Genomic DNA, 70,741 nt, shown 5'->3' with positions numbered 1-70,741 from the left:
CTGTGGTTTAAGTTTTAATATAGGCTCAACCGTACATTAAATGAGAAAGTGGAAATTAAATTATGCATGTTACTGGGAGAGCGTCCCCTGGGACTATTTTGTTTGTATTTTTTTGCTTAATCAGCCAAATTCATTACCCATGGAGTTGCTCCAGGCTTCCTAAAGTACAGAATGGCTTCATAACGTGCTCTCGTTCCTGGCTTAAGGAAGTATTTATTTTTCATTACTGTAATAAACACTAAAAAACTACATTTACAACACATTTGACCTCTTTTCTTGGAGGAGTTTGTGTTTGTAAAGCTGCCTATACGTGGGATTCTGTCCTCTTAACTTATCTCAGCAGAAACTTTCTGTAACCCCCCGCAAACAGATTGGTACCCTGAGAGTTAAGAGAAGCTTCCAATCACAGTCTGACCTCTGACCTCTGGGTAAATAGAGTAAGTTAACAACCATCCTCAGGACAGATAAGACAGGTCCACTGATAAGTCAGTCAGTGGGTGTTTTTTGGGGAAAAGGAAAAGTCTGCTGGCCTGAATAGATCGGAGAGGAGAGGTCACACAGAAGTCAACTCTTTCCAGTCGGGCCTCCAAGGGGTGACTTAACCAAGCATTCACACTCATCCTTTTGGATGCTTTATCTGATTGACTGGAGGAGGCACAGCTAAAGTGCTGCTGCCCACTCAGATTGTGTAAATTGAATGAGACCCCTGAGAGTAAACCAGCCCTATCCAGCCTCCACCCATCCCCTCCTCCTTCCCCTCGACTAGGTGTTCTCCTGATAAGAGATGCTAACCACAAATGAGAGAGTCTCATGGCTTCATGTGGAGGAAAAAAGAAAAGAAAAGCTGAAAAAGAACCATTTCATGCCTCGTTTTGAGATCTGACGTCTCCCACTTCAGTTGTCTTTGATTATATGACGTCTGCTCAAAGGCAACAGGATGTTTGCTTTGATATTAGCAAGGTGACAACTAATTAATCACTACAAGGTTAGCCAATATTGTGCAGCTGCACAGGAAAGCCGTCCCGGGGCTCTGCTGGCCCGTCTGAGTGCTGCATCAGCTCCTCTTTGGTTCATCCAATACATGCTGGAGATATTTACACCGATGACATGGATGGATGTGGATCTAGAGTTTAGTCCTGGATTGGGAGTGACTAAACTATGCAATACTCCAATAAGATGTTTTTATTACTGTAAACAAAAGTCATCAAGGTGTTAACTCTGCTGTCACTTTCTTATTTCAATATTTTTAGAAATCATATAACTTATATTTCATGAGAGGAAAAACTTACTGATGCAAAACCAGATATAAGTTTATAGCACATGGAAGTTTTCCCAAACACCAGATGCAGGAAAACTGCACTCAACTAAAGAGAAAGTTCCTCCGTTGTAAAAAGCACAGTGACAGAAAAGCTGCAGTCCACCGTGGGGGGGGGGGGGGGTTATGGTGCTGTACAGACGCTGAAATAAACTGTCAAACTCACCGGTCTGCCAGGAAACGTCCCTGTAGAAACGATTCCGTCCGCACAGAAAAGCTTCAGGCAAAATCCTCCTTTCCCTCCAAATTTTGAAAGAAACACAGCAACGCCAGCAGTCCTGACTGTTTCAGTAGATTCTCTGTTGCTGCTGTGGTCAAGTCCTGGAGAGAGCGTGTGTGTGTGTGTGTGTGTGTGTGCAGGGAGTCTGGGGAAGAGGTGGTAACTTCCTCTCAAAGTTGAGACGGAGTGAGTAACAGAGTTTTCTCTCTGCCGGCTCCAATCCACACGGAGCAGGAAAAGCTGTCATACTATCCCTCCTTTCAGCTGGAAACAAGAGGAACAGCCTAAAAAGGGCAGGGGAAGGAGGGAGGGAGGGAGGGAGGAGTGTGTGTGTGTGTGTGTGTGTGTGTGTGTGTGTGTGTGTGTGTGTGTGTGGTGGGTGGGTGGACTTTCCCTCAGTTGTTAAGCAAACAGGCAGAAAGCAACTCCAGACAAATTAGCTCAGGTTTTCCATGCACGGTTCAGTGTGGCAGGAAAACAACAACAACAACAAATAAACATGTGGATGTATGGCTGATGTGTAGCTGTTTATGCGTTTGCAACAACGGAGTCGCTTTGGAAGTTTTAAAGGAATAGTTTGGACGAGACGTCTCCGAAAGCTAAATATGAAGTGCCAGCAGGCGTTAGCGTTCAGCCTTAATGCTAAGCTAAGCTAACTGTGAGCCTATTACTGGAAATATGTGACATCATATAACTGTTAGCAAATAAAAAAACCTATTCCCCCAAAATGTCAAATGTTTGCTTTAAAATGGACATTTTCATCGTGTTTTAGAAATGTATTAATTCTGGTTCTAGTTGCTGGTGATTATTCATCAGACTCTCACTTTAGATGATATTCAACATTAATTGTTGCCATGATGCTAACGATGAGATGAAGAGACTCTCAAACTTCATGCGGCTTCATATTTTACATGTTTAACATGTTCAACTGTGCAGCTCTGATGAACGCCTCGCACCAAACACGGTAAACATGGAATCAGGATAGCACGTCAGCTCCTCGGCTGCAGGAGTTGACATGCTAATTGCTACCAGCTGCAAGTTGAAGTCGGGGCAGATTACATCAACGATGGACCACACGACTGACGATAATTCACTTTTTCTCTTTGCGTCACGCTGCAAACCGACGTACTTTGCAGCTTTGTAACAAACGAGCTCCGTCTCGGCCAAAGCGTTATGAAAGCGCTCGGGAGGGCACGGTGACACTTTTCATTAGCGTTGCCCCGAAAAGTGGGGGGGAAGAAAAAGCAGAGAGCCGTGAAATCAAGCGTTTTTATTCAACCCCAAAAGGGTCAACATCAGAGCAGAGCTGTTATTGTGCTACACCCTGCTGGGGCTCCAGAGAACATCTCGCCCTCCATCCCACATACTTCACCCAGAAACCCACACAATCCCGCCGATTGTGGATCGGACCCTCCGGACTTTCAGGCTCATCGCTCCAAATCAAACACCTACTCAAATGTCTGCTCTTCCCTATAGCCTCGTTATAAAAAGAATCCTGGATGCAAACACAACAGAACAAGGGAAAGACGAAGCATCCCTCCAGAGGCGGTGTAATGGCTGGATCAGGGGGTTTTCGGCTGTGTCCCCTTAGTGCCAGGGTTTAAATCTTCCATCAGTGATCACATTCCTGCCTGGACCTCCTCATGGCTGGCAGATGTCCACCTGGCCCTGGGGCTGATGTATCCTCCAGCACTGGGCCGTCTGATAAGTGATAAGGGTGGATGAGTCTGGAGAGACAGAGGAAGTGAGGAGGAAAATGCAAAGAGAGGTGAGAGGAGGTTAAAAGCTTAATTACAGGGCATCTACACGCTTTCAAGCAGAATGGAGTTGAATGCAGACAGTAGATCATGATAAGCATGCGGAGGAGGTGGATGTGTGTGTGTGGGAGTCCGTCTGCAGGTGTGAAAGGATGAAACGAGCAGCGAAGGTGTGTGTAGACGGAGCAGGGGGGGTTTAAACAAGATAGCACTCGTCCACCGAGCTCCCAGCCGGTGTGAAGCGAGGCCATCGGCTCAGAACAGAGCAGCTTTCAGAGGGAACAAAAGCCAACGAGCGTCTCTAACCTAGATTAATATTTGCAGTGCGGTCGCCTCACCCACTCATTTTCCAAAAGGTTGTTGGCGATGTGGGGATGCCGTGTGACGGGACACGGAACACAGAAAACCAAGAAAAGTGCAAACGCAGTCCGTATTTTTCCACGAGAAAGCCAATAATCTGATAATAGACATGGAAGAATAACAATTAAAGTGTCTTGTTTGCTCAACCATGATTCATGTGTACAGAAACAGTGAAATTAATATCTCAGGAGGGCGCCCTGACGTCATTAGCATTGCACTCTGTTGAATCAAAAACATACGGAGGTATCAAATAGCTCACGTCGAGTGTTTGTGAAGAAACAACGTGAGCAACGAGGGAAAGCAACCCTCACTTTTTAATGTGGCTTATCACAAACGTGCTCATTAAAACATCCACCTAGCTTTCAGGTAGTCACCACACCTCGTTCCAGAGCATGAGAACACATGTCTCTTTTGGCCCCTGGTGGCCCCACATAAAAATAAAAATAATAAAAAAGCCTGCTGAGGCATCTGCCTGCAGCTTCTTTATGGGACAGATGGGATCCCCGAGCAGGAGAGCTCCTCTACACGGGTTTGTTTGGTGATCAGAAGTCTGATCTCCTTCCTGCTGTGACTTTCCATGAATCATAAATCACTGCATATGTAGAGACATGGAATCCCATCAGCATGCAGGCATGAAGACGTAGAAGACAGACTGGTTACCTGTCTGTCTCTACATGTCTCCCTGTGATAGACTGGTTACCTGTCTGTCTCTACATGTCTCCCTGTGATAGACTGGTTACCTGTCTGTCTCTATATGTGATAGACTGGTTACCTGTCTGTCTCTACATGTCAGCCCTGTGATAGACTGGTTACCTGTCTGTCTCTACATGATAGACTGGTTACCTGTCTGTCTCTACATGTCTCCCTGTGATAGACAGGTTACCTGTCTGTCTCTACATGTCTCCCTGTGATAGACTGGTTACCTGTCTGTCTCTACATGTCTCCCTGTGATAGACTGGTTACCTGTCTGTCTCTACATGTCAGCCCTGTGATAGACTGGTTACCTGTCTGTCTCTACATGTCAGCCCTGTGATAGACTGGTTACCTGTCTGTCTCTACATGTCAGCCCTGTGATAGACTGGTTACCTGTCTGTCTCTACATGTCTCCCTGTGATAGACTGGTTACCTGTCTGTCTCTACATGTCAGCCCTGTGATAGACTGGTTACCTGTCTGTCTCTACATGTCAGCCCTGTGATAGACTGGTTACCTGTCTGTCTCTACATGTCAGCCCTGTGATAGACTGGTTACCTGTCTGTCTCTACATGTCTCCCTGTGATAGACTGGTTACCTGTCTGTCTCTACATGTCTCCCTGTGATAGACTGGTTACCTGTCTGTCTCTACATGTCAGCCCTGTGATAGACTGGTTACCTGTCTGTCTCTACATGTCAGCCCTGTGATAGACTGGTTACCTGTCTGTCTCTACATGTCAGCCCTGTGATAGACTGGTTACCTGTCTGTCTCTACATGTCCCCCTGTGATAGACTGGTTACCTGTCTGTCTCTACATGTCTCCCTGTGATAGACTGGTTACCTGTCTGTCTCTACATGTCTCCCTGTGATAGACTGGTTACCTGTCTGTCTCTACATGTCTCCCTGTGATAGACTGGTTACCTGTCTGTCTCTACATGTCTCCCTGTGATAGACTGGTTACCTGTCTGTCTCTACATGTCTCCCTGTGATAGACAGGTTACCTGTCTGTCTCTACATGTCTCCCTGTGATAGACTGGTTACCTGTCTGTCTCTACATGTCTCCCTGTGATAGACTGGTTACCTGTCTGTCTCTACATGTCTCCCTGTGATAGACTGGTTACCTGTCTGTCTCTACATGTCTCCCTGTGATAGACTGGTTACCTGTCTGTCTCTACATGTCAGCCCTGTGATAGACTGGTTACCTGTCTGTCTCTACATGTCAGCCCTGTGATAGACTGGTTACCTGTCTGTCTCTACATGTCAGCCCTGTGATAGACTGGTTACCTGTCTGTCTCTACATGTCCCCCTGTGATAGACTGGTTACCTGTCTGTCTCTACATGTCTCCCTGTGATAGACTGGTTACCTGTCTGTCTCTACATATCAGCCCTGTGATAGACTGGTTACCTGTCTGTCTCTACATGTCTCCCTGTGATAGACTGGTTACCTGTCTGTCTCTACATGTCTCCCTGTGATAGACAGGTTACCTGTCTGTCTCTACATGTCTCCCTGTGATAGACTGGTTACCTGTCTGTCTCTACATGTCTCCCTGTGATAGACTGGTTACCTGTCTGTCTCTACATGTCTCCCTGTGATAGACTGGTTACCTGTCTGTCTCTACATGTCTCCCTGTGATAGACTGGTTACCTGTCTGTCTCTACATGTCAGCCCTGTGATAGACTGGTTACCTGTCTGTCTCTACATGTCAGCCCTGTGATAGACTGGTTACCTGTCTGTCTCTACATGTCAGCCCTGTGATAGACTGGTTACCTGTCTGTCTCTACATGTCCCCCTGTGATAGACTGGTTACCTGTCTGTCTCTACATATCAGCCCTGTGATAGACTGGTTACCTGTCTGTCTCTACATGTCTCCCTGTGATAGACTGGTTACCTGTCTGTCTCTACATGTCTCCCTGTGATAGACTGGTTACCTGTCTGTCTCTACATGTCTCCCTGTGATAGACTGGTTACCTGTCTGTCTCTACATGTCAGCCCTGTGATAGACTGGTTACCTGTCTGTCTCTACATGTCAGCCCTGTGATAGACTGGTTACCTGTCTGTCTCTACATGTCCCCCTGTGATAGACTGGTTACCTGTCTGTCTCTACATGTCTCCCTGTGATAGACTGGTTACCTGTCTGTCTCTACATATCAGCCCTGTGATAGACTGGTTACCTGTCTGTCTCTACATGTCTCCCTGTGATAGACTGGTTACCTGTCTGTCTCTACATGTCTCCCTGTGATAGACTGGTTACCTGTCTGTCTGGGTCTGTTAGGCAGACTGAGACAGGAAACGAGGGGTTTCTACAGAGGCGGTCCGTCCACAGAGCGGCCGGTGGTCACCCCGCCGTGAGGCTGCAGGATAAGGCCCCTAGTGTTCCTCCTCGCCCCCCCACCTCACTCCCTGTCACCCGACACAGAGAGGTCTGACAGAGTGGGGGAGAACCTGAAGGATTGCAGGAGTTGAGGAGAAGTTCGGAGGTGAGATTATACACCTCGGCGAGTCGCCGTGTCTCCCCACAGCTTCCTCTCCTCCCGCCACCTCGACAGGATCCGAGGATCCTCCTCTCACATTCCTCCCACTCAGCGTATCATGATGCTGATCCTGGTGTCATGTCGGGGGCTGTTAAATCAAATCAAAATGCTTTCTTGGAACGGGGAGCATTCTTTGCAAAACTCTCCTTGTCATGAGAGAAGAAGCACATAAAGATTCATTTTTTTAAAAGTCTGCTTGTCGGCCAATAACGTATGAATGTAAGCCTTCTATTATCACCGCGTTTGTTTCTTTTATGCAGCCGTCACTTCAGTGCAGGCGGAAATATCTGAAGAACTATTAGAGGGATTGTGATGGAAGCTTGGACAGACATTCGTGGTCTCCAGAGGATGAATCCGGCCAACATCTGTGTTTGGGGAGTGAATCAATTCCAAAGGAATAGCATATCTATGAGTGAGCGGGCAGCTAGCAGCTAACGGTGCTCATTACACCAACAGTGCAAACGACAGCATAAGTGCTGTTGACCTGAACAATTTCTACTGGCAACAAGTTGCTTGCCGTTATTTGTAAATCGCTCATGACCCACAGTTTAATTCTTACTTCATTGCATCTTCTGTCAGAACCAGAAACTCTGCTTGAGGAAAAACAGCGCCGTTTTTCCCAGATTAGCTTTGCTGAACGCAGCAGAAATCTAAATGCAGCTTGAAAATACTACAGATGATTGAAAATAGGACGGGCATTGTGTTTCTATTGCTGAAGCGGGAGGTCCACGACTGAATCGACTCTTTTACAAAAACCCGTCCTCCTTTGCATATTCAAGAATAGCTCTTTGTGTGCGAGTATGTACTACGTGGAAATTATGTTCCACCGGCAGCCTTGAAGGCTGGATATAGAGGATCTAGAGGAAACGCCCCGCAATGGATTCCTCTATGAGCTGGGATTAGGTCCCGGACAACAGGTTTATTAAGAGCCAGTCACATTAATTCACCGTCAGCCCGCCTAGAGCAGAGAGAGAGAAACAGTCCAAGATAATGAGTAATTATTTCCACCTCTGGCCACTCCTAGCAACACCAGAAACCCCCTGTTTACACACGAGGCATAATGATGGGCTTTCTTCTGCAGGGAACTGTAAATGATGGTAAGTATAGAGCCCAAAATAAGCAGGAACAATGTGGCACTGTGTTTATGTTCGCCTTCATGAAATCTCTGAGACTTGATTGGTGACGCTCGGCCTCCGAAACACTAGTTTCCATTTGGAGATGGAGAGAAAAACATAGAAATCTAATTACGTTAGTCGTGCTTGTTGCAGTTGTAAATTGAATCAGATATCATCATGAGCACATACATTTGCACAGATTTTTTGGGGGGTAATTCATGTTTGAAGATACAAATCTCATTCAATTTGCATTCATTTTTATACATTTCCAGAACAGATATCTGAAAACTGAATGAAGTCAGGTTTAAAATCATTTTTATGAGCTATTTGAGTCAAAAGTGTTTTTTAAATTTTGTATATATCTCTGTTTCACAGCATTAAATATACATTTTCGCCATTATTTAGGAAAAAATACATAACCTAGGCTATAAATATAGATAGAAACGCGACTGAAAAGAGAAAATATTTTGAGAAACTAAACATTGCCAATAGACATCACAATGAAACTCAGTTGAATACTTACATTAAGGCAATACCTTCTTTGGTATTAGACATTTTCTGAAATGTTTAAATTTGCAAATGAGCTATGATCTAATGTTATAGGAGAAAATAGACAAAGTTGTCATGTAATTTGGTTGTTTTCTTTCCACAAGTCTGTAAAAGGACCGAATCATATTCAGAGATGCAAAGTTGCTCTATTGGACCTCAGTGAAAACTAAAAGTTTAGCTGGCAGGAAAAGTGCAACCAGCATGTTTCGGAGTTCACAGCTTTATATATATATATATATATATATATATATATATATATATATATATATATATATATATATATACACATATTTATGATGGGTTATGACCACAGCCGCCAACACTTACACAGTATCAGATTTGAGTCTGACACTAAAAAAACTGCAAGAGTAGCGATTATGGTTTGTCCCAGAGCAAGCTGGAGCCAGTTCGCTTGTCTCTCCTGCAGACGCACACACACACACACACACACACACACGCACACACACACACACACACACACACACACGCACACACACACACACACACACACGCACACACACACACACACACGCACACACACACACACACACACTCACAGAGAGAGAGAGGGAGGAAAAGGGAGAGCAGCTGTGAACTGTCAGAATGACAGTGACTCTGAGAGTCTTCTGCTTCTTGGACCCCGGCCCTCGTAACCCGGCCTCCGCCCTTTGACCCCGGCCTCCGGTCCTGCGTCGCCTCCCGCGGAGCTCCGGCATCACAAAACAGACACTTTCCAAACTCTTTGACGGATGGATTCTTAAGAAAAATAGAAACAAAGATGACAAACGTCTCAGTGTAACAAGAAAAACAAGAGGGACAAAAAGAAAAATGGAAAAAACAAGAGCTCGGATTTCTCTTCAACAACACGTTTCCTTAATTGAATTAAGTTTATGTAACATCACACACACACACACACACACACAGACACACACACACACACACACACACACAATTAATTTATTTTATATTAAGTGTTTTATTCTTTACCTATTTATAATATCTTTACTGTTACTTATTTATTGTGTGTTCTGTTTCTGTACATTTCCCAGCCGTTGTTTGATGCTTCCTATCAGGTAACAATGAATCAGAATCTACAGTAGATTTTGAATACAGCGTTTTCTACAAGCCCCGCCCCCTCCTCCCCTCCCCACGGATGCTCAGGCGCCAGAATCCCCTTGAAGGAGCACGCATGCTGTTCGGAGTGGAAGCTCCGGCTGCTGCAGGGTTTTTCACATAAACATCCAGGCCAACATCGCGATCGCAGCCTGGTTCCAATACTTCACTCTTTATGGTCCACGACGGACCAGGAGACCAGCAGCACATCGTGAAGAGAAGGTCCAGAAGCATCTCGTGTCTTCACCAATGTGGGTCTGATTTGTTGACGTTGGCAAAAAAAAAATGCTTAAATGTTTTTGCAAATCATTTCTGAATGTGGATCTATAGCCTCGCACACGTTGGACCCATTTATTATGAAGTCGGTGTCCAGCTGGGAAACATAATGAAACCGGCTCATCCAGATGTTGCAACTGCATGTTGCACCAATAACAGTTTTTTTTTCTTCTCATGCATTTCAACATTTTGGTCTTTATGATGTATTTTTAATGGATTTCTGTTCATTTTGCAACGTAAGCCTGTAAATAATGTACACATCGTAAACAAACTGCAGTTTGCTTCTTCAGGCAGATATTAGAAAACACTTACTGTGTGCTATAGTAAGACATAGGATTCAAAGGGTTTCCTGGCATATGCACAGTAGAGAAACGTCTTTCCCTGTACTATGACATTTTTCTTTTGCTGTCCACAGAATGCAGTCGTATAAAAGTATAAAGAAATATAGTATAAAAAATACCAATACCAATAATAACACTGTGAGCCTTTTATCCGTGTGTTGGTTGGCCATGTGGGATCCTGTGATGTCATCCTTTTCAGCCGTCCACACTGGCACCGATGTCTTATCATTAACGTCACCGTCAGAGGGTTCAGTATTTCATCGCCTGCAGTCGACAGCTTGAAGAAGCTGCTTGTGGCTTCCCGGTTAAAGAGTGACGTGTTTGAGTGCGACCCTCCTCGGGGCTTCGAGCATGTGGAGGTCTTATGATGACGGAGACTTCTGATGGCTGATTCTGGATTTTCATGCGGGACAATCGATTTTCTTTCTTTTTGCTCGGAGGCCATCAGAAGGAAAAATGATTTTAAAATGTCTGAGTAAGAAAACAAACATTTGTAGCCTCATTCAACCTGCCAATCAGGTGCCAGGTAGATCCATATACGTCCCTGGGACCACGAGTTCTCAGTCACCCCCTCTATAAAAACAGCCACTCCTATCCTAACATGATAGACTTTTTTTTTTTTCGGATCTGAGCCTCGACTCTCCCACAGGCGTGGACTAAAAATACGAGTCCTCGCTGGTATTTACGACTGCTGAGAACAAGCTGAAGGGAAACATCCAGCAGAAATGTGGGCTTTTAGGCCACTTTGACTGGAAACCTCAAAACAGTTGTATCCAGCCTCGGAGAGCCGGCAACGACATAGAAACTGGCATTAATAATACGTCAACAAACAATCTGTCTGTGTTCATGCGTTTCCCACAGTGAACCGGAGCTGCCTGGCAACATCAGGATGGGATGAACAGATGTCCTAAAGACAAATATGATTGGGTATTTGTACCCAGCGATGCAGTGATGATTCTTTTTCCCCCGCCTCCCTCCCTCTCATTAAGGTGGAGACCAGAGGAGGTGCTGCTGGAGTGTAATGGAGATAATAACACAGTGGTGCAGACAGCAGAGCCAAGTTTGGAAAGCCGAAAAGTCCAAAGTGAGAGAGTGCAGGTTTACTTGACAGCTGAGGACAGGACCCAACAGGCCGGGAGCCAATGGGAACGCTCCACAAGAAGCATCATGCGCTCACTGCCTGTTGCTGGTTCTGTTTCTATCTTCCTTCTCCTCTGAGGATGAACAGCTGGAGTCAGCTTGGATTGTCCCAACAATGATCCAGAATATTCTCTTCAATATCCTTGTATCGCTTCAACGTTTTGCCAGAAGTTGTTTAACTTTTGCCAGAAGGTGTTGGAAGTTGTTCCAGTCCACATGCCGGAGAGTCCTTGGGGAGAAACTGAACCACAAGTCGGCCCTGAAGGCTTCGCCGTCGCCGTGTGAATGAGTCAGATGAGATCCTGATGGGCAGGCGGCTCCTCTGCTGTGTTCAGGACTAACCCTCCATCTGACCATCGCAATGTACAATGTATAACTGCAATAAAGGCACTTACCTTACCTTATGAATGTGTGTGAATAGACTGAATGTAGCGACACGCTTCTTGAAAAGAAGCGAAGGCTGCTGAGCGTGTTTAAAAAGTGTCTATGGAGGATGATTAGACGGTAAAATACGTCCATCGTACAACGATGAGTGAAATCTGAAGTTAACTGAGCTGTTTGTTGGGTTCTAACTGAGCTGTAAACGCCTGCAGGCTGCAGATTTGGTACTCTGAAGAGAGGTTTCCAGTGTTGCCTCCTATGTGCACCATTACTCATGCACACCAACACCACAGTCCTGCACACACACACACACACACACACACACACACACACACACACACACACACACACACACACACACACACACACACACACACACACACCATCAGCCAGTCATTTTTATTTTTTTGCTTCTGAATCACTCAGGCATCCGCTTCCTGTTATCCCCCACCCCGGGAGCTTAAGCCCCATGTAATTGTTCAACAGCGATGCACTTCCTTTCCTCCTTCCCTCCGTCCTGCTGTCCCCCCCTCCTCTCCCCCCCCACTGGGAACTGTTGACTCATGGTTGACAAAATCAACAGTTTGGGGTTTTGGAGGCATCCATGTGGACGGCGGCGGCCGCTGTGCCCGGCTGGTCGTTTACCTCCTCACCGGAACAAACCCCTGCAGGAACATCAACACACAAGGACACGTGTGATAACAAGCAGAGCTGCTTCTCACTGGAGAAAAAACAAGCACTTTGACACCAGCGGAGCAAAAAAAGTCAATGAGCAGCATGTAAAGATGGTCACAAGTTCGAGTCCCGAGGGGTTTTTGTCCTCTCGTGCTCTCTTCTGGCAGATCTCTTCAAACTGAAGTGGAATAAGAGAAGAGCAGGAAACGTGTCTGGCATGTCTAGAGATTTGAATCTGTCAGCGTCTGGACTTCAGTGGAAGCTGCACACCTGAGGTGAGCAGCTGAAGTGCTTAATGACTTAAAGGAGCAGGAGCCGACACGTACAGGACAAAGCCGTCTTTTTGTCTGAGCACGGTCGGCCCGGATCACAGCACCCTCTTATGCTAATGAGTTGCTTCCTTCGGGCACAGCTGAGAATATATCACCGTCAATTAGAAACGAGTTCATGAACCTTTTGTTCTCAGCGTGATCGCACGTCTGTCGCACAGAAAATGATACACACAGAAAAATGTGCAGACTTCAACCTCGGTGATTTATGGAAAACTATCATTTTCTTGTGAAGTGAGGAGTGAAGCTTGGATGCACACGCAGCCAAAAAAAATCTGCTTCTCACAGCCATTTACTTTTGATAGAAGGTCCCTTCGAGCACACTGACTACATCAACACCTGCGAGGGAAAGCAGTAAGTGAACCCCTAAAAGTGTGTGTGCACGTGAATATGTGTGTGCACGTGAATGTGTGTGTGCTGCATTGCATTCTCCAGCTCTCCCATGACGGAGGAATGCAAAAACACGACTCCCTCGGAGTGGAAACCATCTGCCTCGCTTGTAATCAGCGTGTGCGGTGTCGAGGTGTTTACGTTGAGGCTGCATGCTCGGAGGAAACTTCATAGATCAGCATTCATTTACCACAGCGCTTATCAGCCATGTCATGAGGGACCTGCGATGGGATGTGAAGCTGCTTTTCAGTGCAGAAACCAGAAGAAACCTCCGTCAAGGCCGAACGCCCCCTTTCATTGTTAGCCGAAGTCAAAAAGATGATTCTTCCTCGGCCCGTGCTGCTCACTTCATCACGAAAACAAACCAAACTGAAAACATGGATAGAAACAAGCAGATGGAGAGCCATGACATGTTTATCTATTTGTGTGCTTTATTATTGAAATTTTTCGTTGGACTGATTTGAATAGATTTCTCATAAAACAAGGTTTTTCATCTTTGTTAACTTATCTTTGCTCACTCACGAATGGTTATCCCATTTTTTTGTTTTGCTTCATTGGTTGAAATGTAATAAATCCTCGGAGAGAATGAAATTCCGGCGCTGCAGCTGTGGGTCCGACTACAAAGCAAGCAGGACTGCATGATCCCCCCTGGACGGTTCACGAAGTCCACTCGCTCCCTTCTGAGACCTCATTCTCCGGTCGGAGGAGCCGCAGCATTATCTGTAACACGAGGACCGAGCTAGCGTAGCAACACGGAAATTAAATGGATGGACGTCCAAGAATAATGACCTTGAGCATCCATCTGTAAGGATTCCAACCCAAACAGTTTCCTCTGGTTAGGTTTCATTGAAAGTTAATGAGATTTAAAAAAAAAATAATTTAAAGGAGTCATCACCTGGAAATCGCAATTTCTCTTGTTAAAACATGCATATCTGTGTTTGACCTCAGTTGAAACTTGCCTGAAAGGCTGGAGTTTGAAAGTGGCGCCGTTTTTTCGCTTCTGCTCTTTTTCCGAACAGGAATAGCACACAAGGGTGTGCATTCCTAAAGCACGAGATTTTGATTCTGCGCCTTCGGTGACGTCACCGTGGAGGCTACTTGCATAAGCCCACCCCTCTTTCACCACCCAACCCCGCCCCGTCCGCTACCTGAAATCGCCGAAGCGCCGCCATTATGTTTTGGAGTCTGCATGCAGGCAAGCCCCCCCGGCTCTGTCCTTCCTGCGGCGAATCAACGCGCGCCTCATTACATATTATACAATGCACATCCGGACCAGTCAAAACCTCGCGCGTAATCTCGCGTGATAAAATCGCGGTACGAAAAAGGGTCAGAACAAGCTCAATGTTTGATTAAAATTTTTTTTTTTTTTTCTAATAAGTTTTACGAATTGATCCAAAGCGATCCAAGGGGGGCTGGATACGTATAAAACCAGGTGATGACTCCTTTAACACAGTATGTGAAGCTGCAGCTGCTTCTTCAGTTTCCAGATTCTCTCCTTCAGGGGCTCAAAATCACTTCTTACTTGACTTAAAAATGCGTTTTTTCAGCGTTGAGCATCCGGAGATAGAACCAACAACCGCTGGGTCGGACGGTCTGGTATGAGGGGTCCGGTTCAGCCCGGAGGCCCGACGGAGGCCAGACACCGACCTGGAGAGCTCTACTGGCGAGTTCACCCCGGGACAACAGGAGTGGAGAGGAATAATACATTACAGGCTCACAAAGTATTCAGTGCAAGCAGTGGGGCAGTGTGTGTGTGTGTGTGCGTGTGTGTGTGTGTGTGTGCGTGTGTATGTGTGTGTGTGTGTGTGTGTGTGTGTGTGTGTGTGTGAGAGAGAGAGAGAGAGAGAGAGAGAGATGATGCATGCAAGTGTGAAGTGAGAACAATAAACACAGCTTGAAGCTTTGAACTAAACTCCAGTTTTAATACATATTAGAGCATAAACACAGCTGACACCTTTCAAAGTTGGAAAAAGACAATTCCTCATTTGGCAGCGAACCGAACGCGTAAAAACCATGAGGAAACTAATCATGTGACCTTCTGAGAGGTTCGAGGTCCCCCCTCCCCCCCCTGGACATCCATCCCGTCCAGCGTCTGAAGCTCTTCCTGATGCTCCAGGTGTTTGGATGTTTGGACGAAGGCCTCTTAACCTGCTGCTGAGGTGCTGAGTGTGCAGATGATGGACGAGTGGGACGGCCTCATAAATAACCGCCAGGCCCCTTTGAAGGCTGATTTGACACCGTTATACCGGGGATCATTTACAACAGCAGAGATGTGGCGTGGGCTCTGGAGCAAAGCATTTCAACAGAGAGATGAGTTTCATTACGACTCAGCAGAGAGGCTGCAGACTCAAGTCTTCATTCCAGGAACAGAAAAGCTATTTATTCATGCAGCACCTTGGAACCACATGGAATGGAAAGTGCTTTACATATGGCATGAAAATGTATTATGGCAAGATATTAATTAAATATTAATGAGTAAAATATAATATCAGGAATAAAGAAGATAAAGAAGATAAATCATTCATTACTCACACGCATGGTTTTTTTTCTGAGAGCAATTCATCTTTAAGTGCAAATGAAAGCTCATACGTGGGGTTACAGCTGATACCCCGTCACGTCGTCATGGAAACCACTGTTAGCTCAGGCGTCACCATGTTGAGGGCCACCGAGAGGCGATAGAAAGCTTGTATATAGGACCTTTAATTTGTATAAATCCAACTACGTGACCAGATTTAGAGCTTGGAAACACAGTTGAGCTCCGACTTTTAATTCTGTAGCTCCACAAACTATTATTTCTGTTTCATCAAATCCCTGCTTTGGTTCACACACACACACACGCACACACACACACACACACACACACACACACACACACACACACACACACACACACACACACACACACACACACACACACACACACACACACACAGTTTAAAGTGTTTAGCAGAGATGAAATGGCTCTTTGGGGCTTCTGAATTCAATTAACACAGGAAGAGATGTTATCTGTGTAATATTCGGGGGAAACTGCTCCTTTGTCCGTGTTATTTCAGTGAACTTCACACAAAACACCGTGCGTCACTTTCACAAATTATATAGCGTCGCTGCCACATTTTTCAAATGCATTAATTTTCAGCCGCCGCCGCCTTTAAACAGGCATTTAAAGGAGCAGGTCTTCATTTTCATCATCTAAACCAGCCAAAGTACACAAACCCGAGTGCTGTAATTCACACTGTCATCTATTTATAATCTTAAATGATTTTCAAACAGCGCGTGCTTCTTATGAATGATGCTCGATGGTGGAAGGGAAGCGTTAACGCGACTGCGATGTCGGCCAAGTTTGACAGGAAAGCGTGTTTTATTACCGATGGAGCAGCTGCAGAACACAAACACGATATAAACACACCGTTGGAGACTCTAAGAGCTGCTATAATAGAGTCCAGACTGATCCCTGACTAACCTCCACAATGACTGACAGACACCACATGACCACACAATCACCAGCTGAGGAAAAACAACCAGGTAGCAGACACAGTGCACCTCCAAACATGGACATAATCAGACATCTGGAGACTTCAGCCCTCCTCCATCCATCAGCTCCTGCACACAGCTATGAAAGTGTAAAGCAAACCAGCAGCTGAGGATGGGACCGATCCCAAACCAAACCCCCTCAGGAATTCACTTTTGGGGCCAGCGTTCAGCCGGAGTAATGGTCCAGACTTGTTTCTCCTCACCGGGGTGTCTGGCACCGATGGGAGAATCCTGGTTGTTAGTAAGTGGCACTCCACCCATGCCTCATTGGGGATGAAAAACACCACCGCAAGAGCTACACCCCCGTATGAGCGCCTGTCAACCGGTGTCTAGGATAAAGAACCGCCGTGCACACCCACCTCACCCCGGCGGAGCCAGAATAGACCTGAGCGTTACCCCGGGAAACCAGTAATCACTACCTCCGGCTCTATCTGGCTGTCTGTGGGAGGAGTGATGGCTCTGAGAGAGAACCAGAAACACTCGGGTAAAAACAAAAGTACTGTCGTAGGTGGGGTTGTTCTTTTTTTCTCATGCAACAACAAAGTGAAAGTATGTGTGGTGCCTTCCAAATAAGGTATACCTTCCAAATAAAACCTATGACCTTAAATCAAATGTTGACACACTTGCAAGGCTTGTATTAAAGTGCCATTTCTCAAATCTATGCTCTTAAGTTTTGTGGCATTCAATTTCAAGCCCCATCTTTACTGAATATGAAAATCTTAACTTTTAATTATTAAAAATCACCTTCAGGTTCTGTAAACTTTTTGCTGAACAGCGGCCCCTCTGGTACCAAGTGGTAATTACAACATAATGCCCACATTAGCATTTCCCTTCACCTAGCAAGCTAGCGACCCAGCATGCCGTTGGGCGTTCTAACAGTTACTATAGAGTCCTGCAGGGATGATGTATTGTTGTCATGGCAACCTAGAAGTTAGCATCGCCGTGGTTGCCGCCATAAAAAGCCAATGGGATTTTTATGACCTTGGGTTTTCAGATTATTGCAGAAAACTGTTTCTGTGGCAAATTAACGTTTATGATACTTACAAGTTTTGGTCGTTATGATTATTATTATCATTCCTAAAAAGCTAATGCTAAGATTTGAACGAACTATGCTGTGGTCATCCTACTTAGTCCGTTAGCAACCGCTTTCATTAAAACACGTAAAAGCTTCAAAATGCACAAGTATTGACCGACATGTTTGTCATGGAAAATAAGGTTAAAGTCTGATTTCAGGCATCAAACAAAAACCCTTTTGACCCTTCGAGAGGAGGAACAGCATGACATTCGGCGGTTTTAGTCAGATTTCCATCCGATGACCTGAAGTGAAACTTAACTTGTGGTGCAGCGGTGCTTATAATCAATAATAATGTCAACAGTCTCACTTCAACACGCTGTGTGCAACCCGGATGAATCCATGTTTGTTTATGTGTGAAAAGCAGTCATTAAACGCACGTCTCTTCACTCTAAGTTGAAGAGACGTGCGATCTCTCTCCCCGTCACTTAGCTCGCTGCTTCCTGTTCTTTGATCTGCGTCTCGGAGATTAAGACCGAGCTCGGAAGTTTGACTCTTTGATTGGAGACAATATTTACAGCGTCTGAACCGCCCACACACACCAAAGCTGCCTTTTAGAAGAGGGCAGAGAGGAAATCCAAGGGCTGTTTGCCACCGACAGATACAGGATGAAGGAGGAGGATGTGAGAGTCAGAATTTATTCAACATTTTTTGGTAAATCTTGGTTTCTTTACTGGCATGGAGATGAGCGTGAAGCCTCGTGGTTTCTCGGCACCCTCGTTTTACTTTCTCGCATGTCAAGTAAAATCATTTTGAATTCTGTAAATGATTCAGCTGCTGAACGCCCACACGGCCGACGCCAACACTCGCTGCCTCCTCAATCTGTTTGGCTCTCGGAAAGTTGTGAAAGAGCTGTTCCAAACTTCTTTTTTTTTGTTTTAAGGATGCTGAACAGTTAGTAATGAAGTAATAATCGAATTACCAACCCTAAAGCAAAAGCAGACTTTATTTCAAGAGTTAAAGCTCCTGGTTGTTCTGGACAAAAGCTGACTGTCTATAGCTGACATTAATGAAGAAACATGCAGTACAATGTTGGTTTTTGGCGCCTGACATTACATTTCACAGCTCGTTCTATAACGCAGATGATGCATGAAGAAAAAGAAAAAACTTAAAATAACATACCTGATATTATGGCACGTTTACTGCCAAATGAGCAGCTGTGTTTTAAGGCTCAGCTGAATAACATTTACCATGTTCACCATCTTAGCTTAGCATCTTAGCATAGTTGCTAATTGGCGTGAAACACAGTGCAGCTGAGGCCGATGGGAATTCTTAGATTTGTTTCGCAATTTGGACAAATTAAAACATGTTAAAAACTTTTGACGTTTCATCCTGAGGGGAACATGAATATCTGCACCAGATTTAAATACTTTAAGAAGTTGAAAAGTGACGGACGGACAGAGATGGACGATGTTTTACATTAGAGACGAGAGAGACGTAATAATAATAATAATCCACATGAGGTTACGTGTTTCCTCCGGTCAAAAAAAGGAACTGTTATTTTTCACGATATCGTCATCACTCTGACTTTCTCCATCGGGAAAGTACAGTATCTGATTTAATAATGTGTCTCTACTGTTTATGTCTCTCTGTCTGAGAGACAGCGAGTCCAAACAACAGAGGTGAAGACACACAGCTACGTTTCTCCGAGTGAGGACAGCTGCGAGAGTCGTGAACTAACACCCTCAGACGATCAGCACTCGTCTCCATTTGGGATTCCACACACTCACTTTCTCTCTATAGTTTCCATTAGGAAGGCAGGTAATGTAAAGACAATCAGACTGTATGGCACACTGTTTCTTTTCCTTCACAGAAGTGTCTCAGAGGTCAGGACCTGATTCTGTCAACTGGGATTAGGATAAAAACCAAACAGTTCGGTCACTCCGGTCCATGTGAGAGCGGCTCCATTATACTCAATTGATTTTTTTTTTTAATGATTAAGCATATCCATAACCCATTTCATACAATAGTCAGCCCAATGTTCTGCTAACAGCAGGAAATCCTGTAAGAGTGAAGATTTTAAAGACATGGAGGTGTTTAATGTCAGACACCAGTTTACATAAAGGAGGAGTGAGACGCTGCACTGGATGCTCAAGTAAAAAAAGGCTAAAGGCCAAACAGCTTTATTTCATCACCTGCACCTTCCAGGCGGTTTTAAAGGTCATCAGGGTCATTTAAATCACTCAGCAGGTGTTACTGACACACACACACACACACACACACACACACACACACACACACACACACACACACACACACACACACACACACACACAGGTGCCAGCAAGAAATGGGCTGCTAGATAATTAGTCAACAAGATGCATCTGGTCTCTCAGGATCAGGAGGGATTTTTTTTTTTTTTTTTTTTTTTGAAGGACCATGTTTGCATCCCAAAATAAAAGGAGATCAACTTTACGGAACAGAAACCAGATTAAATGTGATTCTACATAATCCTGTTGATGTTTTGTAAAACTAGAGGAGCATTAAAGACGTCTTCTGCATTTTAATTAACCAGGATTGATGTGATATCAAACTTTCTCTTGTGGTTCATATAGTTCATAAATGCATTGTGGCACATCAAGGTTTAAACTGGGGTTAAACACGTTCTAACAAGCTGTTGTGGAGAGGCTGCTGGAGTTTCTTTTCATGGCAAGAGGAGAGTTCAAAGAAAACAATCATTCAACCTGCGGTGACACCGATTCCACAGATTTCAGCTTATCGGTAAAGAAGGTTGAGAACCGGCTCCCAACCAGAAATATAGCGCTGGAAACAAATCTGACGAGTGCCTTCACAATGAAAGAATGTGCCTTTGATACCGAAATGTGTATAAAAGGAGATCTCAATGGAAATAAACCAATAAACAAAATAAAAGTAAAGCCTGCAGGCGATAGATTATCAAACAGCTCTAAGGTCTGCTGTGACGCAGGCAACCTCGTGGAAAGGTGCCCTTTAATATTTACTCCAGCTGGGATTCAGAATGCTCAAAAACCCCCTCAGTCAGAAAAGTTAAGACCACAAAGAAGTCTCAGAGTTGCTGGAAGGTAAAATCCTGCTGTTTTTCATTCCCAGCGTGTGAAACACCGACCCTGCAGCGCCGGTACGAGACACGCCGGACGCTCACGCAACTAAAACGTGAGACGGAAAAGCCATCTGGGTCACATTTAGACGCTCGGAGGAAATTCTTCTGCTATGAGTGTGAGGATGTCGTGTAAAGACCAAGAAAAACACAGGACCTTCACGCAGGACAGCAGTGTTCTCGTCTAAGGGTTTAGACATTATGAAGTTATGTGAAGTGGTTTTGACACCAAGCCTGACCAGGAGTCTGCATTGAATCAAGGATCGATCAGAGTCCCAGACCTCTTTAAGCCCTAAAGAAAGGGGCGTCGTCCAACCTGATTGGCCAAGAGGGGGAAATGCACCCAGCTGTATCCCCCACACCCTGCACAACAGGTGATCTCAATAACCCTCCAATCAACCCAGGGGAACTGTGACGTCCCCCCCTATAATTTGGATCAGCCCCTAAATACTAACACACCTAATGACTTGAGCAGATTTTCATGAACGTTTCCAGTGGGATTTAGGATGCATGTACACATGAACTATTACTTATTGTATAATGATCAGTTGTGAGATATTCCTGATCTCACCAGATGTGCATTACTTTTTACACTTTTATACTTCTGACAGTCGGCCTGAGACAGCAGTGAACTGTACATGTAATAAGCACATCTGCATTACACCTTTTTTCCACAATAAGCTGGATATCGTCGAGCTCCATGAACACCTATGAAGCTCACATTTAGCTGCTCATTTTGAGGGCGGATTGAACAGAAAGTCAAATAACGTGAGTCTCAACGGTCGTCCCAGTATGCACGTTTTAAAAACACACACATGCCTCCTTGTTCACCTTGTGGCGGGGCTCGTTCTCGTGGCGCTGACAGCGGAGACAAGGCCCCCATTGACAGGGTCGCCCTTCCTCCCCGTGGGGCCAGATGTTCAGAGTTAGCGGACAGTTTGCAAATGACACACTCGCTCTTGCGCCATTTTTGGGGGGGAGGGATTTTTTGGGATTTCCCACTTTGACGAATTGATGAGTTCGGTCAGATCTACATTTGCTCAATATGAAGGAAAGGGTGGGGAATAAGGGCTTCCATGTGCAGGCAAAGTATGCGAGGAACGTTAGACCGAACTGAAGACCGAGCCGCATAATGTATGAGGGTCCCAAGATGTCGTCCTAAAGGAGACGAGAAACAGAGACGTCTCACTCTCTCACAGTAACGGGACGAGGTCACGAGGAGACGGCGAGCAGCTGTAAACCATCACCACGGCGTTTCAGATGGTTATGAGTAAGAGGGGTTATGCCCCGGGTCCGGGGGAGGCTTTAGTAATAATAACACCTCCTGGGAAGAGTCATTATAGAGCAGAGTGTTGGCGACAAAAAAACTTTATTCTGGGAAACAGAGAACAATGCAATAATGTTTTCTTATTTGGAAATATTTGTTTTCCAAGAATTAGAAGATTGATATCACTCTGGAGCCGGAGAGCCATTAGCTTAGCTTATAGGCTACATTCACATCATATCGCCTCGATCATAATAGCGAGAAACAAGTTTACGTCAGCAGGCAGGTGGTTAACTTAGCTTAGCATACTGACGCTCACCTGCTAGCCAGGCTCTGTCCAAAGCTAGCATCTCAAGCGTCTGGCTAATTTATGCATTTTGATTACAAGACTAGTGTGAATAATGCATGAATGCAGCAGACTGGAAACAGGGAAATCAGCTAGCCTAGCAAAATACACCTATCAGCTCAGTAATTAACACATTGTGTCTTCTTTAAGCATTTTGTTATTCTCATTAAAGAAATGAGGAAGCTCCATGCTAATTAGAGAGCATTAAATGTGTTTCTCCAGCTGGGTTTCAGCTGGTTAGCTGTTGAGGCTAACTGTTTCCAGCCTTAATGCTAGCCATGCTAATTAGTTCCTGGTTCCAGCCCTGTCGTAAACTCACAAAAATAACAATATTCTCCTTATCTCACTTTGGGAAAGGATTAAACATTTTCCCCCAAAAGGTTAAACCAATTCAATGCATTTTGCGTCATATATTTTCTGTTTTTGAGTGCTGAGAGGAACGTGCTGAGAGGAACGTGATGATTATCTGCGCTAAACCCCGACATGTTCTCCGATGGCTATCGGGGCCCGCTGTGTGTAAAGTACCACAAAACAAAGCCGTTGCTTCTGCTGGCACCAGTCGAACCACCACATCTGAAAGCCCACCGTCTGTCGGGAGTCTTTAATGTGGGCCGACGACAGGGACTCGTGGCTTCGTTACCTCGTTTCATTTACGGTCTTAAATGAAGGAATCGTGTCGAAGAGACCTTCAAAGTCACACGGTATCAGTTTAAGAGGAATCAACTGAACCGCCAAGTGAATGAAAACAAAGACACGGATATCTGGACGCTTCAGAGGATTTATACACTTTTGTGGTTGACGAGATCGTAATTGTGTTTCTCATCTTCAGATCTTCTGTTTTAACGACAGTCGGGTACGAGGAAGAAGACTAAAGAAGTTCAAATGAGTAAAGAAAGCTTCAACAGATGTTTTCCCCTCCTTGCTGCTCACGTGGGCACCGCTCTCTGTTTCGAGGCCTGCTTTGACTGCTTGCCAACTAAAATGAACTTAGTTCTGCGTATCTGAAAGTACAAATCATAATGCTGCTAATCCCATCTTCCCCTTCGCCTTTAGGAGTCTGACAAGGCGGAAACAAATGGAAACGCTTGTTCAGTATTCTGCTTCAAATAGGATACACTACACTGAATATCAGGTATACATTTAGCTTTTTGGCCCAGTCGTATTGGCAGCTATAGGGGATAACCATCAGTGGGTTGGTCCAACCCTCCAGACTAACTCAACTGACTCAAAATGTAGTCTTTATATTCATTGTCCCCAGCAGATAAATGATAATTCCCTAAATTGTAAATTTAACAAAATAAAATGTAAAAATCTAAAGGACAGATAGTTACCGTTCATGCTCCTCTGAGGTTGAATCCTTTCAAACTCCTGCACTAGATATACAATATCTCATAATCTAACGCTAGCTGCATTAGCACTTCTTTGTTTGCCACATCCAGCACTTCCTTTTTGAAACCCTGCAGAACCTTTAAAAGTTATTACTTCTTTGGTACTTTTACTCATTCAGAGGAATAAATACTCTCAATAACAATGCCATTTTACTGTATGAAAAAGTAAAAGTGTAGTAAAACATTCCCTGTCAGTGTTTAATTATCAAGTATGATGTTTAAGGATTATTGAAGATCTTGGAGATATGAACTAGAAGTACTAAAACAGTACTTTCCACGGGTGAGCGCTGGTCATCTGATTTCAGGTGACCTCTTCTTCGCCAGCTGTGAGAACATATCCATTACTCGTGCTGTAAATAGTCACATGTTTTGTGTTTTCTGTTCATACACGGCATACATTTGGTTTTGTGCGTTCTTGATGTGGGGGGGCAATAAAAGTGTGTAAACAGCTGGAGGCCCGTTCTCGTGCTCTGACCGATGTAAACACAGTAATAACTACAAAGCAGATGCAGCTGTGCACTGAAATCCATTACTTCTTATACATTTTAAACATCTTGAAAACACTGCTACCAGCAAAGAGTACACATACACAACGCCGTGACAATACTGACAAACATCTGGATCCCCGTTTATCCTTTGTCATCCATGTCCAACTGGATAAAGCCATCTCTTCTCTAGTGAGACGGACGACGTAATGCTCTCTGAGGCAATTAAGCGAGAGCATCGCAGATGTCTGACGTAGCCTTTAATGAACAATCTCTCTCTTTTTTTTTTTTACAATCCAGGACCTCCTTAAGGCCAGCTGGTTGTGGTTTATGGGGGGACAGAGCATCTGTGCAACTTTGACCCTTGAGACTTTTCAGCCCAGCTTGACATGTTAGGAGCAGGGGTGTAATGATCCGGAGGGGAGACCCACTTGAGACCACGTCTGAGGATCTCAGAAGGGTGGGAAAGGTGACTCAGACCTCCGTTATGCTGTTGAGCCTTGTTGCCTTTGGTAACTGCTTACTGACTGAACCTGATCTAGAACAAGGAGGTCAAAAGGTGTGACCTCCTAATTTGTTCTATATGATGGTGGGCTTTAGACTATGAGCCCTTTTTTTGCTCTAAAAGCTCACAGTAGGTGTGCATGAGTGGGGGAATAAAAAGGACATAGAAGTATTTATCTGTCTGTCAGGTCTGCATGATGAGATGTCCATGTGTACTTTTTTGGCATGCATGACGTGATTTGTAACAGAACGAATGCTCCCCTCATGTGTGTTTGAGGGAGGCTTGAGGTGGGGGGGTATGGCAGCCCACAGGGTCCTGCAGGGCTGCCGAGAGTCAGCAGGTTTTCCTGATTGAGCACCTCTACCTCGGTTTTGGTCCAAAACCCGTCTAACCGCATGTCTCAGATAGTCAGACGAGTCTATGAGGAGCCTTGTAGACGCACAGACGCTCACTTATTCTATATTCTGTTCATTCCCCACACGCCCCCCCCCCCCCCCCTTCAGAAACTGAGACCACATAATGTAAAAGCATCGTGCACCTGAACATTTTCTACAGATTGTATTGTCAACATATGGTGGAGAAATATGTGGAAGCTAACAAAGGAGAACATTCAGTAAGTCCAGCATTAATGAAACTGGTCCGACTGCAGGCTTAAGGTTTATTTTTTAAGAAAGTGCTCCACCTTCTGGAAGCAAAAGGAAGTGTCAGAATACGAAGTGACAACGATGAATGTTTCGATATCAAAGTTTATTGCTGACATGCATGTAGAGATCTGATGAAGTAGAAAAATATGTTTTTTATACAAACGTGTTTTTCATCTGTACAATTACGCAGTTTTCTTTATCTAGATGCCCATCTCCGACCAAGCAGCTTACAACACACGATCCCATTGGGTTTAAAACTACACCACATTTCATATCCTACACCAAGTTTCCAGTTGAAACAGTCAGCAATATACTGGTTATATACTGCAGACATAGGACTTTAGAAGCAGGGTGGAAATAATCATAAAAACTCAAATTTGGGAAATTAATAAAAATAAATGTTACTACTCGTCCAATTAAGGGGGGGTAAATCCATTTTGCTTTGGAACTTGCCGTTGGACCCAAAGAGGAGTAAATCATCTCCAGATTCTTCGATCAGTTGCTCTGGCACACCTTGCAAGTTTAACATCATGCAACAGTCACGTTTTACACAGAGTTGATGTCCATGCTTTAAGTCCACATCGCAGTCTACCAATACAATCCACTAGCTAGGAAGTCAGACACTTTGATTTGGGGGGAGGGGGGACAAAGTAACGTCTACATTAAGGGTCTATTGAACCTGTCGTTACTAATCTGTTGTTGGGCATCATGGAAGATGGCGTAAGACACTTCCACACAGACTTAAATCACTTAATGTCATTATTCAGCAATGGCTATGGTGTGCATGAACCACCTAAACTACTACAATACTGCTGTATACCCATGGAATTCACATTGAGGTGGGAGAAAGCCGGCGGCTCTCTTTACATATCATTTTAGCCTCTGGATGTGGTGGTCGATGGCCAACGTGGCCCATAACGCACGTCAATCGGCAAGTATTAGAACAGAGTTGGTATCTCACTGGATGGATCTACACACAGTATGACTGGCGCAGTCATGATGGCATATTTACATACTGACCAGAGTGTAGCCTTGTGTGGGGATTTTTGGGGGTAAATGATCGATTCAAAGAAAAACAAAAAAACTCCCGAAAGTCATGATAATGTGCGCGTATCATTTTGTTTTTTGGAAAAAATATAACTATGCAAAGTCAGTCTTGTTATTAGTGTAGCTTACGTTGACCACAGACACTGTGGTTTAAAATGGCAAGAAATATGAATCCCAAAGAGAAAAATAAAAAAAACATGAGATGCTACTCTTTGTGTGAATGTGGCTGAAACGGGTCAAAGAGAACCAGTCGGGATTCAACGACATTTTAAAGCTGAGAGAGTGAAGAGTTTTCGGGCCCGTGTCACTGGCATGAGTCGTGCCTCGTCTGTGATACAAGCCTCACTGTTTGGGAGTGGGAGGTCTACACATGTGAATAAATAAATCAACATGAAAATACACGAGAGAGAGAGAGAGAAAAAAAAAAAGAAGTAAAGATGAAAATATTCCAGAGCCTATGTTCATGCAATCAGTTTGATATAAATAGGAAGAAGTCTAGATAGCCTAAAGCAGGTACCAATAGCAAAGGCAAGTTGCAGTACACAGATGCCTAACAGTCACTGGTTAGTAGCGTTGCCATGGTTTCAAGAAACCCTTTGATAAAACACAAGAAGAAGACCCAGCACGTTAACTTAAAATCTATGAGTCTGTACTTTCATTTTCTCTATGAAATACTACAGTAACGATCACCGGCCACCAGTCTCTCTGCACGGAGAGCCGACGTGGTGAGACAACACCAGCATGTACGAGCTGTGGAGAAAGGCTTGAGAATGTGAGCATTTCCAATCTTAAAGCATTCGTGGCAATCGCCTGAGACATTCAGTCAAGCCCCCCCATCTCAGCAAAGACCTGCTCTGGTTTTCACAGTGACTGCCGACCGAGGCAGGCCAGATAACAGAACACAACGATGGGAGGTTAGCTTTAAAAAAAGGGTCTGCGGCCGTCGGAGGTGAACAGCTCCACAGCTCTGCAAGACTCCCGATTCTGCCTGGCCCACACACACACACACGCACACACACACACACACACACTCGTGGATACTGCAGGCGATTCAAAGAATAGAATGACACATTCATACTGAGAAAAAACAAACAAAAGAAAAAAAAAACAGTTGTCCCATGATCCGTCTTGATAATGAGAAACCAGGAAGTTGGAATACCTGGAAGCCATTTGATTCTGAATGAGGCTGTGGGTACCAGTTTCCTTGGCTAAGAGTAATCTTAAGACATGATTTTTGGCAATAGGAACATGACAGTGCCTGATCTCCACTATAATGGCACTGAGGCAAGTGTTACCATCAATATGCCTTGGCAGGGAGGATCCAACAGCGTTCCCCCATTCAGTTCTTGGCATTGTGACTTCCAGGTACCTCACACTAGCTGCCTAGATGCTAAAAATAGATTTCCACGGGGATGGGCAGAAGCAGGAGACGATGCATTGTGTAAATATCAAAGGATGCATGCATACGCATTCTTTGATATTCAGGATCTTCAATCCAAAACGGTAGGGAAGAAATGCTACTTATTAAGGTAAATATGATAAAAAGCTTATTCGGATTTGTTTTTGAAACCACTGAAAAAAGGTTTCAAAGCATTATCACTCTGACAGAAAACATTAATGCTTTATGTCACTGGTGGCATCAAGACTCCATTGTTACAATCCCTTGTCTCAGAACAGTGAGAATGGTTTACCAACAGAGAAGAGACAGAGAGGTAGATTGATTTGAAGTCAGAGTTACAGACGGGACCGGTCTGGATCATTTGTCGGTACAGGAAACAGTAGAGAGGAAGGAGGAACGAGTGAGCGGACGAGGGTGGAATGGAGGTATAGAGAAGTGACATCTGTGATCGGGTGATCTGACTTGAGGCAATACCATTAACCACTCTGAAGGGAGGGGGGTTGCTACATGATTCTGGTCCTGTATTGCTCAGGTGATCCAGGGTTGATGAGGGGGGGAGGGGGGGTGTTACAGTAGGGAGATATCGAGGGAGCAGGATTACGGGGTTAATCGTCTCTTCGCCCCACGTGGGACTGTGCCATCGGGATGGTTGCACAGTGAGATCTGACTGGGTGACCTGAGGGCAAGGAACCTTTGGTTCAGATCTTCCTCCGGGGCTTTCCATGGAGGATCCAGACACGAGGAGTGAATATTTAAATTGGCAGTTTTGTTCTGGTGCCCCACTCACACCTGCTCCACCTAGCTTAGCCCAAAGCCCACCTTGTGAGGGGCCGTCTGTACCCGGGTTCGGGCCGGGCCTCCTGTACGAGAGTTCAGCTTTACTTGTCTCTGTGCTCCCTGGGGAGGCCAGGGAGGCTGCCATGGGCGGTTGGGGGCCTACTTCCGGAGGAAACGTTGTGCCAGGATGGCGGCATCGAGCGGGCTGACAGGCTGCGCGTCGTGGCCCAGACGCCGTACAGGTGGGATGCTGCCAAACTGGCGCTTGGTGAGAAAGCTCTTGGCCTCGTGGATAGTGTTCTTCTCTTCAGCCAACAGCAGCTGCTGGCGCATGTAGTTCTCAAACTCATACTGTGAAGACTCTTCTATCGCCTTGGCCTGAGGGGAGAAAAAAAAAACATCATGTTTCCAAAGAGCATCAAAGAGGCAATACGGAAATAAAGAGTGCATAATTCTAAATGCAAAAATCCTCTATATATCCAGATTTACCCAACGGATCCATCATGTCATGCATCTCCAATAATTTACCTCTTGGAGGTGTTCTGGGTGATTGACCTGATCGTCAATATCCGGCACCACCTGCAGAGGGCCACTCATCGATGAGACGGACTGCCTGTGATTATGAACACAACAAAATGATGATTAATACCAGTGATCTTGCCCAGTTGAAATGACCCATCTCCAATAACCGTATGGCTGAAAGCAGAATGTTAATATGTGCAGACAAGTGGGTCAATAAATCAAATCAGAAATGTGAAGCCAGCCAGTGGAAAGCTTTACAAACCCATGGCAGCTAGCAGTAGAACTATTTCTGCACTCTGAAATCATGACTTGACACGTGACCCGTTTGATGTAGTTTCGCCAAACGTCCAACAGGTGGAGCACTTACCACGAGGCAATGATGCCGCTGAGCGACTCCAGCACCTCTCCTGCAGTAAGCCTCTGTTGAGGGTCCAACACCAGCAGCTTTCGGATCAGACACACCGTGTTCTCCGACACACGGCCGTCCCTGCGAGGAGGTGGAGGAGAACGTTTTCATTTCAATTCATACTGAAATATTATACCGTCTTTGGGTCCAAACTGAACAAATGTTCTTCTTCTTTCATCTTAAATCGAGGACGGAGCATGCAAAACTAGTCGCTGAACACATGAATGTTTTAAAATATGCTGTGATTCCATTGCTTTGAATGAATATGCCAAATATAGCACGGGCAGGACTGATACTCACTCTGGGATGGAGTACTCGGCGGCCTTGATCTTGCGGAAGAGCTCTTGAGGTATGCTGTCGTAAAAGGGGAACTGGCCGTACAGCATGGTGAACAGGACCACGCCAAGAGCCCACATGTCGCTGGGTTTACCGCGGTACGGCCGACCTGGAGACAGGAAGGACAGGGGGGATCTGGATCAGGTGTTGAGATCAACAAACTTGGCTCTTGAAGACAGGAAAGGGCTTTGCCCTTCTCCAAAATCCCATAAGCCACAGGGACTGAAACATCAGTTTGTTGTCATTTTACTTTGCCCTGCGTGACTCACAGGTGATCAACCCTTTCACAAGTTCAATTCCTGTCATGCATCACCAGGTCTAATGATTAACGAGATGAGCAAACAAATGCAAGCTGCGACTTCACATCCATTTTATTGCCTAGAAATTTCTAGCCAACTGCCGACTTTCATAACACTTCTTTTTCCCAGCCAACGCTGAGCGTTTACAATCGGCCATGGATCTGCGAGGAATAAACTAGAGCTGTCGAGGGTGGAGCATCGTGGCTGTGCATGGCCATAGGCAGTGTTGTTACAGCTAGGCAGGCGGTAGCAACAGCAGCGGGCAATTATGTTAAAGCTTGTGACACACACACACACACACACACACACACACACACATACACACACACATGCACACACACACGGGGGAGGGGGTGGAGGGGAAGAGGGTAGATGGGAGTAGTTTCCCTCCAGTGAGTCATCAGTGCATGAGTCACTGAGGCTCTATTTAATTGTGTGCCTGTCACGTTATGCTGATATACAGGCCCGGGTTTTATCTTCAGTGGTTGGAGCTGAAGGATTTCTGTTGGGAATTCTTCTTCCCAATCTTGCACACTGTCCACGACAATGGACATCAATGTTTAAATGGATGCCATTAGAGCCTACCATTGAGGTGCATGCACATTTACAGTGAGAAATGAGCATTGTGACGCTAAATGAAACCAAATGGATTTCAGCTTTTTTTTCTTCTTTTTTTTTTTTCTTCCAGTCAAAGAAAATGTTTCACATAAAGAGGAAAGTTGCTTCCTCTGCAGATACTGTGAGAAAATGCAATATCACTGTGATTACATGAACAAAAGACCAAAAAAGAAAATGCTGTGTTTAGCTTTTGCCAGTCCAAGATTGCAACATAACCCCTTTCTTGTTGCCCAATAACCGGAAAATCAAAACACAAGACTGCTTAACGTTACACAACGTGCTTTAAAGGAATCCCATCTGGACCCGGATCAACAAGGGTCAACCTTTTAACCAGGGACAGCATTATGGGTGTCTGACTAAGAGTTGACATAGTCAAATCTGATTGATCGACTGTAATCTGTAGTCGACTTCATGCCTTTTTTTTCTTGCTTATTGGTCTCAGTTATTCTAATGTAAAGCGAGGAAAATGTGTGATTAATTAAAGGGTTACATGGATTAAATTGAAAACATATATACACATCAATAAAGAGCTAATCTTTATTTGAAAATAGCCATGTTCTCTATGAATAGTCAACTCTTCTGTGGTCACCACATACTGTACATTTGATTCCCCTTATTTAGTTACTTCTAAGCTCTATTCTGCGTCTTAAAAAGGGCAGCTCTGACCAAAATCAAAAATGCATATTTTTGATTGTTGTGAGCAGTTTCATGCAGGAAACAAGCGTTCCCTGCCAAGTGAACGGTTGCAAATCAAATGACGACAGGGGAGCTGTTCACACCTTTGTGCACACGATCAGCTGCTGCAGAAACAGGTTTGGTCAGAACTGGGTGATGCTGACCGAATGACAGAAAGGAGCTTACAATCAGAAAAGCACCTTGTCCGATATACATATTGCACCAGAAGAAAGGATGCATGTAACATTTGTTTTTTTCCACTCACCACTTAATACATCGGGGCTGATGTAGGCCGGACTTCCTCTCTGGTCTTTCAACAGGTCGTCCTCGCTCACCAGGTGCTTTCCCAGGCAGAAGTTAGTGATGGTGATTCGGTGAGTCCTGTAAGCAAACACACAAACACGCCCGATGAATAACTTATTGTTCATTGTGAACCGGCAATCAATTCTCAACCGAAACAATGAACCAATTATGCCCACTGCTAATGAACACAACCCCAGTTTTCGCCTCTTCAACTTGATCAAACCGTGGCAGGAGAGTGTGAGTCATCGTGACACGTTTAGAATGTGAAACACTTCACGCTCGTAGCTCAAAGCATGAAGTGAACGCAGGCTGACAGAGACAGGGAGAACCCGCTCCTCGCATGCCCTGTTTTAATAATCCCACGGTTCACTGGGCCTGCAAAAATATATGACTGCCTGATGCATAACAGAGTATGCACACCCAATATACATTTTCTTAAATTCAACACAACATTCTTCATCTCACACTTGGACCAACATCTATGCTATCGTAGCGACTGGACTGTCCATCCCCGTGTTCTTGTTTTTGTACCTTCCCGTTAAGCTTTACGTCAACTCTTTGTACATAAAGTTCATTTTGATCAACACCTTCTTTCAACAGGTCTAAGAGATATCAAGAACAAGACCACTCCAGACACGCTGGCGCTTCAAAGTCTGAGAAGACCCACTGATGTTCCCAGCGATGTTTGATTAATTTGGTTTCTGTGGAAACAACGTGGTAATATAAGTCTTACTCATTAAGGTCAATTTAGTTTGCTTGTGGTGGAGTGAAGCCTAACAGTATTAAAGCCGAGGGACTATGGACTGTTCGATGTCACTGGGTTCTTTCAGCAGAGAAAAGCCGCACTTTGACAAACACATGAGTCAACTTGTGGCTTTGGATAATTGTCTCGATGACTAATCCCGCATGGCGATGGGTTGCCAAACGAGTACATAAAGCTCACGAAGATTTAAAATATGTACACAAAAGCGCAACTTCAAGTGCACCCACACAATCGCTGCCATGGTGAACACGCACACACACAAAATCCACTCGAAAGCACCGGAGCGCACACAAAAGTGGCCACGGTTTAGAGCCTGGGTCCTCTCTGGATCACCTTCCTCAGCCACATCCGCTTTCTAAAAAGGCCTGAGGTCAACAGCTTCCCCTTTTCTCTCCCACTTTCACACCCTGCTCCATCATACACACACACACACACACACACAAACACACACACTGCTTCCATTACAGCGTCTGGAGCCAATTCCTGTCAAACACTCAATTTTAGACCAAATGCTCCAATCTCAATCTTCCCTTCACACATTTGGTTCACATAATTTCCAGCTACTTATTTGATCCGATGCTTCAACATTCTTTGCGATTCGAGTCTCCACAAACATACAGCGGCCTTGTGATCTGCACAGGAATGGGCCAGAACAGAGTGCAACGCTTCAAGGACCCTCGACATAAAAGCTTCCTTCATAGAGGAGTGTGTTCTTTTGTCTGTGTGCATCACGACCCGAGCTTCTATTCCTGCACCGGAGATTGGGTAAATTAAATTGCATGTTTGCCTCATGAGGCAAGGGTCCCTGAGGACTCAAGAGAGACCACGCCATCTCTGTTTCCTGGTCATGTGACCTCGGGTAAGTCAGGAAACCAGAAACCTAAACAGCCCCCATGATTTCACCTCCCCGGCCGCAACATTTTGCTGAAAATACAACAGCTGACGAGAGGAGGGGAGGTTAAATGCAGGACAACTTCTTAGATTTTCTCAGAACCGTGATTTGGAGGGATATGGTCAGTAACATTTGGAATCATTGTGTGTGTGGCAGCACAAAAACCTCTAACCTCTAATTCAGTCAGACGGGGTAAGTGATACCAGAGACCGCCAATACGAGTGATGCAAACTAAGAAGAACTCTCTGGAAGAAGTAAAACAAAGAAAAAACAGAGTGGACACCTTGCTGTGGCGTGTCTCCGTCTATGGACGTCAATGCATCTTTGACACGCAACAGCCCTGTAGATTGATTTATGACATCCTGTTTTCATAACAGCTGGCTCTGCAAGAGGAAATCACATCATTCTTGCATAAACTGCTGAGCTTGTTGATGGCATCGGTGCGTTTCCCAGAGTGACGCCGAGCAGCAGGGGAGGAGAGGGGATTTTGGGATCAGGCTGCGTCTAAAACCGGCCGCGTCCTTCCCATACTGTACATTCACACACATCCAGGGTGGAGTGGCAGAGGAAATATGCACGCAAGCAAAGTATGATGCATAAAGGAGACAGGAAAGGCGAGAAGAAAACAGGGGATATGACAAAGGACATGAAATAGAGATGATAAAAGCAGGAGAAGTTGGGGGACTGGGGTGTAAAAGAAAAACCAGAGTAGAGGGTAGATAAATGCGTGTTCATGACATTGCAGTGTGAGTCAGCTCGGAGCTATGGGGCCTTTGGCAGTCCTCTCCTTTGTCTCCAGCCGGGACGGAGTGTTCTGCTCGTCTGCTCCTCTCCCCTCCACCACCCTCCCATGGCCAAAACAATCTCCTGTTTCATCATCACCACTACTACAACTACCACTACTACTACTGCTGCCGCTGCTGCTGCAGCTGCAGCCTGAGATGTGTGTGTCTAAAGAGAATGCAAAAATCTCAACGCATGTACTCATACTTGCAAATCATGTAAGAGAAGTGGAGTGCAACATAGCTCACTTGTACGTGATGCAAACATACTCCATGGATGCGAAAGTATATGTAGCTAGCGTTGGATCAGAGAGTATGTGAGTTAGTTGTGTCTGACTTAACACTGGCTTTGGGGGGGATGATCATCAGAGTCTATAATAATCTGCTTTTCACACATTCAATGCAAAATGTAGCTGAATCATCTAAACTAAGACGCATGCATATCAAAGCAGCAGCTAGAACCGCAGCAATCACACTGTCAGCTTTGAGCCCCTGAACACATCTCTCATACACACTTTGACAGTGAAGTAGTTTTCCATTCTGAACTACAGCCCTCTGTGACCTGATGTTTCACTCACCATGGTCCTGCCTGACATACAACATTACTCACAGAGAACAAAAGCAATGGCGTATTTTTATTTGCACCGTTTCACACCAGAGTCCAGTTCACCCTACACTTCCAAAAAACCCAACCATGGGAAATGAATCATCAGCCTTTACTCAACACACAGACATGAGAGCGAGGCTTTAGGTTCCTATAACTGATCTCACTCCTAGTCTGAGAATGTGACCCCTGCTTGGGTTTAAAGCCAAATGCACACTGGATACAGGCCGCTGGGGCCGGCCGAGGCCTCTCTCACACGTGAGCCCAGACAGAATAACTCACTGGCAGGCTGAAATGACTGAACCGGGTATAATGGGAGAGGTTATTGGCCAGCTCACTGATTGGCACAGCCGAAGGACGGAAGGAGTTTCATCTTACCGTTTGTTCAGCACCATGTTTCCCAGCTTGAGGTCTCTGTGCACAATGTTTTTCTGCAAGAGAGGAAAAGAAGGTGGTCTTGACACCAGTGATTCACAAAGCTCCACGCAACAAATCCGTTTGTTTTTGAGAGTGGCACACGAGCACGGGCGATGAGTCATCAGAAAGTATGTGCAACTAGCTAACAATAACAGAGAACGTTAGTGGACATAACCATTGTAGTATCCAAGCCCTCTTCATTGATGAGAACAGAAAACACTCATGATTTCTTTCATGCACATGTCAGCATGATTGATGAAGCCTTTTTTTGTTTTCTTTTTTAAATTCAGGGCTCAACAACAAGGCCATGTCGGGTTAAATAGATTGTTTTACATGGCTGCTAATGGAAGACGCTAAGATGTGGGCCATTTTGCTTCCTTCTCAGCAACGTTGAGAGTCTCATATGTGCATTACCAATCAGCCACGGATGGGAAAAGGGAAGTATATGAGTTGAAAGCAAAGCTATCAATCCTCATTCTAAATTAATTTATTCAAATAAAGATTAGACATAACTTTAGTCTGTTATTCAATACCTGACAACAAATAAAACACATTTCTATAGGGGCAGGTAAAACAAATGTAACATGACGTCTGGAAGTGAATCTTTTAACCAAATCCCATCCTGGACTCACCTTATGAAGGGCTTCCACGACACGCACCACGTCGTAGAAGATGATGATGGCTTCACGCTCGCTCAGTCGCTTCTCCTTTATGACGTAATGCTGGAGGTTTATTAGATCTGCCGTCTTGTCGCTGAAATCGTGAGCACACAGGCAGTCGAGCACGAGACAGATCCGCTTCTTCATCTTGCGCACTTTGTTGGCCTCCATGTCCTCCACTATTTCGTAGGCTCGATCCTGGGAGAACACAACAAAGACTTAGCGATCGTCTTCCGGAAGGGGCTCACTTTGAAGTGAACAGGGTTGTTGATGCATTTTAGGAGGCACTTTCCAACAGTGTCCAATCAATATAGGTTGAATGGATCCCTAAACTGTGCTGGCTGATAAAGCTGGTTCATTCAGCTTAGAAAGACATAGACTCAAGCAGGGAAGAGGCCATCAATCACCAGCATGCATGTAGCAGATGAATGAGACACAACAGCCCCTCCACACCGGGTGCTGGAGGATGAATAACAAAAGGTCATTGATCTTATTCCAAATCCAGGCAGAGTCACCACTTATTGATTTTGGTATCAGGTTGTCAGGGTTTTTTTTAGAGACGCAGTCAGCACCTCTGAAAGTGTACATTATTAACTGGTTCTCTCATAGCGGAGATGCACTATAATAATCCAATCAATATTGCAGGCTTAAACGAATCAGAGTGCATGGCTCAATGCTGCTATTCTGAGAACACCAGCAGAGAACCACCACCAGAGTGAGATGAGATGAGATGAGATGGAAGAGATGGAACCATAACAAAGTTAGAGGAGGCGGCAGACAGGAATGTGTGGAGTGCGTGTGTGTGTGTGTGACTAGAGAATGACTAGAGAAGTACAGATAAATGTGCTTTTAAAATGGTACTCCCACTGCTCCCTTCAAACAACCCTGATAAAGAAAATACAAGCAGCTGGCTGGACTACTAAGAGTACCTCTGCAATTACCGGGCAGATAAAAGCATGGTGTTACATGCACTTTGATGGTGATGCTATATTCTGGATTGAACAGAAAGTTATAGACCCTTCTCCATGGTAATGTTGGTGTATCATGTTCAATTACACAGGATACTCACCCACGCAGTGCTGAGTCATACACCATTAACTCAAAAGACAGTTTGTTTCCCTTTGTTTATGATATTAATGATTTGACTGATGCTATACTATGCATCCATCAACAGAAATGTAACTGAAAGATTGCAGGTATGGGTCTACCTGGAAGAGGCCGTGGTGGTGGACCACCCCGTCCTGGTTGTGCAGCAGAGAAAGGAGGGAGTACTCCGTGTGCAGCAGCATCTTCCCCTGCCTCTCCTCCTGAGTTTCCCCTGCAGAGTCCACTCGCTCCTCCAGCGTAAGGATCTGCCATGACCACACACGAGAACAGAACATTAGAGGTCACAAGACGAGCTCATACAGGATCAGACGGCGTTAAGACAGCTTGGACCATTTAGCATGAAACTAATCTTCAGTCCTGACACTACACCTTTCCAATGACCGAAGACATTGCAGTAGGATACATCTGCTTTGCATTTAAAAGGAAGTTACAGTCTGTGCAGCGGCGATGGTATAAGAGGCCTGCAGCTTTAAAACAGTGGGTCATATGTGAAGAAAACAAGCTGTGCAGCAGACACTGAGGCGCTGTAGTCACGGGTATGAGGGGAGGGTCACACACTGACTCACTACATGATCGTGGGGGTTAAAAGTTGGCATTCCAGGTGGGGCGCCAGCTACCTTCCTCCCGACCCTCCTGTAGCCCCCTCCCGTGTCTAACAGACATTGGATAGCCCCAATAAACAGATTACCCAGCTGAGGTTTTGTTGTTGGCACCAGACTGCAACGGGGGGCAATAAAATGAACACCAACAAAGGAAGGTCAAAGGTTCAGATGTCCACTGGGATATCAACGCTTTGTTTTGAATTAAATACTTAATTTTTTTTTATTATTATTGAACCATGTGCTGAACTCACTGCGTGTGTGAGAAAGAACCCGGGAATGTGCCAACCCTGACAGACTTACTTTGAGCTGATAGAAGTCATCCGTGCCGTCCTTTCTGGCCAGACACTGCACGATGCTGGGCACTGGTGAGTTGCCCAGACGAGGCCCTGCAAGGATAAGAAGAGGAACAGCTGCATGACCAAAAGGCAGGCTACATGCCGGAGTGTGTGCTCTCGCTGCATGTGCACAGGCCCATTAACACCCCTCGTGTAATGTTTTCTTTGGCACCCCGCATTGCAAATAGTGCAGGGATTGTGTAGTAGAAAAGTGAAAGAGCATGGGAGAGACACATTTTCTAGACCCTTGCTCCGACACAGACTCGGACCTTTCTGGCCGATGTCAGGGGGATCAGCAAAATTCTTCACATTCTTGTCTTAGGCGTGCATACACAGAGACACCCCACGACTCTCACACACACCTTTCCCCCATTTCCTGCACATGCAGGGTACAAAATTGAGCACTGTGTGTAATCTCTGCCACACAGACCTTTTTGATTACGATTTACATACTTTTGGGGCTTGTGCAAACACTAGTGGCTTACTTACCTAGGATGAAGGGCCCAGCTCTCTTTGCGTTACTGCCGGATATCCCAGGACATTGCAGCTTGCTGGCCCTGCCTGATGTCTCTCCAGCCCCCCTCTCCGACGAGCGCCGCTTGGACATACTGGAGCTCTACAGGGGAATAAATCAGATTAGTACACAGGATAAAAATAGTCAAGTTAAACGGTGAGTGCATGCACGTGACTGCATGGACACAAACTCTTAACTGGTGACAACAAAATAGCAGCAGTTATTCGTGACCAAACAATGGCTTTTTAAATAGTCGGTTTAAAAAGAAAGACTACCGGTATACCCAGAGCTTCAGCAGTAGTACTGGACAAGAGTGCACCGATTAGTGAATAGAAGAGAAAGGAGGTAAACCTCAGGGCAGCTCCTCCCAGCCTATTTTAAATATCCCTCCCACACATTTACCAACACCTCAGTGTGAAAGTGAGGCCATTACAGCTCCATTCAGAATGATGGCTGCTGGCGTCGAGGGTGACACCTCAGATTCAATCTCCTCAACAGGCAACATGAATGCGCCACAATCTGCAATTTAAATGGCAAACACTGTCATGCAATTGCATTGCACTACAACACAATTCTTACAACAAAAGCATATTTAATTTGAGTCTCTTGAGCCGTGAGCTACATATCCATCTCTAGCTTTTCCGGCTGTGGTCGATGTGGGCTTAGAAAAATCCTTACGCTCTTAATCTGAGTGTTTTTATCTCAACATCTGTACAGCCAGCTTATCTGGCAAACCTCCCTCTGAAGGGACACGCGTGTTGAAACACGCTGAAACAAAAAATAGAAATGCCAAGCCCTTGCACTACGATAAGAAACTAGATTCACATGCCACAAGGACTAGTGTCACCATGAGACACATCATTACACAAACTACTTTAACCGCCACAGCAGATCTACCTCCCAGAATGTAGAGAGCAAGCGGTATGCTTTGTTTACTGACTGAGTTCCTACGTGATGAAACCCCATCTGTTTCCCGTAACAGGGAAGTAGTGCCTTGAACCGAGAGGAATGATTCACCCTGCTGTCGTCCTGAGTTTCCATAGGACAGAAAAGCTTAAATGCCCAGGCGATGACACCATCAAGAGTAGGACACGCGTGCCACCAAACCTGATGTATGCACCAAATCACTCAAAAGAACCTATGACCACAAGACACAAGGTGAGATAAGAGATATGTCACTGACTGACAGCGGTGGCATGCATATTTAAGCCATGTGACAGGTGATTCAGACTATTATCATTTCAAGTATCTCATGAAGTGCAAACCATGGAGATTGAATGGAGAGCTGACAAAAAAAAGAAAACGTTTGAAATATGTAATGCCTTACAAGTGGAACGAACTGGAGAAATGTCATTTTTTTAATGAATTAGGCCACCTTCCTGTTTAAAAACTAAATCGTGCACCACTCGCCAGTTGGCGTTTTTGGGCAGAGAGGAGGCAGGACAGTTGGCAGTCAGTATGGGCTGGTATGAATTCTCACTTCCATGAGGCTTTTTGTGATCCCAGACAGCAGACAGTGTCATCATCATGTCTCTCGCCCATCTGTCTCCATCTCAACTAGTCATCACCCACTGAGTCTGATGAGCTGAGGTTTTCTGACAGCATTTATGGCACAGGCCAGAGTGACACCAAGTCACGCTGCCAATAGTAAGAGAGCATCTTACTCCAGAGTATCCAAGGCAAAGCAATTCATAATCAGATGCTGCAGTTTATGAGTCACCTGGGAATTAAAATTATTAAACTTTTTCCATCCTGTGGCCAAAGTGGTTGGCAGAATCGACAATGTACATACCGCTCCCCGTGCAGCCGGATTTATTTAAAATGCTTGGTTAAGTGCTCGAAAGGCTGATACATTGAGTAAAATAAGCAGAAAGAGCCAAAAACTCAGAGGTGTTTCATTTGTGTCCATTTCCCACGAGTTGATTGTACCTTGATTGCATTCTCTTTCTCTAAAGCTACATAGCTAGAGTTGAAAAAAATAAAATAATCCATGCACCTTGGACTTATGAAACTACACTAACCCAACGGATACACGACACACAAAAACCTGGACCCAAGGCCATTCGTCTACCTACCAAAACACCGGATGCAGGGCTGCGGAGCCAACCCCTGACACATCTCAAAAGCAAAGGTCAATTCAACCAACTAATGCACACTGACCTAAATGACATCAGCGCAATGACAGCACACAGCTATCCTTTTCTGACACTGCCGTGCCTCTCTGCACAGCCAGTGATCTGGCAAGCAAGACTGCCTCCGACTGCCTCTGCCTCTGACTGTACCAGAGGGAGGACAAGAACAGATACAGCCTCTGAATCATATCACACAAAAGGAGGAGAGACACGCTGCCGGTGCCCACGAGAAATGTGGGCTCCCTAAATAGTATCTGAACAAAACAACCACGTAGGTGTCTCAAGAATCCTCCCCAGCCAGACTCCGTGCCACTTGTCTGGCTCTGCAAGAAGAGCTTGATTGCTAAAATCTATGCACGTATGACTAAATCTGTATCATAAAGACAAGAGTGATAGCATGAGCCAAAACAATGAATGCACAAAGAGATGAAAACAAAGGAAAAGTCAGGACAAAGGAGATAAAGCAACTGGAAGGTCACACAGGCTGCAGAATTAAATGTCAATCACTCATGTCATTCTCTCGCATATGCGACACACCAAAGCCTGCAACTGTTGAACAAAACTATTGCAATATCAACGTCCTTGATCGCAACAAGTCTATGTGCACAAGGTCACGTTATTAAAACAGAACACCACAAGATGAAGATAATTACCAATGCACACACACACACACGGGCTGTCACACGTTGATTGGTGCCATTTTGCGGCCACAAGGTCTGGACACGTTCAGCTGAAGGCAGCGAGCAATGCAACCGAAATCGGGAGTCGGAGGTTTAAAAAACACAACTTGTGCAAGAAACAAAAACCATCCGCCCCACACAGCTAAATAACCTGCAGCAGTTAGCTAATGAGTTTTAGTCCACGACGGTTACTGTTTGACCACTGAGACGTTTAAAAATGACCCCCGCTAAGCCGCATTACCCGGCGTCTGTTAGTGCAACTGTTTTTAAAAGGCAAACCACCGACGTCATCTGCTACACGTTATTATTATTATTATTATTATTTATTTATTAACGCAGGGTGACACAAAGTCCACACAAAACTTGCAAACAAAAGCTGACCGGATTCAGTCGGCTTAAACACGACACACCGGCCACACAAAGGGACACACAACACGGAGTTTTCGGTGCAAACTACACGGAGCAGCCGTTAGCTAGCTTACGGCTACTTTAGCATGTCAACGTATTTCTGTGCCACCGCGACGGGTTTTAAACGCGATTCATCAGCTAACAACGTTAGCTCAACAGCAAACAAAAAAGCCCAAGTCTACGGAGCAGCCGGGAGGCCATTTAAACCAAGTATCATTACAGCTGGCTAGCTTTTTTTTTTTTTTTAGCTAAAGAAAGCTACATCGCTACATGTATTCGCCTACCTCCGCTTACCTCGAGCCAAACCGCCGGGTAAAGTCTGCGTTGTCCGGCTTACAACATGGATATTTCTTTTTTTTTTCGGGGGTGGGGGGGTTGAAAGCTCCGGTGGATGCGCCGGCGCTTCTCAAAGCAGGAGAGACCACAAGAGGGTTTGGTTTCGGGGGAGAGGGGAGGGGGGTTGTTTAGCCTCTGTTACCGAAATGAGCAATTAAGGAAAAGCCTCCGCTCTCTCTGCTGATCGCATCTTTCCACAGCGACAGCGCCACCTGACAACGGAAATGACGCACACACTTATTTGATTGACAGCTGAGACCGACCAATGCGCGACACCTGTCTGTTTTTGGGGTTTTCTTTCTTCCTGGTAAATGGTTGCGTACCGATGATGAAATTCTTTGCGTAATACAAGTTGCTAAACCGAAGACATTACGTCATAATTTTGGTGTTTTTCGGGGGAAACGTTTAGTGGATTAAATACGTTTTTTTTGCACTATTAAGCAACACCAATTTAACTGTTTGTAGCTGTTTTTAACTGTTAATTTGTTTTATACTGTGTACATTATTGTCTATTCTTGTATTTTGTATTTTGCATCTGCTATTGATGCTTTCCACTGTGGGACAAATGCAATACCATAGTTATTTGAAAATAAAATGAAAATAAATTCCAAGCCACTTTTACCTTTGTAGTGGTTTCTTACGTTTAAAATTAAATTGCAAACGAACACATTTAGATCAGCTCTGCAAATAAAAGCAGGCCACAAAAACATTTTTACAATCATCCGACCAGAAGAAGTCATCAGAAATTATGTCACATTTAGTATATAAAGTGTAGCCTTTAAATTCTTATATAATGAGCAATATAACATTAAATTCGTTTTTATCTTCAGTCCCACCGAAATCACATGAACAGCTTTTCTTTCTAACATTAAACAGCATATTCTCTTCAGGGAAACTATGAAACGTGTTTTCTATTAACCTGAATGTCTCCGCTGTATTTGGGTTTAAATGAGACACATATTGTACTTCATTCACATGACTCAATGAAAGTATAATTAGTACCTCATCTGTTAAAACTATTAGATTTTCAATATTTGAGGCTCATATATTTTCCTTTGCAATAAGACAGGATGTGATTGCTAACACACAGTCACAAATTCCGCCCACGCGAAAGTAAATTTTGACTGCATTGACTCAGCAAGTATAGTTTCGAATGACAGTGACATTTAGTGAAGCCCACCCATGTTCCCTATTTAGCCTCCACCTACGATTCCACCCACAGCTACCAGTAGCGAACCAATGGGCAGGTGTGAAGCAGAGGGCAACCGAAATGGCAGAGGCTTATTGCAGTTGCATTCTTGCTATTCTTCCTGCATTGACTCAGAAGAGCATATGCCCCCGGCCACATGAAACACTTGTCATCCTGTGGCTTTACAGTGTCCTGCCCACAGTCTTTGAAGAGGAAACTGAATCATAACTCAGAAGGAAGGATCTGTGAGAGAAACATGTTTGAGTGAAACAAAGACTGACTGGACTTTAAAGACTTTGCTTGTAAATTCATATTTGTTTCTTCTTTTTCAAGCACTTTTTAAACATCTCATGATAATATAAAAAAAATAATTAATTATAAATTAAACATATTTAACATTGCTTATGGAAATGCCACTAAAACCTGGGCCAACCTGCATGAATATATACAGAGCTATCTTGCAAATGGAAGCTGAAATGTTGTTTTCCACTGAGCCTGGTTGACTCAGTGAAGTCCTGCAGGATGACTGTGTGAACTGTGGTTTCTGTTTGTTTTGCAGGTAGGTTGTATCCTCGGGGCACGTAGTGTTTCTCCTCTCTCCTTTGTCGGGATTATTCAGAAGATCTCACCAGAATCCTCCTCTCAAGATCAATTCAGAGAAATGTCTCAGCATGTTTTGCCTGCATGGTATGCACTGTGTGTGTGTGTGTGTGTGTGTGTGTAGTGCATACTATCTCAGTCTCACTCTGACCCATCTGCAGGCAGACTGCACACTATCTAGCGTGGAGATAGCTGTGGCTATAGCAGTCTTCATTGCAGGTCTTTGCTGGAGGGCTAATCTAGGGATTACAACGAAGCATATTGGTTTGAATACTCTGTTGTATAAATATGATCAATCAGCCATTTATTGTTTTACATTTAAACCCTCGCACTCCTAAGGCAAATTAATAAGTGAAGAAAATAAAACTGAGTTGCCTTTTACCTTTTGGTGCATTATTTTAAAAGTCATACAGCTCCCCCTACTGTTGCATATTTAAACTGCAACAAGCTGTTAAGGTTCATGCCAGATGAGACAGTCCATACAATATTCATAAAAAAAACATACATTTTTCTTCCATTTACTAAAAAAAATCATACATCACACATTCTGAAATTCAACAACTGTAGCAATATGTATACACTTAATATTATACACTTAAATAAATAGAAATATGCAATAAAGATATTTACATATTAGACAGTTACTCTATATCATAACAACATACTCATCAATGAGTGTATTTCTGGGCTTGAAGTGTGATGCAAGATAAACATTTCTCACCAAAATAAAGATTTGAGGGAATTTGAATCACTTTAGAAAGAGCACTTTGGTTTCCTGCCATTAAATGAATGGAGATTAATTCAATATAATTGACATTGTGCGAAATTAAAGGAATGTGTATTTTGTGTGCAGGAACGCAGACCCAAGAAAACCAAACAATGCATCATCATGACACTATACAAACAGATGTTTTGCCATTACCACATACACATGTTTGAAACTGTTACGCATCATGACTGTGTGTATTTAAAACGATGTGAACATATATCACTATTATCCTGGCCAAAATAATTGCAATTCACGATATCATGAATGTGCTTTAAACGCCAGCAAAACTACGTGAATCACATACAATTTGGGTAAAAAAAATATATATATATATTTTATTGTGTCACAGAGACACCTTTTTTTTAGTGAACAATGAAATAATCTTAAATTAAATGATTATGAATCATACGATCTCCCTGCATTAATAAAGGATAAATACATTTTTAAATGTATTTGTATATCCTGTATTTTTTTTCTCACTTATATACCATGATAACAATCTAGACAGCTTTTTCAATTCACTTGTACAGTTTGATCGATCGTTTTTTATCACGATGTTTGATAGAATCCTGTATCGTCCCGTCCCTACAGTCCCCTACATCCCATTCTTTGATGTTCACTATGCAAATCAGCAGTTTGTCATTTGACAATCAATGAAAACACCTGCTCACATCTGCATTTTAAAAGCACCCATAGAAGAAAGGTGTCCAGACAGCAGACGGGCCGACAGTAGAATATACTGTTGACGATGCCTCAACCCCTCTGGGCATTTTTCCTTCAGGGTGACTATGTCACAGCCCATCCATCATGGCCAGAAGGTCGTCTCCTTTGCTGCTGGCACTGGCAGATTGATCTTCAGACTCTGTGAACTGCCCCATGATCTTGGCCAGCTCTGCGTTTGCCTGCTGGTCCTGAAAGACAATGGCATTGCTCAGACCTGGCATGGACATGCGTCTTTGGATGAGCCGATCACAAGTGGATATCCGTCAATCACAGTACCGGAGCGGTCATCACGAGGACTTATACCTCCTTACAGTAAATCCTGTTAGAGCGGACAAGCCTAGCATCTCTGATCACTGTATAAACATAAGCCTATCATTGAGATAAGGAACCTGTTTGTCCTGAGTCCGATCATGCCGGTTGCTTATCAAGGGAAAAAGATAGCCTACCGGTTGGACCAGGGCAGCCTACAAAATCTATAAAATTAGATTAAATCTGAGATGTAATAAAATTCTGTGATGGGTCCTGGACATGTCGTAAGCTGTCTTCATAACAGTCCGTGACAAAAAAGTTATAAAGTTATAAAGTAGCCCTAAAGTATGGTCTTTATCATCAAATGTCCAATAAAGTTTACACTTTCACGCTAAAAGAAACAGATAACAGAAGCTTTACCTTCGTTGCTTGGATGTTTATGACTCCATATAAAAGGTCATGAGGTCTTGATATCAATGCCTCTCTGTGATAAAAACAAAAAGTTAAAACATTAATTTTAGTATTATTACAAATGCCATTCAAATTGACAGTACACACACACACACACACACACACACACACACACAAGTGGACTCACTCTTCCTCCTCATCGGTGGCGAAGAGGTTAACCCGGAAGCCGTTGTCTGCGTTTCCTGGCTTGTGAACTTCCATCCCTCCCATTAACTTCGCCAACAGGTTCAGCTCCTCTTTGGCCAGAGGGTTGGGAGCCGTGTTGACCTGTTGATACACGATGGGCTACATGTTTGTTATGCACCAGGAAGCAGCGTATGGTTCTGGATCAGGGTCGCTCATGTTGTAGAGTGGAAGCCTAAAGCCTTAAACCAGGTCATGTGTGCCTTAATAAAATGATTCATGTTTACAGTACTGACAGGAAAGCCGTGTCACCTTAGTGTGCTGAGCAGAGTTTTTAGATGTTCCCGACATGTGGGTTTCCACTGGGCGGCTTACACTGTACCTGAATGAAAGGATGAAGGAGAGAGAGTGAACACATCCAGTATTCTCGATATGTTTACTGCTTGGTGGGAAGTCCAGTCATGTAATCCTCTTTAGGTTGTTATGAGACATTGAACCACATACGTTGACGTACCTCGGACTACACTGGTAAAGTTCACTTGCCTTTGATTTAATACTAAACATCTCATTACCAGGATGACAGAAAAGCATCCCTTCCATTGCATAGTATCACCAGGTCATGTACATCTTTTGTACTTTGCAGCGTCTTACATGTTTGTGCCTAGTTTGGTGACCCGGTCTCCAAATATCTCGAAAGATCCCTCGCGGAGAGCAGAGGTATAGTTTCCTCCATTATTGAACTGCTGGCTGGTCACCGCGTCACCACTGAAGTTAAACAACCTGGAATTAGGAGAAACAAAAACACTAAATATTATGGACGAGCATGCTTTCAAGCTTCCTGTGATGGAAGAGGAACCCTTAAGAGCTTTGTTGGTGTGAATCTGTTCCGATGTTCTACATGTGAGCTCGTTTCCTAAATGTATTAAATGTTTCTCTGTGTACAGACCATGCTTAAGCTGAGCATAAAAAAACTGCATCTAAAATTAGAATGTAAATGCTTGTTCAACAAAACCTCTGTAATGCTCTTAGCTGCAGAAAGGCCTGCTGGACTTAAGATTACAGCGTCTGGGTGAGATCAGCAGGCATATGAAAGACAAAAAGGGAAACATTGAAGACCAAAAGGGGAAGATTGTTTGATTCCGAGTGATACAATGGTACCTTATCAGGCCGGGGACTTGTGCTCCATGAGGCACCGGACCACTGGTGGGTAACACGAAACGGCCGTTGGAGTTTTGCACTTTATCCTTGAGGAAAATAGACACCTGGCATCGAAGGAAACACAGAAACAGGCTTGTGAGGAGAACAGAACAGAAGATGACATAATATATATATATATAGTTTATTTTCTCCCCGAGATTCATAAAGGACTTACTCTTATATGCATGTCTTGGAAGAAGATGAGGAGAGTTTGTCTGATCAGCTGAAACTCTCCACTAGACAACGTTGTATACATCTAAATAAAAAATATACATCACAGTTAACATAATCATACAATAACAAGCTGCTGACATCACATGTGCAGTCATATTCTAGCTCACTGTATGTGTTTATTATCCAAATTGTTGATGACAGCATAGTTCACATCCTGACAATATAGAAAAGTCGATTAAAATGCTTACGATGGTTTTCTCTTGTGTATTTTGGTGGCTCTCATGTTGACTTTCATCATATTTTTTCTCATCAGACTATGACACTTCAAACATTGGCATGCATTCTTTATTTGGGCCATATTTGCACTAAATGACAGGTTTTTTTAAATACTGTTCCTCCTGAGAGTGTAAAGTCAGGTCTATACTCCACACCTGACTATGTATGACTAAACTACAAATACAATTAGTCATTCCCCTTTTTTCAAATCAAAGAACAAGCCATAAAGTCACGTGTCGTACCTCTATGAGCTGCCGGTACGTCTCGTCCACCTGGCTGAGGATGCTGGGAGTGTCTTTCACAAAGTCTTTAATGGCATCCATGTGGTTGAAGGAGACGAGGAGGATGTCCTTGGGTCGGGGACAGAGAAGCACCTGGTACTTGAAAGCCATGGTCATCAAATCATAGAGCTGTGAAGAGGGAGACACGTGCATTACTTCACTGACTCACCTGTCAAAAGAAAATCAACGCTATTGTTGTCAAATAGACAGCAGAGGGAGCCACATGCAGCAAAATGCATGAATCTTTCTCTACTTCATTATATACCGTTTGCTTCAAGGCAACAAAATGATTTAATTTGACATGAATATGAAGCATTGATTGACATGTAGATTTTTCTAATGGAGAACTCAAGCATGCTTCAGTCTTTGCCGTTACTATGTGGTGGAGCAGAATGGGATAAGCCTTGTGTACTAAAATTCTAATTAATTAAAAAAAAAAGAAGTAAAATGATAAGGCGAGGTCACGTTTGTGTACATGACCTACCTTGTCCATGCTGGCCTGGTTGAGCCTCATGATGGAGGCGTGGGCGAGCCTGTCGAACACGGTCCGCAGGGCCTTTTTGGAGTACAGCTCCTGTGGCTTGAAAAGCTCCTCCAGGAACTTTTTGTTGAACATGGTGGTGATGATGTCATTCATGACTAGTCAGGCAAACGGTACAACAGAAAAGTCCAGAATGAATCAGTGTGATTGAGGTGAGACAAACGTATATTTCCACACGGGAGGCTCAGAAGCAGGCAGCTATGCGATACGTTGGCCAAAGAACAGGTTCGTCTTGAGCATCTTATCTCAACAGCTGGAATGAAGCAGCAGCATGGAGGGCACATGTCCTACTTGGTAGCAGGGCAGTAGCCGGGTAGGAAAGAAGTAGTTCTCCCCTCAGAAATGTTTAATATGCTGCGATTACAGTCATCCAACATTTCCCCAAAATATTTCAAAAGCTCGGGTGAGGCAAATAAACTTGCTTAACATAGTGAGGTTAGGCAGTATTTATCTGTAGCGCTGCTTACCCATAAGGAAGCAAGTTCAACTAAAATAAAGGATCTGTGAAAAATTAAACTCAGAGCAGAGACAGTGTGTTTCTTGATATATGAAGAAACAAGATCGATTCATCGCTGCATCGCATGAATCGTTACACTCCTAGTGCAGAGACGACCACAGTGCATTGTTTATGAGCTGACCTTTGCATGTGAGATGATGATGTCATGTCTGTATCCTTATTGTTTATTCAGCGTGTTGCTTCAGTCTAAGCCAAAGCAGAGCTACTAATGCATGGCACACATTTATGCTGAAGCTCTCTAACAATACCTCTCCTCCTGTCATCCTCTATCCAGCCAGCCGCTGGACAAACTTTGTGATGTAAAAGGAGACGCATAAATGACACGACAGGATTGTTGAAAGACAAATGACTCAATGTTGTTGAATACATGCAATTATTCTACATCTAGTAGCATTTGGGGACTAATTTAAATTTGCTGTGGGCTCCTAATTACAGTGTAGGAATACAAGTAGGAAAACAATCAAGTCGTCAGTAGAATAAGCTTCTTCTCTGTATCACTAACAATAAATGGGGGTCAAAGGTCACGCTGACTTGGATGAATGAATGTCAATAACGGAGCGATTTAGAGTGTTTTTTAACACATGTGAATACCAAAAGACAACCAGCTGATTCATGAACGTTATCTCTTGGTATTGACTTTCTATATGAATGCTATCTTCCTGCATCAGACATATTGTGAGTGTACAGGAGTGCCATAAAAACCTATATTAAGCGGTTTATCTGGACTACGATCATTTTCTACCGCGTTCCCAACAAAAACACAGGACTGTCAAAGAGATCAGTTGTCTCATTATGCATGTCACACTGCACATGACTCCCAAACTTTATTTGTAATGTATAGAAATGAGAGAAAACTCAACCTTCATGGCTTTGATGGTCCAAGAACAATATGTGGCTTCATACTAGAGTTATGGCTTATTATAACATATTATACCATTATAAACACTTAATCCACGGACCAGTAAACGGACAAACCGAGTGAAATGAGCGTGTTGTTGTCGCAGAAAGCAGGGTTTGTGTTGTTAGCTGCTAGGCTAGGCTAGGCTAGCTACCTTTCTTAGCCTTGTCGGCGGGGATGTTCTGAGCGCGGAGCCGCTGGTCCAGGATGTACAGCATTTCCCCGCCGAGGTTGATGAACAGCAGCGGCAGAGTTCTGGACGACATGGTGGTGGTTCGGAGGTTTTTATCCAGTAAAACGGAGGCAGCTAGCGGCTGGAGCTAGCTGGAGTAGCGGGGGGCGGGGGTCGGGCTGTTTGGCGAAGCCTCTTCTGGTTGCCAGGCCACGAAGCGAGCAGCCAATCAGCGCGCTGTACGTGACCAGCTGTACGTCAGCTGTGCGCATGCGCTCAATGAATCCCATCGTTCCAAATTAGATATTAACAATGATGGAACCAACTCAATGTATTTATGTATCGTGTTTTCATCAACCCTGTTACATATTATACTCAAGTAGAAGTAGAAATACACATTCTTGTGTTCAAAAAGTAGAAGTACTGATTCAACTTCTTTAATCAAGTGGAAAAAGTAAGTAAAGGATATTCCTATTGGCTGATAAGTGTTTTGAGCAGAGTATAGATATTTGTTTTAAAATGTAGTAAACGTTAAAAAGTTGTCAGAAAATAGAAATACTCAGGTAAAGTCCAGATACCTGAAAATACTGATAATTGTACTTTGTTACATCCCCCCGCTGGTTACAGAGACACTGCTACACAATAATAATGGATCGTTTTCACATATTTATTTTGCTCTTGTGAAAAACGGAATACTTCATCATAAATATGTTTATTAATGTTGTACATGGTTCATGCTTAAATGTTATTAATCATGTTGTGAGTGATTGAACAATGCAGTTTATTTACAATAATGCAGATTAGAACAAGCAGTTAGACACATACACATAAGGCTGCAGGTAAAATATTACAGTTAATAAATCATTATTATCATGTATAATTGATCATCACCCCTTCTTCTTTGTTGTCTGCATGAAAGCCTGGCTAGCAACAGGAATAAACAAATGATGTCCACAATAACTGGACGTCGTCAACAAGCAGAAAATCCTTCTTCTTAAGACGTCTCTCCGTTCCTGATGCGGATTTCTCGAGCCATCCTGCACACCTCAAAGATTCCGCAGCAAAAGGTCATCAAGGCGTCATTGGTTATCGTCCCCTGTAGTTAAAAGAGGATTGCAACAAAATCACAACAGGGAACAAAAACCCTCTATGAGGAAATGTAGTTTCTCAACTGTAGGGTACACCCAAGCTTTTTTATGAAATCTCTGTCTTTCACAAGAGCATAGAGGCTTACAGCACCACCCAAAACACAAGAAAAGGTCCTCTCTTACCTGAATACCATACGTCAGTCTCATGTGAGTCCGGATGGCCGCTGTGCCTCCTGGTATGCAACCCAAGCAGCAGTTTTCTCCATACTTGTTGGCCGTGTAGCAGCTCAACGCAATTGGACAACAGCAACCAACAGCACCTGCACGACACAAGTGTTTGATTGTGAGGTTTTGAAAGAGGAAAAAGCATGAAAGGGAAACGTGAAGCATGTTGAATACTCACAGACAAACAGGTCGCTGAAGCAGGAGCACAGGCCCGTACTCCACTCCCCCGTCTGGACATTCGTCCCATAGCTGCCTGCACCTGGTTGATGGGTGACCACTGGGTTCGACATTTTATTTGACTGGTTTTTACAGGACCTGCACCCTCGATCGTGATGTGGTTGCCTATAAGAAAACATTCCGCTGTTAGCGGTTTTGTTGCAGATGGAAAAAACTGCAGAAGTGACCCGATTCATTCTTTCCGTTTGTTTTTTTTTTACACGTTTCTCACATGCAGTATTCATTTTCCAGAGGACACGTCATAGTTTGTTGTTTCATAGAATTATTCTGGGTTTAAGGGAATATTTGTAGTATAGGTATAAGTGCTGTTCATTGGATAAGATAAGATGAAATTCTACTTTTTCCACATCAATCTGCATTCATGAATCTCCCTTCAAAGCACGAAACACTTCACAAACTTCTTCCCAACACAGAAGGATTCCAGTTTGCTCTCATCATTTTCACGCTGATTAATTGGTAATTGCTTGGCGTAGTTCTTTATCAGAAATATACTTGTATTTTTAGAGAATCTGTGTGTAACAACTCAGCCACTATTGTTGCTTCGGAAAAAATATTTTGTGTTTAAAACAGAATTTGACCCAAAGTTATCAGTGCAAACATATGGTTTATAATCAGAAGCAGCTTTTACGAAATTACTAGCAATTTTATATAAAGATATTAATATATTGCGAGAGAGAGGGGAAAAAGGTGTTGCTTACCAGAAGAAGCCTGTGAGTGTGCACACCTCCTGCTCAAACCGACGAGCTCAAACACCACACAGGAAGCTGTGACGAACTGCGAAATCGTGGTTCACCAATGAACTGCTGTTTTCTGAGGATGACAAAGATCGAGGGTCGTTCTCCAACAAGCAGACGATTAACGGGAACTGCTTGCTTTGCTTTGAGGCTGATGGTGGGTCATAATCACACGATGCATCAGTGAGGAGGAGGCTTTGAATTAAACGGGTTTAATCGCACATTAAGATCAGCATGTTTCGGAGAATTCACACAGTTCTTTGAGACCTCGCTTTCATAGAACAGCCACAAATCACACATCGTGTCCCTGTTATTCTGCAGCTCGAGGTCATGATCGACCAACATGCGATGTGTGATAACTGCAGTTTGCAGAAACAAGGGATGGTTTGACTCAGAGGTGAACCAGTATATATAGTACCGTGTATTAGTACTTTGTAATGATGTATGTTTACAATGCTAAGCCATTAAAGTAGTAATTGTTGACAGATTCATATTTTAATTCAATTTTTGAATTTCTTCATCAAAATTTCTCAACATAATATTAAACAAACAGGAGGATTTGTATTTGCTTATTAAAGGCTATTCATATTAAGGTGTATTTTTGGACAAATTTACATTTTTGGAAGAAATAAAACCCTTGAAAATCTCTGCTCTACTTGATCCTTAAATATCCTTTTGATATTTGATAGAATATATGAAAAATAACCTGTTTCATTAACATATAGACTAACTCCTGTGATTATACGGCCACTGAAAGGTCATTACTCAGCAAACACTTGACCTCAAGCTGATCAGTGTTTTAAAAAAAGGGGGGAGTTGTGCTGAATATTACCGGCATGTGAACTTCCAGAAAAGTATTGAAACTTGTGTGTGAAGCAACAGGATTGCAGATTATTAAACGTTTTGCAGTCTTTGCATTATGAGTTTGAATACTGAAACAGGAAGTTCTCATGGTCAGACGTGCAGCATGGAGGAGGTGGTCAACCCGTGAAGAGCAATCTCTGATTCTGTGTTGATGTGCAGCCCATATGAGAAAAAAGAGCCGGATAGGTTCTAATCAGAATGATGTGGTTCATATCTAATATCGTGTTTTGTGCAGATAAATCTAATCTAAAACACATCTAATTGATAGTCATACCTCTTTAAAAGAGATTCTTAATCTCAATGAGACATTTTTCCTGGTTAAATAAAGGTTAAATAAATACAAATAAAATATATATTTGTTTCCAAAGTACATTGAATACAACTTTATTTCCAACTCGACAGCAAAAGAAAACAAAAAAACGTACAAAAACTTTACTGAAGACATTACACATGGAGAAAACTGGCTATTTATCCACATGTCACATATGGGAAGGTGTGAGAGCATTTTGAATCAGTTGTATTTTACATTATATGGTCTTTATGGCTGCCTCGGTGTCTGCGGAGGTTAAACTCTGCTTCATCTTCAGTCGCTGCTCTGCTTTCTGCTTCTGCACTTCTTTAAAGACCTGTGAAGACACATGAGTGACCGAGTGTGAGTGGAGGAAACTAAACAACACCTTCGACATGTTAAATGACACCACGCTCAACGGAAACTTGAGTAACGTTCTCCGACCACAAAGTGCACTGGAATCAAAGTCCTGTTAAGGGTTTGAGCTTTTTAGAGTTTAACCCTCTGGTTGTCCTCGGGGTCAATTTGACACATTCACTGTTTAACTTCTAAAAAGAGCTTTTTTGCTTGATATTCAGTGACTTTTCCTAATGAAATGAGGGCAAATAGGCAAAACAAATGTCAATGTCCTGTACCCACTTTGGATAAATTTACAAGAAAATGAGTTAACTTCCAAATATGGAGAGTTCCCCATTTGAACCAGGTGGACTAATGGTAGAGATCGTTAACGGATTTAGGCTCAATAGGATATTTTTGATACATAATATGCATTCTGGATGTATAAAGGGGGTGGAGTGGGGGGTATGTTTTATTTATTGGGTTATTTAGGTTGTCAACAAAGCAACTTGAAGTACCTGAAGCATAAACCTGGGTAACAATTTTGATTAAAATCATTTGTTGCGGTCAAATTGACCTCAAGGATAAGAGATATTATGTAAATAGGAGGGTTAATATCCAATTAATTCTATTATTATCAATGAAAATAAAAAACCCAGAATATCATAGATATAAACTACATAGAAACTATAGAATAAAGGTCCTTTGCTCACTACCTTAATGCAGAAGGCCTTCTTAGCCAGCCAGCGGCGAGTGGCCCGTCTGTAGTACTCTGGAGGGAAAGAGTAGGTGATGCCCAGCTTCTCACACACTTTCTCAAAGGCGTCATAGTTCACCAGCCGGAGGTTCTTCAGAAGCTTTTTCCTTCGGTCGATGGCCATGAGCATCCGCCTCTTGTTAGCTTTGTCCTGGAATTAAATAACATTCATAAAAAGACTACAAATGTGATTCAAACGGGCTCAGATGAGAGGAAACAGGGGTTTTTTGCATGCTAGTTAGCCTAATGATTTCTCAATGCAAATCAAACCAGCTAATAGGCTAATTGAAAAGCACCATGCCAGTCTCTAGGTATGTGAGGATTTGGATTTTATTTTAACTCCAGAAACTCAGGTGACTCTCAGAATGCATAGTATCCTGGATCCATGTAATAACTAGCCTTTAAAAATATGAAGAACATTTATTTCTTTACCATACATTATTCATTCACAAAGAAAATTGGTGTCCTAAAAGGTAGGATTTTTACTCATTTATTTAATTAAGGCATTAAGATCAATTCACAAAAGATGATTTTTTATTCCTCTTTTTAGTCAACTTTAGCATGGGGTGCCTAAACTTATGCATAGCACTGTATATATGTATGTAAATGTGTTGATGTTATATGTTGTTATATGACAGAACAGGGCTCTCTTTTGAATGAGATTACCTGTATAAATAAAGCAGTTACAACCTCTACTCCACATCTGTGTCCATTTCAACATCGTATGTGTGATGTAACATGGAAATTTCCAACCATGACCTGCTAGGCATGTTCGTATGTGTGCAAGTAGACAGGATATCCTGTTGCACACGCAGTCTTCACAGGAAGGTTGCAGAGGAAATGCGAGGAGATGTATTTATACATGAAAGCTCAAGTAAGCTACGCGGTGAGAGACGTCATCTAGGATGACCTGGCCTTCCTGTTGAGCTCAAACGACACCGATTCTACGTCTCCACTCACCTTGTGGTGTTTTAGCAAGTGCTCCTGGAAGTTTCGGATCCGTGCCGTCAAAACGGCCACTGAGGGAAAAGAAATGGAAACGGGGAACTGAATGAATGTGCGGTTAAAAGCTGTATTTCAGTGACTCTGCAGAAGCGTAACTCACCCTGGACTTCCACTGAGTTGCGGTCGTTGTTGTCCCTCTGGACTTCAGCAATCATCTGTTCCTTTTTCACCTGAAGCTTTTCACTCTGGAGACGTGAACACAGGGTTGCACATGTTCATGTTTAGGTCCTGATCATCAAATATTAGTGGAGGAAACAGGAAAACAGGAATCTGTGAGGGCATGAGAACTCACCTGACTCGCCAACTCCAAAGACAGAAGTCTTTTAACGATGTCATCGGTCCTATAACAGAAAATACACTAAATATAATAATGATAAATGCATGAATGCAGATTTCTAATGAATTGTATATGGTATGAATGTATGTTTACGTTTGGGCAATGGGCACAGCCGTATAATCCATCTTCAGCATCGCTGGAGGAAGATCGCTGAGCTGGCTCTCGGGACCTGGAAGAAAAAAAAACGAGATGTTTGGATGAAAAGGGGACATTTAAAAAAAAGGAAAAAAAGTGGAAAGGCGGTGTGGTAACAACGAAGCCTCGTACCTGGCTTCTTTTTCTTCGCAGCCCGGGCATAATGTCGCACTGGTGGTGGAGCAGCAAAGCTACCTGCAACTGAGGAGAGGGACAGTGAAACATCTGGGACAAAGACATCGTGATTTGACCTCCGGAGAGGCTCAACGGTTGTTGCCGGAAAAACATGCAAAACTAAAAAACACTGTGATGTGATCTAATGTTGCAGGACGAAAGGAAGACGTGACACACAAGAAAGGATCAATGGCCGCCAGTCCAGAGCCGACAAAACTACACGGAAACTTTGCATAAAGTTACTACAGAAATAAATCAAAACATTTTGACACCGTTTCAACATAAAACGAATCTTGTGGCGTTTAGAAAGCTGGTTTTATATGTCAAGACTTCTACGAGAACATCTAAATAATGAGGAGCACAGAAGCTGGCATGGGATGTGTCACGGGCCAGGACCAGGACCAGGACCAGGACTGGAGGGTGATTAAACACGCCCACAACATCATTGGTACCCATCTACGGAGCGCCAGTTATATTGATGACAAGGGGTGCCTGTGAAGAGCTCACGGTGATAGATATTGGTGACAAGAGGTGCCTGCAAAGAGCTCAATGGGATATTGAGCTCTTTGCAGGCACCTCTTATCACCAATATCACTGGCTCTCAATAGGATATTAAAATACCCGACCCCACCACAGCATGGTCACCCTGCTGCAAGCAAAACACTCGTAAACTCATCCTCCACCCGTCACCGTGTAACACAGTTGTGCTTTTTTGTGTGTGCGTTCTTTTCTTAGTGTAGTCAAATAATCTGACTTCAATACTGACAATAAATGAAACCTGGAATCTTGAATGTGATCAATTAAAATGCCCTAAATGTAAAATAGGGTAATGTGGTCTGATGACAGGCCTTAAAATATTTTTTTTTTAAATACCGCTTTCAACCAAAAATCGTTTCAAAATCATTTTACATGTTGCTCTTCTTTCCTATGAGTGTTTTCTGTTGCTAAATAGATAAATAGGTCGTTACTGGTTTACTGCATCCTCAAAGAATATGAGTCGGTGCTGAATTCAATACCATTGCAAGTAAACTACTTTGTTACATTCCGATGGTGACTAAATACCACATTGTTTGTTGGCAGGATGCCCCATGTGAACGTTTCCTAATCTGTTCGGATGCGAGAGGAAGTTTAAGATGATTTAAAGAGCACAGCTGATATCATCTGCACAACACTGCTGTCGGATACCGCAGATACAACAACTACACGCATATCAGATGGTGAGAGGAACGCGGTTTTCATTATAACACTCAAAGACGTACGACTAGCGTGACTGTGCTCTTGCAGCTGGTCTCAGAACAGTTAACAGAAACGCCACGTGAAGTTGCAAGAAAGCATTTGTGAGGAAAGCTTTTCACTTTCTCATTTCTGTCACTACCGTCAATGCATTTCATTTTCCTCGGATTAGCAACCGTACACCCAACCAATTCATTGTTTATTGATTGACGTGCACTTCAGGCTTTCCCCGAGTTTGTCATCCCAGTGATCTACTATGTTGACGCAGTTAAGAAGATGCTGCTTTCTTTTGGTGCGTCAGTGTCAGCGAGCTGAAATAAGGATGCAACAGTGTGAAAACCCAGTTATCAGATTCTAGGAGACGAGAGGGGAAACGAAAGAGCAGCAGCTCGAGATGTTCTCGATGTGATCACGACGAAGCGAGATGGTGCATCTGATGAGGCAGAAAAATGACAAACACGTGAGCGTTTAGTGAAGTTTCTAATAATAAATCTGCAAGCAGAGATGGTAGATATCCGTGAATCTACTGAAAACTGAGTCCTTAAATAGAGAGAATATCGGTTTTAATTTGAAAATATGCACCGGATTAAAGAGTCTTGTTTCTGTGACATTCATGCGTTTCTCTAAACTTTCCAATGTTGGGCATAGAGTTGCACCGCTGATCAATAAATAATAAATAAATAAATAAATAAAATTGAGTCCAGAGGCGGGCCTTACAGATTCCTTCCTGTTTTGATGCCCTTAGATGTGGTAAGTCTAGTAATCATAAACAAACATCCATCTGGAACAGGTGAGTTTTGTGGAGTGAGAGAGGATGTGGAGCATGTTTTGTTGAATTGTGAAAGATTCTCTAGACAAAGAGAAAAACTGAAACGGGCAGTGAAGATAGTTTGTTCCCTGGAAGCATTATTGGGATCGATGAGGAAATATCACTAGTTCTGTAACAACTTTATCAAACTTTATCAAAAACTCTCAGTTAGCAAACAGGACTTAGTATTCTTTGCTTTGTTTTGATTTGTTTTATTTTTATTTTTTAAATATATATATATATTTTTTATTTGATTTGATTCATTCTTTGAAAAAATACCCATCGAATAGCACCTCAGTCCAGTAGATGGCGGTAATACACCTTGCTTGTAAACTGCCATAAAACTTCACATAAGAAGAAGAAGAAGATAGATGGTAGAAAAAACACCCACCACCAATAAACACTACCCATCAACAACAAAGTTGTAGAGGTGATGATGGAGTCTTGTAAGATGGGACGCAACATCATAATGTTATTTTTTTTAAATATATTCTAGAAGGTCATAAGTGATGACTGAGAGGGATTATTTTTGTATTTTTTCAGGAAATTGCTGCATATTATACACCTAATGTGAAAATAAATACAAAAAGAATGTCCCAAATATATATTATTTGTACATTTATATGCAGAGGAAGCTTTTCGAAAGTGAAAATGACAATTTATGTAAAGTTGAAGTAAAATAAGATGTATTCAGGTTCTGGTGAAGCTGTTGGGCTGTGAGAATGACTGGAACCAGCACTTTTTAATTCCCAAATCATTGTACACGTTTGTAAATATGTATTTTGTTCATTTGCACTTCATGTGATAGACGTGTGTCTACCCTAAAACATCCAGAGTGACCTCCACATGAAAACAAACGCATGCATGTGTTTTAATGGACCGGAAGCGTCCACTCACCGAAGCGGCCTCTCGGTCCCGACAGGACGGCGGAGCAGCATGTCCGGGCGTTCACCGTCAGGGAGGAGCACAGGGCGCCGCCTTCCCGCAAAACCCCCGCCGAGGACTTCAGGAGACCCCGCAGAGCAACGCTGGCGAACATGGTGGCCGGGGAAGTTCACAAAGTCGATAAAACGGCCCGAAAAGACGGAGAAGTGACATGTAAATCACACTCGACCCCTAGATGAGGACCGCCATGTTGACTAGACCAAACCAGCCGAGTGACGATGACGTAATGGTTCATCTAGGATGAGCTAACGATCCCAGAACACATCGATGGGACGAATAAACTACTTCTTCTTCTTCTTCTTCTTCTTCTTCATGTCAGTTTACAAGCAAGGTGTATTACCGCCATCTACTGGACTGAGGTGCAATTCGATGGGTACTTTCCAAAGAAGAATGATTCAAATAAAAAATAAACATAAATAAATAATAAAAAAAAAAAGGCCTATATGGAAAACCAAATAAACAAACAAATTTGGTTTTCCATATAGGCCTTAAAAAAACAAATCAAAACCAAACAAACGACAAATAAACGTTTACCGGTATGCGATTAAAAAAATATATATGTTATTATATATATATTTTAAACTTTATTGACGAGATCAGGATCTCATAATAACGAGAAAAGATAAACGAAAAAGGAAACGTCTGTCAGAGAAATCCTCTCTCAGTGGCAATGATGGCGCTATCGCAGTTAATCTGCTATTACCACCTTCTCCGCTTGAGACACTGGGAAATTCTGGGGTTTCTTGAAAATGAGGATGATATAAATATTAGTATGTCAACACTGCGCATGCCTCTCAAGACGTTGGGATTGTCCGGGGGAAAAGTCCAGTCTGACGTGCTGGATGTCGCTCTCTTTCTGCAGGAGCAGTTGAACCAACACGGGATGCTTCATGGATACAAGTTCATGAGCAGTGATGGGAATAACGGCGTTGAAATAAACGGCGTTACTAACGCCGTTACTTTTTTCAGTAACGAGTAATCTAACTAATTACTTTGACTGTCACTATAACGCCGTTATCATTGCCGACACCCCGTTACTGCACGTTACTCAAGTCGCACAATTAACTTTTTTTTAACTTCATGATAGGACTCGTGCGCGTGTTGTCATGAGAGAAGGGAGGATGAGATAACCTCTCAGCAATTATTGGCTGATGTATAGTAAGATTACGTCTTCAGGTCGTGCCTGGTCTCGGCAGCCTGTTGTCCGTGGAGAAACGTGCAAACTTGCCGCGAGCTGAAGCCGGAGTTTGGGCTGCTGCTGGTCTGAGCGGCGCGCGAGGGCCCCGGTGTCCCGCCGTTCTGGTGTTGGACGGGAATCCGGTATAGCTGTGGAGCGCGGATGGTGAAGACGGTGGTGATGATGATGATGATGAACGGCGCAGCGGCTCGAGGCACCGGGGTCATTATGTCTACTGCTGTGTGCTCTGACCCTGTTTTGTGATATATGACAGACACAGCGTCTCCCACTGTATAATTTCTCCTCAAGTTTTAATTATTCCCGCATGCGAGGTGCGGAGAATGCGATCTTAATTATTATACTGTGGCGATCATACCAGAAGCGGAGGCAGGTATCCGGTGTAACAGCCGGTTGGCTTTATTCCACGAACTTCGCAAACTTTACAACAGCTTAACAAGGCACACATGTATCGCTCTACACCCACGTTTCACACACTCCTACTCGGAGCTCGCACAGGAAGACACCCACACACATCGCAACCTCCCCCAATCACAAGCCCCCATGTTGCTGGACCTAGTAACCCTGCTTGTGACTGGACTACAGCGCTGTCACTCACTAGTACACATACCAGGGTCGCTACACTACCCCCCCACCACAAAGATCCTCGCCCTCGAGGAGACTAACAGCGACTACAGAACAGAAAAATACATGAGCATAAAACAACTCAAATTGTGCATGTTTTTTTTCTTTTTTTTTTTAATGTCCAACATTTCTTTTACTAACTAGGAAGATCTGGGCAGACTGCCATCACTTCCAGTGAGCCCAGGGCGCATTCTTGCCCTTCTAAGAACTCGGGTCTCACTCCTAACTACTCCTCTTCCCAGAGAGTGTCTTCAAAGTCCCTGTAACGCCCCGGGGGTCTCCTCTGACGGCGGGGCCGCCCTCCTTCCTGGGCTGGAGCACCTGGACCAGGGGCTGAGTTGCTCTCCCCGTGAGGAGGGGACTGTGACGGTGAGGGGGGTGGTTCAGCTGGGTCTGGGCCTGACGGGGGCCTCAGAGTGAGCTCTGGCGGAGTTGGGGGTGGGGGTCCTGGCGTCCCAGGCCGGGAAATGGAGGCGTCACCATTTGGATGAGACGTGGGAGGCTGAATAGGCGAGGCTGGTGTCCCCTCTGCTTGCCCCTGTGAGCCCCCACGGTACGGGGCCAACCGGTCTCGATGAAGCGCCACCCTCCTCCCCCTGCCGGGGAGCTGCACCCTGTACACCACCTCTCCCCACCTCTCCAGTATCTTGCAAGGGCCCACCCACTGGCTCTCAAGCTTAGGGCACCGCCCCTTTTTCCTCTGAGGGCTGTAGACCCAGACCAGTTCCCCAGCCCGAAAATGTCTCCCTCGGGTCCTCACGTCATAATTACGCTTCTGCCTCAGCCCAGCTTGCTGCTGCTGTTTCCGGGCAAAAGCGTGGGCCAAATCCAGGCAGTCCTGCAGCCTCCTGGCATACTCTGGACCTGGGGGGGCCTCTGGGGAGTCTGGTGGTCGGCCAAACGACAGCTCGGCAGGGGTACGGAGCTCTCTCCCCAGCATGAGAAGAGAGGGCGTACAGGAGGTGGTTTCCTGCATGGCAGAGCGGCAAGCCATGAGCACCAGGGGTAGGTGGTCGTCCCAATCTCGCTGGTGCTGTGACGTGATGATGGCCAGCTGCTGGCCCAACGTGCGATGAAACCGCTCCACTAAGCCATCGCTCTGAGGGTGCAAGGGCGTGGTGCGGGTTTTGTGCATCCCTAGGCGCTCACACATAGAGGCAAAAACCCGGGACTCAAAATTCCTCCCCTGGTCGCTGTGAATGGTCTCCGGCACTCCAAAACGGCTGAACATGCCTTCCACTAGCGCATCGGCCACCGTCACTGCCTCCTGATCGGGAATAGCGTAAGCTTCGGGCCATTTAGTGAAGTAGTCGATGGCCGAGAGTACATAGCGGTTACCCTTGTCGGAGCGAGGCAGCGGCCCTACTACATCCACCGCCACCCTCTCCATGGGGGCTCCCACTGTATGCTGCTGGAGCGGGGCATGAGAACGACCGGGGGGACCCTTACGTGCTGTACAGGCATCGCAGCGGCGGCAGAAGTCCTCTACGTCCCGCCGACACTGGCCCCAGTAGAAGCTCTGGCGAAGGCGTCTAAGTGTCTTAGTCACTCCAAAGTGCCCCGAACCTGCAGCCCCATGCATGGCCTCCAACACTGCCTCTTGCAGGCCATGGGGGACCACGACCTGCCATCTCTGTTCTCCTGTTGCTGGTTGTGACCACGCCCGCTGTAGTACCCCCTGACACAGCCGCAGAGCCCTGAATTTGGCCCACAGCCCCTTGGTTATTGCTGAGAACCTTGCCACTTCCTCCCATGGTGGCTGCTGCTGAGCCTCCACCCACTGTAGCACAGGTTTAAGGTCGGGGTCCTGCTCCTGTTGCTGTCTCCATTCAGCTGGGTCGACCATCTGCAGCTCGCGGCAGATGAGTTCTTCTACCCGACGCACAGCGGCACAGCCCCCGCTTTCCTCCTGCAGTTCTCTCTCACGAGTCTCTCTCCGCTCGCAATACTGGCACCCCACCGCGGCACACGGGCGACGTGACAGGGCATCGGCGTTGGTGTGGCGGGCCCCCGGCCGATGCTCCACGGTGAAGTTGAAAGCCTGGAGCTCTTCTATCCACCTGGCGACCTGTCCCTCTGGCTCTTTGAATGTCATGAGCCACTGGAGAGCCGCGTGGTCTGTCCTCACTCTGAACAGTGGGCCGCACAGATAGTACTTGAAATGCCTGATGGACAGCACTACAGCCAAGAGCTCCCTGCGGGTGACACAGTAGCGCCTTTCAGCCTTGTTGAACGCTCGGCTGAAATATGCCACCACCCGTTCCCCATCGGGGCCAGTCTGGGACAGCACACCACCCACCCCCGAGCCACTAGCGTCCGTATCCAGGAGGAATGGCAAGGAGGGATCAGCTGGGGCAAGAACCGGGGCTTCGCTCAGAGCCCGTTGAAGGCTGGTGAAGGCCTCCTGACACTGCTCGGTCCAGAGAAAGTCGCAGTCTTTTTGTAGCAGCTGAAACAGGGGGGCAGCGGTGCAGGAGAAGCCCCGTACGAACCTCCTGTAGTACGAGGCTAGGCCCAAGAAGCTCTTCAGCTGCTTCTGGTTGGTGGGTGCTGGCCAATCGGTGACAGCCTGCACCTTGTTCCCCAGAGTGCCAATGCCCTCCTCTCCCACCTTGTGACCCAAAAAGGTTACCTCTCGCTGCATGAAGTGGCACTTTTCTGGGTGAAGCTTAAGGCCAGCAGTCCTTATCCTCTCCAGCACTTGACGCAGGGCTCCCAGAGCTGTCTCGAAGGAACTTCCATGAGCCAGGATGTCGTCGAGGTATACCAGGCACTGTTGCCGGGGGACCCCGGCCAGCACCCTGTCCATCAACCTCGCGAAGGTGGCCGGGGCATTACAAAGGCCAAAACTAAGGACCTTGAACTGCCACAGCCCCCGCCCTGTGCAAAACGCTGTTTTGGGTCTTGCCTCCGGGGAGAGGGGAACCTGGTAATAGCCGCTGCGGAGGTCCAAGGAGGAGAACCAAGAGGACCCGGAGACCAGGTCCAGAGACTCGTCTATGCGCGGCAGGGGGTAGGAGTCTTTCCGGGTTATCCCGTTCACCGGCCGGTAGTCCAGACAGAGCCTCCAACCGCTCACCTTCTTGGGGACCATGACAACGGCGGCGGCCCAGGGGCTGTCTGAGGGCTCGATGATGCCTGCCTGCAGTAGGTTACGAACTGCCTCATCGCAAGCCTCTTGACGAGCCAGGGGGAGGCGGCGAGGCCGGCACTTGATGGGGCGTGCGTCCCCCGTGTCGATGTCGTGATGTACTAGGTGAGTCACCCCCACCTCCTCGTCGCTCATGGCAAAGCTGTCTTTGAATTCTAGTAACAGCTGCCACAGCTCCTCCTGCTGTTGAGGGTCCAGGCCGCCACAGTTCTTCCTCCATATATCTCTCACAGCCGATATTTCCCCCTCTCTCTCTGTATTGGTCGAAAGTGACCGGGACGTGGTCGCGTGTACGGTGGACGTGGTCCCTGAAGGGGTGCTGTTGACTCCAGCCTCCACCGTTCCTCTGGGCTGCAGCTGTGAGGCTTTTGTAAGAAGAGGGGGAGAAGGTGAGAGGGGGGGGGTCGCACCTGATGGGGGGGTCGAGGTGAGAGAGGGGCCGACACTCCGAGTGGGAGTGGCAGGAGGGAGGGACGCGGCCGGGGTGATGTTGAGAGCTGCCCCTATTGATTCACCAGCCGGTGTGAAAAGTCTGACAGGGGGTGTGACAAGGGTGTCTATGGGCAACATAGTGACGACTGGTCCCCCTCGGAAACTCACCAGGCCCCTCCCAAAGTCCAGGACACATCCTGTAGCTTTTAGAAAGTCCAAACCCAGAATACAGGGTTCCTGAACGGCAGCTATCCATAGCAGGTGACGTACCGCCCACCCCCCTATAGTCACTGAAAACCTGCTTTTTCCTGTCAGGGGAGCTAGTTCCCCGGTGACAGTGCGCAGCCACTTGGCGGTCTGCTCCAACTGGGTCCCCCCAGGCACCACATCAGGTCTCACCAAGGAAACTGTCGCCCCAGAGTCTACTAGAGCCAGACATGGTACACCCTCCACAGTGACTGAAATATAGCACGACTCACCCACCGAGGCACGCCCCACTAAGATGTCAGGTACCAAGCTGGTGTCATCGTCTGCTGTGGAGGCTGGCTGGGAGGTAGGGGAAGGGGGTGGAGTCCGCATATTCCCCTCTACGCGGACCCGGAGCCGTTTCCCTGAGCCGGGCGCTGTTTAGGGCACTCTCTAGCCAAATGCCCTGGCTGTCCACACTCCCAGCAGACTCTGGGCCCTGGCCGCGGCCGTCGTACGGGCTGTAGTGACATAGTTCTGATCAGTTCGGTCATTTCAGCCGCCCAGGCCGGTTTCTCCTCCACTGTGGGGCCCCCGGCTGCCGTCCTCACCGCCAGCGGGCTTTCTTTTACGCTGCTCCCTGCAGCTACTCCCCATACGATCTCCCTCTCTGCAGCCATCTCCAAGGCTGACTGTAAGGTCCGTGGGTGCTGCAGCTGAACCTGAACCCGCAGTTCAGAGGGGAAAAGGGCTCGGATGAACTGGTCACGGGCTAGTTCGCTCTGTACCCCCGGTGGCATGCGTGCGTAAGCCCGCCTGGTCAGACTCTCTATGTCGTTGGCCAGTACACGTAACGGCTCCCCGGTCCTTCTGCATCGATTATTTAGTTCATTACGAAGGAGCTCTGGTTGTAAACATTGTCCAAAACGCCTCTGTAGGGCCCCTACTAAAGCCGTGTAACAGTGTCTGTCTTCGGGGGTGAGCAGTAGGAGACAAGTCAGCGCTTCGTCAGTGAGGCAGAGTGCTAGCTGTAGGGCTTTAGCTTCTGTCGACCACCCCACTGCATGAGCTAACAACTCAAATTGTGCATGAAAAGCCTCCCAGTCTGACCTGCCAGAGTACTTGGGTGTTTTAACGGAGGTAACAGAAGCGGGAAGATGAACGCTGTTTACCTCGCGCTGTTCTCTCTCTCCGGTAGAGAGAGGGTTGCTGCGCCGCGTGAAAGACGGCGTCATGCTCGACTCGTGAGCTATTTCCACCACCGTCTCTCTCCGGCTCTCCTTCGCCTCACGTGCAGCTCTCTCGTACCCGCTGGCGGTTCCCGACCAACCGTAGGCTCCTTCCTCCACGTCTCTCCTCTCCTCCTTCACTCTTGTCCCGCCGAAGTCCTCCATAACGTGCAGCTAGCGAGATGGCTAATCTTCTGCTGTGTCTAGGCTAGCTCCCGACCGGATCCTTATTTAACGTCCGAAGTCACTTCTGACACCAGTGTGGCGATCATACCAGAAGCGGAGGCAGGTATCCGGTGTAACAGCCGGTTGGCTTTATTCCACGAACTTCGCAAACTTTACAACAGCTTAACAAGGCACACATGTATCGCTCTACACCCACGTTTCACACACTCCTACTTGGAGCTCGCACAGGAAGACAGCCACACACACTGCGCAACCTCCCCCAATCACAAGCCCCCATGTTGCTGGACCTAGTAACCCTGTTTGTGACTGGACTACAGCGCTGTCACTCACTAGTACACATACCAGGGTCGCTACAATACACAAGACTACACGCTACGCGACTATAGGAGTAGACTACATGACTACAGTTTGCCATCTCATTACAAGAAAAATCCAAATTCTTTGACATAAAGCAACTTTTTTTTTTTACAGTAACGCAAATAGTTACTTTCCCTGGTAACTAGTTACTTTTATTATAAAGTAATTCAGTTACTAACTCAGTTACTTTTTGGAACAAGTAGTGAGTAACTATAACTAATTACTTTTTTAAAGTAACGTTCCCAACACTGTTCATGAGTGAAGCGGTGGCCAATGTGGCAAGTTTCCTCATCTCATGATAACGAGAACTTTTTTCATAATTACGAGATGTTTTCTCATAATTACGAGATATTTTCTCGTAATTACAACATCTTTACTAGTAATTCTGAGAAAAGGCGTGTAATTTTATTTTATCCAGTGAATGCAATGCGGTGGTAATAGCAGATTAACTGCGATAGCGCCATCATTGCCACTGAGAGAGGATTTCTCTGACAGACGTTTCCATCCATCCATCCATCCATTGTCTTCCGCTTATCCGGGGCCGGGTCGCGGGGGCAGCTGCCTGAGCAGGGACGCCCAGACTTCTCTCACCCCGGACACTTCCCCTAGCTCCTCCGGGAGGACCCCACGATGTTCCCAGGCCAGCTGGGTGACATAGTCACTCCAGCGTGTCCTGGGTCTTCCTCGGGGTCTCCTCCCGGTGGGGCATGCCTGGAACATCCGATACAGATGCCCGAGCCACCTCAACTGGCTCCTCTCGATGTGGAGGAGCAGCGCCTCTACTCCGAGCTCCTCCCGTGTGACGGAGCTCCTCACCCTATCTCTAAGGGAGCGCCCCGCCACCCTGCGGAGGAAGCTCATTTCGGCCGCTTGTATCCGGGATCTTATTCTTTCGGTCACGACCCAAAGTTCATGACCATAGGTGAGGGTAGGAATGTAGATTGACTGGTAAATCGAGAGCTTCGCCTTTCGGCTCAGCTCTCTCTTCACCACGCGGACCGATACACCGATCCGCCTGTCAATCTCACGTTCCATCCTTCCCTCACTCGTGAACAAGACCCCAAGATACTTAAACTCCTCCACTTGAGGCAGGAACTCCCCCCCGACCTGGAGGGAGCAAGCCACCTTTTTCCGGTCGAGAACCATGGCCTCAGATTTGGAGGTGCTAATCCTCATCCCGGCTGCTTCACACTCGGCTGCAAACCGCCCCAGGACATGCTGGAGGTCCTGGCTCGAAGGAGCCAACAAGACCACATCGTCCGCAAAGAGCAGGGATGAAATCCAGTGGCTCCCGAACCAGATCCCCTCCGGCCCACGGCTGCGCCTAGAAATCCTGTCCATAAAAATAATGAACAGAACTGGTGACAAAGGGCAGCCCTGCCGGAGTCCAACATGCACCTGGAACAGGTCTGACTTACTGCCGGCAATGCGAACCAAGCTCCTGCTCCGGTCGTACAGGGACCGAACGGCCCTTAGCGGAGGACCCCCGACCCCGTACTCCCGAAGTACCTCCCACAGAATGCCACGAGGGACACGATCGAATGCCTTCTCCAGGTCCACAAAACACATGTGGACTGGTTGGGCAAACTCCCATGAACCCTCGAGCACCCTGCGGAGGGTATAGAGCTGGTCCAGTGTTCCACGGCCAGGACGAAAACAAGCATTGTTCCTCCTGAATCCAAGGTTCGACTATCGGCCGAATTCTCCTCTTTCTCCTTTTTCTTTATCTTTTCTCGTAGTTACGAGATCTTTTCTCATAATTAAGAGATCCTGATCTCATAATTACGAGATCTTTTCTCGTAATTGCATGAGAAGGCAGGGGTGAACTGCGAAAAAGCTGATGAAAGGGCAGAATCATTTTTCCACAACATAGTTTTGTAGTTGTTTTGATGCATCGAGTTAATCAGATTCCCGACGCTCATTGAATATGTCACATGGCCGACGAGTCCATAGACGAGACCGCGGGCAAGGACAAATTATTTTTGTTTGTAGCAGCTATTAACGCACTAATCAATCAATAAAAGATGCCAAAAGTATGCCATCTAATGTAGTAATTGAGCTCAATTAGGCCGATCTCTGCAGGGTTTGCCTCGCTCTCGCTGTGTCTGATCTCTGTCCATCTGACCTCCAGCCATCGGCTGAAGTCGCTGCACCGGAGGGCCAGTAAGAGCCATGGAAGCCCCCCCAGGAGAGAGAGAGAGGAACGGAAATGAAGGGAAAGGAGGAGAGAGATCATCTCCAAAATAATCCTGTGCTCCCGAAATGAATGCCACTCCTGCTGCAAGGATGTAAGTCTACTGCGGGGAAAAATGATCAATTCTCCCTCACCTTAATCACCTACGCCACTGCCACTCTGTTGAGACCTCCAGCACTGAGATGATGCAGAGGTTCCAGAACCGAGTGTTAGGACTAGGACGACAGTAAAGTGTAAACCTGTTGTCGTTCCAGCACATAACCTGATGTAGGAAAGGAAAGGAAAAGAAAAGAAAGGAAACACAGAGCTAGCTGGTGTACAGAGGTGAATGAGAGGCAGAGAGGCTGTGCTCACCGGTTTGATGGCGGTTCCTCTGTACCAGCGCTCTGTCGTCGGTGTTCTCCTGAGCGGACCAGCTCAAGCGTGCAGTCTGAGTTGACCGTTTATTGGTGAGAGAGAGAGGTGGACCCGTGGAAGCCGGTAAATGATGTCCTAGCGCCCTGGACTCCAGCTACCCGACCGTCTCAGTCATGAGGAAGACGCTTCAAAGTAGTTATGGGTTCAGCAGCTACCAGCGGTGTATTGCACACGGTCATCAGTCTGGTCTGTGTGGTTCAGTTCCCGGCGTCTCCCAGGTGGACTTCATAAATAATCACCGCTGTGACGCCAACCGACTGCGCCGGACACCTGCGCATCACATGTCCACACAACCAGCTCCAGACAAACAAAGAAATAGAAAGGGAAAGGCCCTAATCCGGTCCGTAACACAAGGCTGTGCGTAGAGGTAAGCCCCACCAGATCTGGTAGCATCAAGGTCCCTGGCCTTCACTGCCACCTGTATGGCAGCGCACCCAACCCCAGCGGTTCCTCCCGCTGGTGGTGAGCCCACAGGATGGCTGAGAAGCAGTTGCCAAGTAGCTTCTTCCGGCTGTTCCCACTAACTGCTGTTACAATCAACTCCAGCTGCCAGAGTTCTTGTGTTTTTAAAGGGCCATTTTTGTAATGGGTATGGTTTGGACCCAATAGCAGCACAGTGACAGGCAGTCACAGTACTGCAGGAAGCCACGGAGGAGACTGGAGTGACACTCTGTAGAGCTGAATCCGGTAATCACTGGATAGCCAAGGGAGCAGACAGGTAAAATCCAGAAAGGGACAGGCGAGGATCGTGGTCGGGGGCAGAAGGCTGAGGTGATTTCCAGGAGATCGGTCAGGCAGGATGGTCGGGGGCAAGCAGGGTCGAAACCGGGAGATCAGGCAGGGAAACGCTGGAGAATCTGGTGCAAACATCGAGAACAATCTGGCAATGACTGAGTGTGGAGCTGGGGCTTAAATGCAGCCAGAGCAGAGCAGAGCGCACAGGTGATTGGAGTTGGCTTGATGAGAGGGGTGTGTCTGATTGGCAGATGGAAGCAGGCAGGTGCAGAGTGGTGAGGCAGAGATGAACTGTGACAATTTTGAAATGAGTTGGTTATTACTATGAAATTAGGAAGACTATTATGATATATGGATGAACAAATAGTGGATGCAATCCAATCAAGTAGGAGGGTCCAAATGACTGATTTAATAATGTGCGTGGGGCAGACATATGGGACAATATTACTTCATTGTTTTCATGGAAACATAATTGTTCTCTTCTTAAACCGACCATCTACAGAAGTTTTTTTTTTTGTACGTTTTTTGCTCATTGAATTTAATTATGTGGGAGAAACCGAAGCACTCGGCGAAAACCCAC

The 70,741-nt window shown here is 45.2% G+C and overlaps 5 protein-coding genes across 6 annotated transcripts in view; all 5 read right to left on the bottom strand.

Moving 5' to 3' along the window:
* eva1ba (eva-1 homolog Ba (C. elegans)) overlaps positions 1 to 1,725 on the bottom strand; it is a 12,007-nt gene extending 10,282 nt beyond the window's left edge. The window contains exon 1 of the mRNA XM_084026157.1: positions 1,482 to 1,725. The gene's annotated coding sequence lies outside the window, so the exon portion shown is untranslated. The remainder of the gene's footprint in view (positions 1 to 1,481) is intronic.
* A 23,854-nt stretch (positions 1,726 to 25,579) lies between these two features.
* stk40 (serine/threonine kinase 40) lies at positions 25,580 to 42,217 on the bottom strand. Of its 2 annotated transcripts, none has more exons than XM_084026151.1 (11): positions 42,067 to 42,217; positions 38,528 to 38,654; positions 38,004 to 38,089; positions 37,203 to 37,346; positions 35,968 to 36,192; positions 35,297 to 35,349; positions 31,840 to 31,955; positions 29,947 to 30,091; positions 29,608 to 29,727; positions 29,247 to 29,331; positions 25,580 to 29,096 (listed from the first exon to the last, which is right to left on the bottom strand). In XM_084026151.1, the coding sequence occupies exons 2-11, from the start codon at positions 38,643 to 38,645 to the stop codon at positions 28,878 to 28,880; spliced, it is 1,311 nt and encodes a 436-aa protein (XP_083882277.1). In that variant the 5' UTR covers positions 38,646 to 38,654; positions 42,067 to 42,217; the 3' UTR covers positions 25,580 to 28,877. The 2 variants fall into 2 exon arrangements, with proteins under 2 accessions (XP_083882277.1, XP_083882278.1); XM_084026152.1 differs by having other exon boundaries at positions 42,057 to 42,078.
* A 1,978-nt stretch (positions 42,218 to 44,195) lies between these two features.
* oscp1b (organic solute carrier partner 1b) lies at positions 44,196 to 50,479 on the bottom strand. The gene is made up of 10 exons (XM_084026569.1): positions 50,271 to 50,479; positions 48,645 to 48,799; positions 48,122 to 48,289; positions 47,605 to 47,685; positions 47,391 to 47,494; positions 46,884 to 47,012; positions 46,545 to 46,614; positions 46,237 to 46,376; positions 46,059 to 46,122; positions 44,196 to 45,577 (listed from the first exon to the last, which is right to left on the bottom strand). The coding sequence occupies exons 1-10, from the start codon at positions 50,380 to 50,382 to the stop codon at positions 45,458 to 45,460; spliced, it is 1,143 nt and encodes a 380-aa protein (XP_083882695.1). The 5' UTR covers positions 50,383 to 50,479; the 3' UTR covers positions 44,196 to 45,457.
* Positions 50,480 to 50,940: 461 nt separating this feature from the next.
* On the bottom strand, positions 50,941 to 52,647 carry LOC311024272 (cornifelin-like). Its single transcript, XM_084026598.1, has 4 exons — positions 52,537 to 52,647; positions 51,780 to 51,943; positions 51,560 to 51,696; positions 50,941 to 51,384 (listed from the first exon to the last, which is right to left on the bottom strand). Exons 2-4 carry the CDS (start codon positions 51,889 to 51,891, stop codon positions 51,283 to 51,285), a joined length of 351 nt encoding a protein of 116 aa, XP_083882724.1. The 5' UTR covers positions 51,892 to 51,943; positions 52,537 to 52,647; the 3' UTR covers positions 50,941 to 51,282.
* A 1,144-nt stretch (positions 52,648 to 53,791) lies between these two features.
* Positions 53,792 to 59,669, bottom strand: mrps15 (mitochondrial ribosomal protein S15). Its single transcript, XM_084026156.1, has 8 exons — positions 59,408 to 59,669; positions 56,428 to 56,496; positions 56,254 to 56,329; positions 56,116 to 56,164; positions 55,924 to 56,008; positions 55,779 to 55,837; positions 54,778 to 54,969; positions 53,792 to 54,062 (listed from the first exon to the last, which is right to left on the bottom strand). Exons 1-8 carry the CDS (start codon positions 59,547 to 59,549, stop codon positions 53,964 to 53,966), a joined length of 771 nt encoding a protein of 256 aa, XP_083882282.1. The 5' UTR covers positions 59,550 to 59,669; the 3' UTR covers positions 53,792 to 53,963.
* Positions 59,670 to 70,741: the final 11,072 nt, after the last annotated feature.

This window comes from Eutrigla gurnardus (genome assembly GCF_963514095.1).
Source record: "Eutrigla gurnardus genome assembly, chromosome: 14".
Classification (NCBI taxonomy): Eukaryota; Metazoa; Chordata; class Actinopteri; order Perciformes; family Triglidae; genus Eutrigla; species Eutrigla gurnardus.
The sequence above is the reverse complement of the archived record's forward strand: the minus strand, read 5'-3'. Positions and strand labels throughout refer to the sequence as shown.

What these genes read in the sequence shown, in the direction of transcription:
- stk40 (XM_084026151.1), bottom strand. Translation starts at nt 38,645, where the DNA reads ATGTCCAAGCGGCGCTCGTCGGAGAGGGGGGCTGGAGAGACATCAGGC. An exon ending in TCGTGGAAGCCCTTCATAAG is followed by an intron (nt 35,350 to 35,967) that starts GTGAGTCCAGGA and finishes CCTCTCTTGCAG; the next exon opens with AAAAACATTGTGCACAGAGA. An exon ending in ACCCAGAACACCTCCAAGAG is followed by an intron (nt 29,097 to 29,246) that starts GTAAATTATTGG and finishes TTCTCCCCTCAG; the next exon opens with GCCAAGGCGATAGAAGAGTC.
- oscp1b (XM_084026569.1), bottom strand. Translation starts at nt 50,382, where the DNA reads ATGTCGTCCAGAACTCTGCCGCTGCTGTTCATCAACCTCGGCGGGGAA. An exon ending in CAAGTCCCCGGCCTGATAAG is followed by an intron (nt 47,013 to 47,390) that starts GTACCATTGTAT and finishes TCCTAATTCCAG; the next exon opens with GTTGTTTAACTTCAGTGGTG. An exon ending in ACCAAACTAGGCACAAACAT is followed by an intron (nt 46,615 to 46,883) that starts GTAAGACGCTGC and finishes CCTTTCATTCAG; the next exon opens with GTACAGTGTAAGCCGCCCAG.
- LOC311024272 (XM_084026598.1), bottom strand. Translation starts at nt 51,891, where the DNA reads ATGTCGAACCCAGTGGTCACCCATCAACCAGGTGCAGGCAGCTATGGG. An exon ending in CTTCAGCGACCTGTTTGTCT is followed by an intron (nt 51,697 to 51,779) that starts GTGAGTATTCAA and finishes TGTGTCGTGCAG; the next exon opens with GTGCTGTTGGTTGCTGTTGT. An exon ending in GACTGACGTATGGTATTCAG is followed by an intron (nt 51,385 to 51,559) that starts GTAAGAGAGGAC and finishes TTTTAACTACAG; the next exon opens with GGGACGATAACCAATGACGC.
- mrps15 (XM_084026156.1), bottom strand. Translation starts at nt 59,549, where the DNA reads ATGTTCGCCAGCGTTGCTCTGCGGGGTCTCCTGAAGTCCTCGGCGGGG. An exon ending in ACTTGCTAAAACACCACAAG is followed by an intron (nt 54,970 to 55,778) that starts GTGAGTGGAGAC and finishes ATTTAATTCCAG; the next exon opens with GACAAAGCTAACAAGAGGCG. An exon ending in AGAAGGCCTTCTGCATTAAG is followed by an intron (nt 54,063 to 54,777) that starts GTAGTGAGCAAA and finishes GTGTCTTCACAG; the next exon opens with GTCTTTAAAGAAGTGCAGAA.